At 38.9% G+C, this 72,089-nt stretch overlaps 2 protein-coding genes across 2 annotated transcripts; both read right to left on the reverse strand.

Annotated features, from left to right (window-relative positions):
• Window positions 1–2,660: 2,660 nt before the first annotated feature.
• On the reverse strand, window positions 2,661–4,435 carry LOC112589734 (uncharacterized). Its single transcript, XM_025304128.1, has 2 exons — window positions 4,203–4,435; window positions 2,661–2,834 (listed from the first exon to the last, which is right to left on the reverse strand). Exons 1-2 carry the CDS (start codon window positions 4,401–4,403, stop codon window positions 2,661–2,663), a joined length of 375 nt encoding a protein of 124 aa, XP_025159913.1. The 5' UTR covers window positions 4,404–4,435.
• A 24,648-nt stretch (window positions 4,436–29,083) lies between these two features.
• LOC105182782 (odorant receptor 13a-like) lies at window positions 29,084–37,560 on the reverse strand. Its single transcript, XM_011140470.3, has 7 exons — window positions 37,450–37,560; window positions 37,064–37,325; window positions 36,636–36,758; window positions 29,966–30,056; window positions 29,662–29,798; window positions 29,304–29,436; window positions 29,084–29,219 (listed from the first exon to the last, which is right to left on the reverse strand). The coding sequence occupies exons 2-7, from the start codon at window positions 37,318–37,320 to the stop codon at window positions 29,169–29,171; spliced, it is 792 nt and encodes a 263-aa protein (XP_011138772.1). The 5' UTR covers window positions 37,321–37,325; window positions 37,450–37,560; the 3' UTR covers window positions 29,084–29,168.
• Between the last annotated feature and the right edge of the window lie 34,529 nt (window positions 37,561–72,089).

Consider the following 72,089-nt stretch of genomic DNA (forward strand, 5'->3'; position numbering starts at 1 on the left):
AAATGCTCTGGTTGTAATGTTGATAGGATGTGCGATTGTACAAAATTTTCACTACATCTCTCTCAAGGTATCGAATCAATTCCTTGGGCGGTCAAAGATTACCAAAACTGTCAAAATATACTGCACGATTTCCTCTTTTCGCATACGCCACCCAGTGAGTACCTCTGTGTTGTCTAAATTTACAATACCGCTCTCGTTTTGACTCCATCTATTGGTAAGGCGTCACGCATGAAAACACCTCGAAAGCAAAATATACGCATACGCCTCGCTAGTCTTTCTAACTGTACATTAGTCATTGCACCCGTGGGTAATTTTAGCGTTTCTTTGACGTTTTTTTTTTTCTGCAGCGCCTTTCCCGCGCTTGTACGGAGCAAGATAGATTCCGCGACCTTTCGTAGCGCGACCTTCCATTGCGCGATGATGACGTTTTAATTCTTCCAGCTGGCGTTGCGCGGCTTTGCCATCATTCACCGCTTTTGCGACACCCGCCGCTCCACCGACTAGTGAACCGAGAACTCCCAGTAATGGTAGAACTGGTAAAATACCACCCCGTTTTACTACTGCAAGTGCTCGTTTTCGGATTTCTTTCTTGGACGACTTCTTTTTCTTCGTGCCCATGACCATGCCGATTTTCGTTTTGGCTTTCATAGCAGCCCAAACGATTGCAGCAGCAGCTTTCTCGCCTAGAGCTGATTCTTTCGAAGTTATGCGTTTCCGCGCTTTCACAGCGAGAATCTCATCCACCGCGTGCCGATCGGTGAGATTGTTGCTACGCGAATAGGCTATATCGTGCTCACAACACGCCGCATCCAATGAATTAATGCCTTGGTCACCTCTAGCCAATCGTTTTACCAAGCGAGTTCCAGGACCACAAAATTGATTTCCGGGAATGTGTAGTTCGATAGGAAGAGCATTTATCGCGCGATTCAATAGACCACTGCCGACTTTGACTTTTGTCGACGACATTCACTACAGTTCCTGATCAGCGGTGCTGGACCGTCGATATGTGTTTGCTGTCACGGACGATTGTAATGTTCCAAACACCAACGATACTGCTGAACCTCTGAATCGACTCTTAAATGTTCCGGGAGTCTATCCTGCAAATCGTCAATATACCTTGCAAATTCGCGTAACAGAACAATCTTCGGTATATATTTCAGTTGTTCGGAGGTTAGCTCTCGAATATCATGGGTATCTGTCAACAGGAGGAACATTTTCTAAATTGAGTGTTTCCAAGATTGACGCGCTTATATATATATAGTTAAATCAGCGTCATATTTAAATTATTTTGCGACTCACGGGGAAAATATGCGGTTCGTGAAGCAACCAACGTCGATATGCGTGACAAATTTCGACAATAGAACGGAATCAATGCTTGAGCAAGAGGAGCGCAGGCATGGAAACATGCTTCCGAACACCATATGTGGCATCATATGCGGTCCCTCGAATTGCGGCAAGACAAACATTCTCATCAGCTTGTTGGAAAGTCCGCACGGTCTACGTTTCGAAAACTTGTACGTGTACTCGAAATCGTTGCAACAACCTAAATATCGCTACTTGGAAAATATGCTGAAATCGATAGATGAAATTGGATACTTTACATTCTTCAATAACAGCGATGTGATTCCGACCGAAGCGCCCAAAAATTCCATTTTTATCTTTGATGACGTTGCATGTGACAAACAAGATACGATAAGAGAATACTTTGCAATGGGTCGTCATTCGAGCGTTGACTGTTTCGATCTCTGTCAGACGTACGCAAAAATACCCAAGCATCTTATATGGGATAATGCAAATCTTCTGATTCTCTTTAAATAGGATGGTACCAACTTGAAACATGTGTACAACGATCATGTGAACACTGACATGTCATATGAGGATTTCAGTACATTGTGTTGCAAATGTTGGCAGGATAAATATAGTTTCACAGTGATTGATAAGGACAGCTCAATGACCGACGGACGATACAGAAAGGGATTTAACGACGACTTGCTGTGCTGTGAGATGCACAATCGTCATTTTAACCTCAACGTGGTAACATCTTCAACATTCACAAGACAAACATATCAATGATGAATAGTAGCCTGAAGATCATGGATCGTGAAAAGGTAGCGGAAGAGATTGCGAAAACGAGCGAATCGATCCGCAAGAAGTATCGCGCTTTGAAAACCGGTAGAATGGTGGAAAATGCTGCATTGGAGAGACACTTTAAACCTATTATTGAACCTCTCAAGCAAATAGCGGGAAGCGCTAATGTGGAAAGTAACGTTGATGTTAAAACTGAGCCACTATCAATGAGTACAACATACTGAGCATAAATAGCATTCATGAGAACACAGAACGAATTTTAGACTGGACAGATTCAGAGATAAAGAAATCGTCGAAAATATAAAAGTAGAATATTGCAGTTGAATCGACATATAGTATCGACATAAGCAAGAGACGGATCATCACGAGCAATGGTGAATGCAATGGTGAAGCAATCGTCAAAATTTAACAAAAAGAAGAAAAGTTCAGAGAAGCAACTCATCGGTACTTTTTCAGCTGTTTCTGCCGGTGTAAAGCGACAAAGCTTCACGCATGATGGGAAAACGACTCGGCGAGTAACGGGGAAAAATAATGAGAAGAAACATTCCGAAAAAGAACAACTAGTGAAAGAATTACACGCTCCAGCGAGACGAAATTTTCCTCGCAGACGCATCATAGTGCATGGATACGATGATCTTTGGCAGGCTAATGTAGTGGAAATGCGTCCTTACTCGCGATTCAATGGAGGCTACCACTACATACTCACCATTATCGATGTACTGAGCAAGCACGCATGGGCCGTGCCGTTAAAGAGCAAAAGCGGAAAGGAGATAGCTGAGGCATTCGCAAAGATAATTCGAACGGGTGGAAGTTGTCCGAAGAACTTGCAAACTGATCAGGGAAAGGAGTTTTACAATACAGAGTTGCAGAGACTTGTGAAGAAACACGGTGTCAATCATTATTCGACTTATTCAGTAATGAAGGCATCTGTTGTGGAGCGATTCAATCGCACGTTAAAGAACAACATGTGGAAAATGTTTACATTCAACGGAACTTACAAATGGATCGACTCGTTACCGCGCCTCGTCGCTGAATACAACACGCGAAAACATCGAACTATCGGCATGCGTCCTATCGATGTAACTCCTACGATTGCTAATAAGCTCTTAAACACAGTCTATAGTAACATAAAGATTGCAGCGCCTGCGAAATTCAAAGTGGGTGATCTGGTACGCGTCAGCAAATTCAAAACTATCTTTGAAAAAGGCTATACACCGAATTGGACAACCCAAGTGTTTAAAATCGTCAAAGTGCAGACAACTAATCCTGCAACTTACCTACTCGCAGACTCGCGCGGGAAACCTATCGCCGGGGGTTTCTACGAATACGAACTACATAGTATCACCAATCCAGATGTATACTTAGTAGAAAAGGTGTTGCGCAGGCAAGGTGACAAAGTATATGTAAAATGGTTGGGATTCGACAATTCGCATAATTTATGGATACAAAAGGATAATGTATTGTAAAAAATGAATATAATTTTGTTAGAACATTTGATGACATATTTGATTGTAAAATAGCTAATAAAACAAATAAACGTTATAATAGTATACTATAATGTCCCCATGGTAATGTATTTATCGAATCAGGCATAATAAATCGCTTATCATCGTATGGACTGAGAGTAGTTTTCGTTTCGAATACCGTGTATACCTCATGCAACTTGGATCTTATGTACGATTGACGCCGACTCGTTTCAATTTCCTCTCTCAAACAATGCGTGTAATCGTTAAAATTGATCGTTCGTGCTATAATATTCTTCTTAACACCCTTCGCCCTTTTGGTATCCTTTTTACCTTCTACTTTCAGCGCATACATTTTTGCTCTGAGCCCGACGAATTCTGTCATTATAGTTCCGTTATTTTCGTCTTTCATAAGCCCTAGAACTTTTTTGTTCTTAAGCGGTATACCGTATATGTTATTTTGTGGATAATCGCTCGTATCAAACCTAGCAATGTAACGTTTCATTAGCTCATACACATCGTCGGACATATGGTAAATTAAACTATCTATGTCCGTATACAGTACTTTACATTTCTCGCGATATAGAAGTGACATGTACTCATGGTGAAATTCATACAGGTCTTAGATATGTCGAGAATACACATACCTACATAAATCGGCTTGTTGAACTTCACTTCGAGTTTTCGTAATTCAACTGCAACCAAATTTTCTGAAAAGATGCTCCTGCTATGAAAATTGGGCATTGCAACCATTGCCTCTGCATCGTATCGTCCATCCCATTTTGTCAAAAGTTTTACATCGACATAATTGCGAACATTTTCCATTGTTTCGCCGAATACCGCGTTGTTCATCAATTTGTATAAATTGTTCTCAAAATCGTTTGTTGCATCCGTTCGAAACTACGTATTTAATTCTATGTAGTTGCGTAGCCATGAAGTTTGTGCGGATTGGAGTATGCGATGAATCTTTTCGATACGAAGACCATGGCGTATGCACTGCTGCAGATTACGATAATGAATAATATAACACTGCTTATTATATAAAGTCGCAAGGAGTTTTTCTTGCCGTTTGTTTGGGGGCTTCGTTCGCATCGGACAGAACGGTAGATCTGCGTGTGCATCATGCAAGTGTTGGGGATACTCCAAATCAACCTCGAGAATATAACCTGTGAGCGAATCTAACGGGATTGATGATACATCAAAATTCGACATATCATCAACCCACTTAAATTCAGCGTATGGTAACGGTTGACACATTGCCCAGCCATACAAATTATTTATATCAAAGTACATGAGGTATGAGGATGGCTTCGATGGATCGTAAGATTGCATGTATTGATTATTGGCTTTTGCGTATCTACCGGAACACTGACTCAGACCGCCACGTATACCGCGTTCGATAAACATTACCATATCAATATCTGTGAGTAATTCAAAATTAATGTTTGTATGTTTTAACATCGCGTCCCACGTGAAACCTGGCAATGTGTAATAATGCGCGGGATTTAGACCGTAACTTTTGATACAACTATCGCGGAAATTTTCGAAAATATCAGCCAATAACAAAACATCAGTCTTCAGGTATAAATCGTTATATTCGCCTAAGGTTTGTATAGAAAACCGTTCCCATATGTTTACGGCGTGCGTGTAATCGCTCTCAGATACTGTATCACCTGTCAGCGAACTGTAGAATGACTCGCGCGGTGGTAAACATTGATCCTGCAGCTTGTCATTGCAATCCACATATTCGTACGGAAAGACACCTTTTCGCGTTAATAAATCAAAATCTTTGTCGGATAAGTTTTTAAATTCGGATTGAAGAATTTTTAATTTGTCTCCAGTGAGAAACGATGCTAATTTATCGAGACTGGTACTGAGAAATTTGTACGAATCGATGAACCGCAATTTAATATGATTTCGCCAGTCTGATGTTTTACTTGTATCTTCAATATGTTTGGTAAATGAAATATATTTTTCTTTCGCTATTGGTAGTACATCGACGTGACCTTCGAACGCGGTGGCTACTTCTTTGATAATAAAATGAGCGTCATAACCTGATAGGTTATGAAAAACTATCGGAATATAATAGGAATCTGTATAATTTAAATTACAATTGGAATGTGCCAGACCCCTGTATTGTCCGGTTAAATGACAATGATCGCGTACGCGTATATCCCCCACTGCGAATAATTTTTCGCATATATGACAACGCGTTGCACTATAAAATGCTGCGCACTGTTCTTGTGATAAAATTTCCATAGGGACATTATTACGCAGAATAATTTTTATACGATGCGCCAATTGTTTAAGTTCCTCGACGAACCACGAAATGCAATTCGGATCGCGACGACACTGATATGCGGATAATGATTCATCGTAGGAACATCGTACATAATAAGCTATACTATGTACTTTATGATGCTGATACACATACGATTTTTTTTCTTCGTTTAGCATTTTCTCTAGAATGCATTCCAGGTCAGCGTACACCACGAATGGAATCCGTTCCCTTCTGCTGTAATTAGTAAAACTGAGCCACTTGTTGGCCTCTGTTGGCAGGATGACTGCACAGTCATTCAACTTGTTGCAATCTATGATATGATTCTCCAGTTTTTCGTTGGAATAAAAATAATGCAAGCAACTGAAAAGAAATGGATATTACGAGTTATTCTTTTATTTCATATTTGTTATATTGTATTTATGGTGAATATCTCCTTACCGATCGCATATATACTTCTTGCATTTTTTCTTACTTAGTTGCATGTCCACAAGATGTGACAAATCCTTGATCCACACGAAATGTCCCATGTTGCGCTCTTGTGGATCTTGCACATATAACAAATTTACATGCATTTCCTTCTTACTGGCGAGACGTATCGGAACGATCTTACACGTTTCTTCTTGCTTCTTTTTATCTTGAATGGTGTATACGTTGATGGATATGTTGTTTAGCTGTTCAAACTTGGTAATTTGTTTAATCGTCATTGGAAATTCAATATCCTGAAGATTAAATATTTTGGTGTAATGTGGGTACGAAGATTCCCGGTCTCCATTTCTTTCAGCTGGATATAATGCCGCGACCACGGACCATGCAAAACATGCGTTGTCTTTAGTTCGTACATTTATCACGGCTTTCTTTAATGTTATTTCGCGAGGCAGCTCAATGTTGCACCCTGCATGCAGTGGATTGTATTTGTTCACATTGACTGTGAGATCAAGTATGCGCAGCAGTGCCCGCCCACTATCACGTTCTTGAAATTCTTCCAAAGATGCCAAGGTAGGCTCGATGACGCGTTGTTCGTACCATTTATCCAAATCTAAAGCAGAAAAGAGTTCACTGTTTCTCGTGTTAATGCTTTTGAATGCATGATTGTCGCCTGAGATAAACTCGCCATTGAACACCGTGTTCACCTTAAGATTGCCGTGCTTTTCCATAGTACTTCGCACGTGCTCGAGCACTGTACTCTTCGCATCTTGGAGAAATCAAAGAGGTTCGATATGGTTCACGTTAATAACTGCGCCGGTTGAAATGCGGCTTTCGAACGCTGTATCAATTTCTCTCCATACCAATTCTGCATCTCTTGATGCGTGTCCAGCACCCAAGTGTATGAAGCGTTCTTGCACAGAAATTTTCAGTCCCTCGAGTTGTGCAATACGAGCCACCACTGATTGCGCGGCGCCAATCGACAATCGCGGTCGTTTTGCTCGACTTTGTTCTTCCAAACATCTGATACACTTGTCAAACTTTTGCACCCACGCGTCGTAAGCCTCTCGCGAATTCAGACGAGTGGATTGCTCCAACAGTTCTCGTTCGGTTTGAGTGAAGTCTTCCATTTCTTTATTAACTACAGAGCATACTCGGCTCTTTGGAATCCTTTACTTTATGTTCTCTCCGTTAGAAAACACGTTCGGATATGCGCGAGTCAAATGATGACCGTGAAAAAAGGAGGGCGTACTAGGTGATGGGACCTGCTTCTTATTTCATTCCGAAGAGAGAAAAAATATCGCGTAAGTGCGGTAGTCGGCAGACCGGGAATTGAACTCGGGTCTCTTGCTTGCAGGGGGACTGCACTAAACCCACTGAACTACCTGACGCTCCATGGTCAAGACACTCTCCTCTCCCCTGATATCGTTAAAAGATGTCGTTCGGAAGCGACATCTCTAATGCCATCCCGAGTCTAAACCAAAGATATCCACATCTCATTTACTTTCCTGTTTTGAGGAATATATCTGCGCATGCGCTACAACTCTGAAGAGTAAGAGGAGGGGATGCCCTATAGTAGCTTTAATATTAGGCTTCGGAAAAAAACCTCAGTCGCTCTGTGAACACGAGATTCACCGGTTGTGTGTCTACATAATAAAAATGTATGCTGCCGGTGCTGAAGTGAACGCTAAACACGCAAATTATAACATGCCTGCTCAACATAAGGACGAGATTCCACCGAGCAAGAAAATGTGCGAAAGGTGAGTGTTATAATGCTATTTCTTTTAGTTTATCCGTAATAATTTTTCCAAGATTCAGACATGTAAATTTTCTATGTCTTTTCAGCGTTCCACGACCTCCTGCTATGCATATCTTAGGACGCCGATACGTTTTGACTGCAACTGCTTATAAATATTTGAATATCGGAATCAGCGTAGGAGCTGAACCCGTCATAGACATAGTCATTGATGATAATCGTGGCAAACAACTGCTATTGCCAATCAAAACTTGGAATGCGCTAATGGGGCAACGTGCTGACATCCAAAGATTTCTGCAGGCCAATTTTTATAAGTCATCGTCTCCCCGGATGCGTATAGAAGAATTAACAATAACGTCATGTAAGATGTACAACTCACAAATTGTGCAACTCACAATTTTTAATAATTGCTTATATGTAACACCAGATACGTTAAATGTATTATTTACATTTGAAAATTGCATCAATCACATGTATGGATGGTTAACAGAAAAATCTGTATAGTTAGTGTAAAATTCAAAACTTTTGTAAATATTCTTCGTGAAAAGAAGAATTATATTACTTATATACGTACTGCAACAAAAACAATACAAGAAAGCAGCGACTTTGACCGCGAGTCGCTCATTGATTGTGAATTGTTAGCATGCGCTGTAAAAAATATAATGTATGAAGCCGTGAACAAATAAATGATATTCTAAAACATAAAATTATGTATAAATTAATTCTATATGTCTCCCATTTTACTTCCCTTCCTCCTCCTCAGAACGATGAGGATAGTGCCCGGCGCAAGTCGGTATGGTAAAATATTCTTTCGACGAACGTTTCGTATTCCCTTCCAACCTACCCTATGATGGTCTAAGTGGTAGGACCATCGCACAGTAAACGAAGGGTCCGGGGTCCGAGTCTGGCCTAGTTTCAACTTTGTTTTCCTTTTGACGCATGCGTGACGCCATCATACACACTGTAAGAACCTTCACTATGCGCCTACTAGCAATAGGTAACAATGGTCTAGGAGGTTCGAGAGACATCCGATAGACGTTCGAGAGAGACGTCCGAGAGACGTCCGAGAGACGTCTGAGAGACGTCCGAGAGACGTCTGAGAGACGTCCGATAGACGTTCGGGAGACGTCCGATAGACGTTCGAGAGACGTCCGATAGACGTTCGAGAGACGTCCGATAGACGTTCGAGAGACGTCCGATAGACGTTCGATAATAATCGCGGGGCCCAAAAGGTTCGACCCTACCTACACCGCCGCCATGTTTGTTCTCTTGACGTATGCGTGACGTCACGATCGCCATCTTACCCGTAACGTGACGTCTACTAGCAATAGACGACGGTGGTCTAGAAGGTTCGAGCGCTCGATAGCAACCGCGGGACCCAGGTTCGAGTCTGGCCTACACCGCCGCCATGTTTTTTCTTTTGACGTATGCGTGACGTCATCACACATATACTATAAGAACCTTCACTAGACGTCTACTAGCAACAGGCAGCAATGGTCTAGGAGGTTCGAGCGTCCGATAGCAACCCGCGGGGCCCAGGTTCGAGTCTACCTACAGCCCGACGCGTTTTTCTCTCGTGACGTCACGGCCGCCATCTTGCTCATAGAATCAAAGATTCTCTGAGGTGGAGCAGGAGGGTCTGAATAAATAGGGGGTATCAATTAAGAGGGGGAATCAATAAACAGGAGGGATCAATAAACAGGGGGGATCAATTAAGAGGGGGGAGTCAATAAACAGGGGGATCAATTAAGAGGGGGAATAAATTAAGAGGGGGTGTCAATTAGGGGGGGAGGGGTATTAATTAAAAAATATTAATTATTAAATAATTGCTTTTGCATAATTAATTAGCAATTTGAGTTAGAATCCCCCTTGCTTTACTACTTGTGTGTGCGCGTACAATCCTGGCTATTTTCCAAAATTTTTGCCAGTTATAACAATCACCTAACGTCACAGAAAATACAGATTTTTATGCTGGCAATAAATATTGGAACTTAGCTAGTGTATAACATATTGTTACGTCCTCGGGCAGCTTTTGCGAGATCTCATTATCACTCACTCACTTACTCACACCCGAAATGAATCAGTCGACTTAGAAAGTAAAGGAAATTTATTAATACAATGAAACAAGGCGGTCAAACAAAATAGAATTGCCCGAGAAACATTCATTTAAGAACAGTCTCGAATGCATTCGCTCGTTGCGGAAGCCAGACCAAATCTGACATGGTGTCAGGAAAATAACAGAAATACAGGTTGTTTATAAACAACCCTCCTAGCGATGATATTCAGGGGTTGAGAATCCAGGGACGTGACAATATGTAGTGTGATCAGCTGATTGCTGCGGGTACTTCGCGTTAGCGCCCACGTCTGACGATGAGTTGCGCCGCACCTGTCTACCTCCCGTACCCGACCGGCAATAGGTCTACTACTTTTTTTAATAATTTAAAATCTAAGCTTTTGCCAAAATTTTGCAAGAGGAAAAGTTGTTTTAGAATTTTATCAGGATTTTATACTTTTAATAATGGCAGGTTGTTTTGAATCACTCTGTATATTAACTCTTTTTACTCCGATGTTTTCCCTGAGGGGATATTGAAAGTCTAGCAAACCACTCGGATGTCTCTTTTCAGGGGACATAAAGACTTTATTAGTAATTATACATGATAAACATAAGCAAATGCAAATTTTTCAAAAATGTATGTTTTCTTAAAGTTTTCATTCAAATGTCACGAAAAATCAAATCAAAATATAATATATACCATGGTATACTGAGACATATGTATATACTGAGACAAATATCAGCCGGTGTTATGTAGAAAAAGAACGTGTGAAGTGCATTCACAATCTCTAATATCAACACGTAAAGAAATCGAGCATTTGTATAAGAAAGATAATTATTATCTTTCGCTCGATAGTGTTCCTCTCCAATAAATGGATTGCAGTTCATACTTATTTGCTTGATAACTCTTTATTTGTGTAATATAAACGACAATGTTCCTTGTTGCAACAGCGTTAAACTGGTTGACCGCCTGGCTCTTTTTCCTCCCAAAAACCGGGAGAAAGTAGAAAAAAGAGAATAGAAAAAACAAGAAGAAGAGCGCGCAGCTCATACAAGTTACACCACCGTGGCGCTAGTAGGCAATCGCGCGGGACTTATAATAAGCATTTTGAGAGTTTAAACTAAAAATATGTGTCGAAAGCGAAATTAATAAGAAAAGACTTAACAATACTGCCGGCCTTGAAAGCTCTAACTTTCAAAATAATTTAAATTTCGATGGGTAAAACACAAATCTTACAAGGGGACCTTCAGACCTGTTGATAAAGGATTTTGATGGCTCTCGAATATATTGTAGAGTGACCTCCCCTGTGCATGAGGGTCAAAGGGTTTTCCGCTATGGATCTTAGTTTCGGAGAAAAAAATTTTGAAGTTCCACGCGCCATAGAATACTCCGTACGTAGCAGCAACTTTCGAGTCAGCGGACGTGGCGCAGCGACTGCGGTTGCGACTAGTACGCTGTAGGATCCAAGTTCGGTTCTGACCATTCTTTTTTTTTATCAATTAGCAAGAAATGTTCACAGCATATATCGTGATTTTCGTAATAAGTAAGAACTATGTTATGATTATGTAGTATTTAATATGTAGGTCAATTCTAGGATAGAAAACTGAAATGGGAAGAATTGGTAGAGACAAATGGTATTTTATTATTGTGTGCAAATATAGTTATAGTAATATTAAATAATTCTTACATCACAGATTCCTCTGTATGAAATGAACAATTTTCAGGGTGATACTTATCATAGAAACAGGAAAAATATAAATTCACAGAGCACCATGCACATCGTATAAAAGCATTTTCCTTACAGGCACATGGTTGTTTTAAAAGCAAGATGGAAGAAGAAGAAATTTCGTCTGGAGGTGTATCCGTTAATAAATTGTTATTTTGCATCAAGGTCTTACAATATTTAAACGCGTTTGTCACTTTTCCCTTGAATTTGTCGTCTAATTCCATTTTATCAAAATTATCCAGTACACAATACCGCTTCGATCGTTCTCTCTCGGGAGCCCTGAACGAATGAAAGTGAACGAGGCTGCTACTTCTTACTAACGGAGGAGCCGACATCCCCAGTCTTTCTAAATCAGGTACCACGGTCTTTTGACAAAGTATTTTTTGTTAGGCTTCAGGTCGAATGCGAACGAGAAACCAACGACCAAATTCAAACACGTTGAATCCTCTGTTATACTGTCTCCATCAAAATATTGGAATGTAGAGCAAAGCAATGCTTAACACATTGGATACAAAACAAATAATATTTAAAATCGACTGCGATACTATAAAACGGGATTTATGAATGAAGTATGAATAATATTACTGTTCTTATTTATTACGAATATGTTCTTATTTATCACAATGTATGCAGAGAGAAACATATTTTCGAATGTTAATGATTTATGTTTTCCGGTCTTGCTTTTAAAACAACCATGTGCCTATAAGGAAAATGCTTTTATACGATGTGCATGGTGTTCTGTGAATTTATATTTTTCCTGTTTCTATGATAAGTATCACTCTGAAAATTGTTCATTTCATACAGAGGAATCTGTGATGTAAGAATTATTTGATATTACTATAACTATATTTACATACAATAATAAAATACGATTTGTCTCCACCAATTCTTCCCATTTCAGTTTTTTATCCTAGAATTGACCTATATATTAAATACTACATAATCATAACACAGTTCTTACTTATTACGAATATCACGATATATGCTGTGAACATTTCTTGCTAATTGATAAAAAAAAAGAATGGTCAGAACCGAACTTGGATCCTACAGCGTACTAGTCGCAACCGCAGTCGCTGCGCCACGTCCGCTGACTCGAAAGTTGCTGCTACGTACCGAGTATTTTAGGATGCGTGGAACTTCAAAATTTTTTCTCCGAAACTAAGACCCATTGAGGAAAACCCTTTGACCCTCATGCACAGGGGAGGTCTCTCTATAATATATTCGAGAGCTATTCGAGAGCTATAAAATCCTTTATTAACAGGTCGGAGGGTCCCCTTGTTAGATAAAGGACGCTGATATACAGGGTGTCCCATTTAACCTGACAAATCGTAATATCTGGAAAACTACATGTCGGATAAAAAAAGTGGGTAATGAAATTTGTTCGTCTCGAAGGGGGACATCCAATGATATCAAACTCGACCTCCAACCCCACTCCCGGGGGGTGGGGGTGGGGGGAAACTTTGAAATCTTAAATAGGAACCCCCATTTTTTATTACAGATTCGGATTCTACGCCACAAAATACGTAAGTTTCGTTCGAAACTTTTTTTTCGATTCGTGATAGATGGCGCTGTAATCGCAAAAAATTAGATTTTCCGCAATTCTCCAGAAATAATCATTGGATTGAAAAATAAAAAAATACCTGTTCAATATTTTTAAAAATATTTTTAAAAAACATGATAACAGTTATTCCCCCCCCCATAATTAATTTGTTAGTGGCATCTCTCCATCGTCCGCGCCCATAGAACTTAAAAGACGATCATTACTAGACACTTACCTTTCTAATCAGGAGAGGTGCTTAATCAATTTTTGCAGCTACTACGTCCTCGCCGTTATTCCTAGATAACGCTAAAAGTAGTTTCTCGGAAAAATTCAACGCTATCTATCACGAATGAAAAAAATTATTTCCATAAAAACTTCACGTAAAATCTAATTCTGCAATGAAAAATGTAGATTCTCATTTGAGATTTGAACGTTACCACCCAGCCTACCGCGAGGGGATGGGGCACAATAACTGTTATGTTTTTTAAAAATATTTTTAAAAATATTGAACAGGTATTTTTTTATTTTTCAATCCAATGATCATTTCTGGAGAATTGCGGAAAATCTAATTTTTAGCGATTACAGTGCCATCTATCACGAATCGAAAAAAAAGTTCCGAACGAAACATACGTATTTTGTGGCGTAGAATCCGAATCTGTAATAAAAAGTGGGGATTCCTATTTAAGATTTCAAAGTTGCCCCCCACTCCCACCCCCCACGAGTGGGGTGGGAGGTCGAGTTTGATATTATTGGATGTCCCCCTTCGAGGCGAACAAATTTCATTACCCACTTCTTTTTATCCGACATGTAGTTTTCCAGATATTACGATTTGTCAGGTTAAATGGGAAACCCTGTATACCTGAGCTGGTCTTCACGTCTACCACTAACTACGTCTACAACTAAACCATCTTTGCTAGGATGTACCTCGATAATTTGGCCAAGACGCTAGTTCATTGGAGGAACATTTGGCTCACGCATAACATAACATAATTCTTTACTTTATTACGTTTCGAAGCTCTTTTAACTTAACTCGCTGCTGCAATTGACTCATTTCGCCATTACTTCCAAACGATATGTCGCATTTGTTTCAGAACTTGATAATTATTAAGGCGATTCACAAATATTTGTCAGATCAGATTCTATGATAGAAACAAGTGAGCGACTAATTAAAAAATGACCAGGAGTCCAAGCATTGAGATCGGTGGGATCTGAAGATGCAGGAGTTAAAGGTCTGGAATTTAATATGGCTTCTACCTGTGCTGCAATAGTAATAAGCTCTTCAAAACTAAATGAAGTTGCACCAATTATTTTTGTTAGATGATTTTTATAAGATTTTACCGCAGCTTCCTACAGATTCTCCCGATGCAACGACTACGGGGGAATAAAGGTTCAATTAATTGATTGCTTTGCTAAATAATCATCAATCTTGATATCGCTTGTCTTAATTGATACATTTCTTTTAATGAGTTGTTAGCGCCAATGAAATTTGTTTCATTGTCGGAGAAAATTTTTATACATTTACCACGCCTCGCTATGAATATTCTTAGAACATTTAAAAATCCGTGTGTATTTAAGTCTGAAACAATCTCTAAGTGTACAGCCTTAGTTACAAAACAAACACAGGTACGCTTTGCCTGTCTTGTTTCAACTTATTTTAATGGTAGGGTCCAATGTAATCGACACCATTTTTAGCGAATGGAGGTGCAAATGTTATATGTGATGCTGGCAAATTTCCCATTAACTGTTCGACAGGGGTTGCTCGTGTTCGCCAATATGCAATGCATTTATGCCAAATTTCCCTTATAGTGCTTCTGCCTGATATAAGCCAGTAACGAGTACAAAGTATTTGTTACGTCCTGCGGACTTCAGGCAATTAAAAAATATTTTTTTCTCTGGAACCTTTATTCTCTTAATATAACAATGGACATAAGAAACAGACACATCTGGCAAACAGCCGCCCGCGTCAAATCAAAAGCAATCCGGAAAAATTTAATAACAGGAAACAGAGCCCTGTTGTAAAAATCTAGTTTACACGTCTCTGTTCAGAGTTATATCTGAGAACGTTCCCTAAATGTGTCCGACGCTCCAGTTATAAAATTTGAAACTCTGCACTAATAAATCTCCGGTAAAACAAAGCAACTCGAAGCATTTCTGCTTTAAAACCTTGAAACCTGCATCCTTCTAGTTCGATTCCATATGTACCCTACCAGTCAAACAATCAAAGTATGAAACTCAAGAGAGTTTCGAGTTGGTTATCAAATAATCCGTCACCATCTCTTCACCGGTCGTCATAAAACTTTATTTCAACTTAAGCTTTATGACATTCTGACCTTTCTGGTTGACCGAAACATATGTTTTCCACTCGTACGTATGTCCCTACCCCGTAAAATCTTGCGTTCCCACAAGAATCTACCACCATTGTACTTCTTATGCTTAACTTACCGGCCAATCACAACATCCGCCCAAAACTGAGACACACCACTCTCCACCTCTTATTCCATCTATATCTAAAGATCCATGTCTTTAAAACTTAACCGTCCTCTCCCATCAGATCTTCTTAACTTCATCCTCAATTTCTAATAGCTAAGATTTTTTCCCACTAAAGTTGATCAAGGCTAATAATTAAAAATACTAATCAGATCTTCAACACCATTAGACTTTCCTCAAGGTTCCACCCTGTCTCCAAGGCCCATCTCCTTCTTTGATAGGTCCATTTTGGTGCCTCCTGCCTCCGATCATCTGTATAAAAATCGCGACAATTCGCCTCCAGACACACATCTTTTGCAGTTTCTTCTCAGCTGTTTTTTCGCATATCTTCCGCAGTTTTTTAGCAGTTAGTTTTTCTGTACATCTTCCGCAGTTATTCAGCAATTATCTTTTGTTTCTATTGCATTGTTGAGCGACTGTTCTGTGTAACGTAACTTGTGCAAAATTGGGCAACCGTGAGCGACTCAGAAAAATCCAACCCACTTCTTGGCACAGAGCAAGAGTTGTCCACCCACGCAGACCAGCAGCACCTTTTTCTTTGTATCGGACACCTTAGAACCAGCAGTAAGTTTTATTTTTTATTCTCTTACTTAGATTCCCATTTCATTGATTGAACCCGTTTATTGAAATCCGGTTTCAGTGGGCTACTATTATCATTCTATGATCACTATTTACCGAGTTCTTCACTCAGTCGAGTCAATGTTCGAAACGAGAGACCCCGACAATTTACAATCTTCTGTTCAGTATCTCCGAACAATAATTAATATTGCATCAGGAATTAACTATCACCCAAATCCGTCACTCCCATTTATACCTCCCTACATCCTCTCGCAACTTTTGATTCTTCTCCCTGGTACCCCTTCACCCTCTCCTACACGTTCGTCCACTCCTTCGTTATCATATTCTCCTGTCTCTCTCTCTCTTAACTGTCCACTCCCTTTAATTTACCCGACCGCTTTCGTTCCCTCTCATCCGACTAGTTTTCTCTATATTCGTTTTTCTTTCCCTTTCTTTCCTCCACACACAAGGAGTATTTCCTTTACACACACATACACACACCTATAATACGCACATACAAATATCATTATTCGGTGTAAGGTTAAATAGCGTATTTATAAATCGTGTCCTTATAAATCGCGCCGTTGTAAATCTCTGTACTCTTATTTTCGTTCTGTTTGTTATCCTAATTTTAATAAACTTTGTTAATAATTCATTTTCCATAACTGATTTCAAAATCACCCCTCTAGCCCACTTTCCAATAATCAGCTCATGGTCCTATCCCCGGTATCCCCGGTAAATACACAGCAAAACCTTCGCAGCGTGAGTATTCGGCCGAGCCGACGACGTAGAAGCATGACCGGGCAGTCCCCATGATTTTGTTCTCTTTGGGTTGCTGTAATGAATCCATTTTTCATCACCCGTAACGATGCGATGAAGAAAACCCTTCCTTTTTTGCTGGAGCAGTTGTTCACAGGCGAAAAAACGACGCTCAACGTCTCTTGGCTTCAAATCATAAGGAACCCAAGTTCCTTGTTTTTGAATCATTCCCAACGCATGAAATCGCTTGGCGGGTAACATCTAATGCTGAAGCAAGCTCTTTTTGCGTTTGGCACGGATCCTCATCGAGCAATGCCTCCAATTCAGCGTCTTCGAAGGTTTTTGGTCTTCCTTCACGCGAACGGTCGTCAACATCGAAATCGCCGTCTTTGAAGCGACGGAACCAATCACGGCACGTTGTTTCACTTAGAGCAGCATCTCTAAACTTTTTGGAGTTCTCGATGCGCTTCAGCCGCTGTTTTCTTCGAATGAAAGAAGAAAAGCAACACTTCCCGCAAATGACGATTATTTGGCACAAAATCAGACATTTTCACACAACCAAAAGTATATGACGCAAAAACAAAATCACTAATGTGTCAAAGCGGTTTGTTTACCATATGTCTAAGCTTGGTTCATGACGTTTTGGTTATGTCACAATCGACCAGCACTTACTACTGGAGCCATCTCTTGAAAAACAGCGGGAACTTAGTTGCGCACCTAATAGATTTTTAAATAAAGATTAAAAATTGTCGAAAATCGGAAAGAATTAATTACTAGACTTAATAGATGCGACAAGTAAGGTGACTCAAAATACGAAAAGACTTTCTGACCAACTTGATAATTTTTGAGTCTTTTTGAAAAAGGCGAAATATAAAATGAAATAATAAAAATTGATTTTTAATTTTCTCCACATTTCTATTATAGCGAATTACTTTCTTTACGTACTTTTGTAAAATGTCGTGACACGTAACAAGTACCGAGCTCGTTGATGTAAAATAGTTTTTTCTATATCCGATTCCAGTGACCACCAGTCATTCTCAATCGTCTTTATGCAAGCCATTACCTATGAAAATACGTTTGTATGATTTCTTACCCCTCACATATATAGGGTGTACACGAATTCATGTTGCAACTTTTTACCATACGATTTAGCATTACAGCATTATAATTAATTGATTCGCATATAGATATTGCCCGCATTACATCATTATAGGCAAGTTCAGGTGGTTGACTTCTCGGCTGCTTGAGCTAAGATCCCTATGAAAAGCTGTAGATATTTAATGTGGAAATTCATTATAAAAATATGAAAATAAAAACATAAAAATTACGCCAGTAACGGGAAAGATTTTAAGACTTATATAACGTTATTTTTTACTATATTTTTATAATTGGCTATTTGAGTTAAGATCCTAATGCAAAAAGGATTGTATTAAGATCTTAACTCAAGCAGTTGTATGTTTTCATTTTCATATTTTTATAATTTCCACGTTATGTATGTACACCTTTTCACAGGGATTTTAGCTCAAGCAGCCGAGAAGTCAACCACTTGAACTTCCTTATAAATGATATGATGTGTGCAATATCTATATGCGACTCAATTAACTACAATACTGTCGATAATGCTAAATCGTGTAAAAAGTAAAAAGTAACACAAATTCGTGTATACCTTGTATAATAACATACTAATAATATGAATGATGCCATACAGTGTGACTATATACTGCTCAAAAGAATTATGGCATAGATAATATATTGCCCAAAATTGGCCAACTTTGATTAGCGATTACTTCACGAAAAATTATTGTAGACTGATGATTTTTTTTTCAAAATGAAGCTTGAAGTCTCTACTTTAAGAATGTATCTCCATTTTTTGCATGCGATGCACCCCTGCCCATGTAATCCCTGTCATATGAAGGCATGTTTGGTATACTGAAAATTTGACAGTTTGACGGAATGCACGGACAATTTTTTTCGGGGACACCGTTTGCATCATCATAAAGTTCAAAGCTTCCTCTTCAATTAAAAAAAAAAAGGAAGTCGCTACAATTTCTTTTCGCAAAGTTAGAGCCCTTCAGAAATCATACGGAGTCGTGGAGAATACGGAGAGGGTTTGCTTGCCGATGCTAGGAATGTTGACCATAGTCAAAACACGAGCCAGGAGCTGAAAGACATGCGCGCGTGCTTGCGTGCGTATGTCAATAAACACTTTTGCCGTTACTTCATTATGATCTCCATCATTTAATTCGTCGGCCGGTACTTGGCCCGAAGGTAAAAAGCAACGATATTTTTGAAGGGCTGTAACTTTGCGAAAAAAATTGTAGCGACTCCATTTTTTTCAAATTGAAGGGGAAGATTTGAACTTTATAACAAACGGCGTCCCCGAAAAAAAATTGTCCACTTCCGTGCATTCCGTCAAACTTTGCAATTTTCAGTATACCAAACATGCCCTCAGATGTCAGAGGTTACAGGGGTAGGGGTGCATCACAGTCGGAAAGAGAATATCGACGCAGTTCCCCCGACTCTCCTCACTCCGACCTACCTGGCAGACATCCCGGTGGGGTTTTAGCCGATAAGAGTCCAGCATAACTCCCACCCCTTCCCCCTCCCAAGGGACAGAGGTATCCATGAGGATTTCCCCACCGTGATAGAAGAAATGGGGTGCATCGCATGCAAAAAATGGAGATACATTTTTAAAGTAGAGACTTTAAACTTCATTTTGAAAAAAAAAATCATTAGTCTAACAATCATTTTTCGCGAAATAATCGCCAGTCAAATTTGGCCAATTTTCGGCAATAAATTATCTATGGCATAATTCTTTTGAGCAGTGTATATACTGAATTTTTTGGTAGGATAAATTCGGAACAGACGATCAAAACTTTTTAAAATGCAAAGAACGTATTTTTATTTTTGTTATGTTTTAGTAATATGTTTAGCATATTACTTTACTGAAGCGCAAAGTACATAATATTATCAAAGTTAAAGAGAAAATATTTAATAGAAATTTTGTATTATCCAAGGATTAAAGCATAAGCATTAGGTATTTTACTTGACTTTTGAAGAAAAGATAACCATAGTATTATAAGACAGTTGATCATAGATATTTTACGTTAAAGATGTACCTAATATTTTGTAAAATATTAAAAAAAGATCTATGTTTTGCCGAACGGTACTATTAGATGTACAACTTAATTATCGGCCTTTTTTGCTCAACTTCAATGCTTAGTTTTAAAAAAAAGAATATTTACCTAATCCCGAAAGTAATCTTTCTCACTTTGTAACGAAGCGCAAATGCACCTCGTTACTACCGGCCCGACCGACCATCTGTCAGGCCGAAGAACGGCGCTTTGCGCCACCCCGAACGATCGAAAATATCGCGCGCCACCGCTATCGCGCGCCGCGGCGATCACGCACCGTCACCGTGCCTCGCGCTGATTGGCGCGCCGCTCGATCGCTGTCGTATCAATCGTAGAGAATACAACTATAAAACGGCGGCGATCGAGCTTCTCGAGACCAGACCGATCCGTACTGCCGTTCTAGCTAGACGCTCTATGCCGATAGCTAGAAGATCCGTACCGTTTCGCTCTGCTTTCCGTTTTCCGACTACCCGACCAGCGACTAAGCAAACGGGATTGTGCGTCCACAGTCTCGATCGAGCATGCTCGATACTTGACCGTCTCCCGTCTTCCTGGGCTCGTGCGTGCGCGTGCTCAGTCGAGCGTACTCGGCAGTCTCTTACCCGCCGCCCTGAGTCAGGGGTTCGTCCGTCGGCGAACTCCGCTGAGCGTACTCAGCCTCTAGGCGATCCGTCTAGCGACCAAGGACCCGGGACGGTGCGTCCGCCGTCTCCGCTGAGTGTCTGCAGCACTTGGTCGCTTTTCTCCGCGAACGTAGGGAAACGAGAAGGTGCGTACGCCTTCTCTGTCGAAAATCCTCGGCCCCGACGGACGAAATCATTGAGCATATTCCGCGACTCGCGTGCATGCGTTCGACCGAAAGTCGAAATCTCCGGTCCGGCGACCATCTTTACGCGAGCGATTGCAAGCCGAGTATTGGGCGATAATTATCCGAGACGCCCAGCGTCGCGAGGCGAGACCGATCACCGCGCCGTTACCATCGTTATCGTCTATACGCGTCGCGCAATAGGCCCTGCCTCCCGCGCGGCCTATCCGTCTGTACACTCGCGTGTACCGCACATCGCATCACACCGTACCGTACCGACGCGCCTAACAAATGCAACCCGTGACAATGCCTTCGGGGCCGAGCTCTTGTACATAAGTCAGCATAGAATAAATCTAAGTTCTTTACATTTCTATTCTCAAGTGTCTCGTTGCTTTCCTCCTCACCGAACCCGGACTCCGATGAGCCTTATCCGCGCAATACGCGTAGCGACGACCGAATTGTGGAGTTCGACCGTTACAACTTTCTACACATTTCTGCAATCTTTCAGGCAACTTTCGAATTCCGCTTCAGAAAAACGATGGTGATTTGGATTCAATAAAGTTATCGATGCCTTTTCTGACTTCTTCAGAAGTTCAGAAGTGCGAATCAGCTAGGTGATGCTGTAGCAATCGGAACAGATTATAATCTGATGGGGTGAGGTCTGGAGAATACTCGTACGTCGCGTAAGGAAGAATTTCCCAGCCTAAGTTGGAGATGATTTCCAGGGTCGCTTTTGCCGTGTGTGGTCGTACGTTATCATGCAGCAGTAGTACCTGCCTCGTTCCACTACCAGTAAATAGTCTTTCTTGCCCGAATGCGTCATTCACTTTGATTAGTTATTGCTTGTAGCATTCAGCATTGACCGTTTGACCGGGTTCAAGCAATTCGTAGTACATAACACCCTTTCAGTCCCACCAACTGCGCAATAATATCTTTTCCGTCTTCAAAATCAAAATTTCCTTTTCGAAACCACTTCTTGCAAGTGCTGTAGGAAACAGCATTTTCGCCCAAAGCCGAACAAACCATTTCCTGTGCTTCAGCTGTATTTTTTTTAAGTTGGAAAGTGAAAAGGAGGCAGTGCCTCAAATGCTGCTTTTCGAACGACATTGCATACACTACTGTTTTTTGAGGTTATATCAGCAAGGCTATCATCTGTTATACTGCATTCTAAAGCTGAAGCTTAGTACTTTCAGACCATAGGGCGGGAATAAATTTCAATTTGAATAGAAGTTGTCATTCATTGAATTTTGAAACTGAGAATTAAGTTGTACACCTAATATATAGGCGGTAAACTATCAATGGCTCAAACGATAATTATCGGTAGTTATCTATAAAAAAATTATCGGTAATTATCGATTGTGTGAAATATCGATAGTTTTCTACCTGCAATACTAATGCTAATATATGTCGATTGCATTGGCCAACTTATTTTAAAAAAGTAGGCCATCTTGATCAAACTGTGAAGGAAGATGACTATAATATTTACAAAAGATAGTGAAAACAGAAAGAAAATTATATGTCACATAATAATTTACTTACTTTCGTTATATGCTTAACATTGATTACGTCAGCTTAATCGTAATTTATTCAACGTTGTAGCATCTTTTAATAAACATAAAATACTTTGTACGCAGTCGGAAGTAAAAACTGATATAATATTATAATATTCACGATATTGTTATTTCGAATAGTATATACATACTAGGTGCGCAACTAAGTTTCCGGGTTTCACACATGGATGGCACTAACGACACATGTAGTCGACATACATGTCTGAAGTTGTTTTTTTTATAGTTTGGACATCTGTTAACAATAACCAGTCGTAATACCAACACATATCGCAACGCAAAAATATTTTTTCTAACAACGAAGATGTCGAGTTTTGTGCCAAATAAACAGCATTTGCGGGAAGCTTTGCTTTTCTGCTTTAACTTGAAAAAAAGTGCAGCTGAAGCACGTCGTTTGCTTGAGGAGGCCTACGGCGAACATGCACCGTCGAAAACCAGCTGTGAAGATTGGTTTAAACGCTTCAGAAGTGGCGATTTCGACACTGAAGACAAGGAGCGCTCCGGAAGACCAAAAACAATTGAGGACGCTAATCTGCAAACGTTATTGGATGAAGATGATACGCAAACACAAGATCAACTTGCGGAGGCATTAAATATGACTCGCCAAGGTATTTCCAAACGTTTACATGCCATGGGAAAAATTCAAAAGGAAGGAAAGTGGGTGCCTCATGAGTTGACTGAGAGACAGATGGAAAATCGAAGAGCCACTTCCGAAATTTTACTTTTGCGGCATGAAGAAAAGAGTTTCCTGCATCGAATTGTTACTGGCGATGAGAAGTGGATATATCTCGAGAATCCCAAATGCAAAAAATCGTGGCTTTCACCTGGCGAAGCATCAACATCGACGGCACGGCCAGATCGCTTCGGAAAGAAGACAATGCTCTGCGTTTGGTGGGAGCAGAAAGGAATCCTGTACTATGAGCTGCTGAAACCGGGGGAAACTGTCAATGGGCATCGCTACCGACAACAACTGATCAATTTGAACCATGAATTGTTCGAAAAACGGCCAGAATGGGACACGAGACACGAACGAGTGATATTGCAGCACGACAACGCTCCATGCCATTGCACTTCCATAGTCCAGGACATCATCGAGACGCTGAAATGGGATCTGCTACCACACCCGCCGTATTCCCCGCCAGACCTGGCCCTTTCCGATTGTCACTTGTTCCAGTCGATGGCGCATGGCTTGGCTGAGCAAAACTTGGCCAATTTCGAATAAGTGCAAAACTGGTTGGATGAATGGTTTCGGTCCAAAGACGCATCGTTTTATCGTCGCGGTATTCAGGTATTTCCAGAGAGATGGCAAAAATGTATAGCTAGCGATGGACGATACTTTGAATAAACCATTTTTTGCATTTTTCTTGAAATTTTCCATTTTTCATTGATCAAAAGAACCCAGAAACTTAGTTGCGCACCTAGCATAAACTATTAAATATCACTTCATTTAAGAGTGACTATAAAAACGCACCATTTAGCAATTATTAGAAGAATTACAGTTTATGGCTATCTTCTTCGTATGACTATCATATCCGAGTTTACAGTACTCAGTAGTAAAACAAGGCGGGTTCTAACCCACTTTTTAAAATGAATTTTGAAAAGCCGGACCTTTTTTAGCGAAGTATTTTTGAACCTAACCTTTTTAATGAAATCTTTTTGAACCTGACCTTTTTAATGACATCTTTTTGAACCTGACCTTCTTAATGAAATCTTTTCGAACCTGACTTTTTTAATGAAATATTATAATTAATCCCCCCTATTTACTTATACCCCCTATTGATACCCCCTATTTATTGATACCCTCCCTCCTCCTCAGAATTGTTTGATTCTATGGGCAAGATAGCGAGTGGCCGTGACGTCACGCACATGTCCGGAGAAAAACGTGCAGGGATGTAGATAGACTCGAACTTGGGCCCCGAGATTGCTATCCGAAAGCTCGAACCTTCCAGACGACCGACGCCTATTGCTAGTAGACGTCACGTTTACGGGTAAGATGGCGGCCGTGACGTCACGCACATGTCCTGAGAAAAACGGGCTGGTTGTTGCTAGACTCGAAGAACCTGGGTCCTGCGGCTACTATCGAACGCTCCACCTACTAGACCACCGTCGCCTATTGCTAGTAGAGGTCACGTTTACGGGTGAGATGATGACCGTGACGTTACGCACATATCCAGAGAGAGAAACGTGCCGGGATGTAGGTAGGGTCGAATCTGGGCCCCGTGATTACTATCGAACCTGGACCCGATTACTATCGAATGTCTATCGGACGTCTCTCAAACGTCTATCGGACGTCTCTCGAACGTCTCTCGAACGTCTATCGGACGTCTAATAATCATCATACCGCAAATGAAGAACTGTATTTTTATCAAACACAATTATCATATAAAATCCTAAGAGGTGAAAGGGGATAAGCGTGTTGGAAGAAACATCTGTACATTTGAAATAATGTTTTTATTAAACGTCGTACAATTTTTGGTACGTCCGGGAGAGAAATGCCGTTTATAGCATTTTGTTTCGTGTATTATTCTTTTCTCGTACATACTTTCTGATGTTAGTTGAGTTTGCGCACTATATCGGTTAGCGGAGTATATTCAACTACACGATCATGCAGAATGAGACAATATGCGGTAGTATTCGCCGGTATATTCTCCTTACACTCAAATTCTATCCGCACATCTACTGTGGTTCTCTTGACGGACTCATATTGACGCGAACAATCGATAACCACGAAAGGACCTAGCCGCAGAAAGTCGGTAGTTGTTAACCATACCTCAGCACTGTTGCATCCATAATACGATTTACGGAAACGTCTATACATATCGTAAAGTATTGCGTATTTATTTTTTGCAAAGTCCAAATTCATGTCATCGTACGGATAACACTCTAAATTCAGATAGAGCTTCGCGTTGATCAATTTGCAGTCATCGAAATGAGTTATATTCTCTGACATAACAATCTTCCGGCCAGTCTGCAACACAAAGATAACGTATCGAGGTTTTTCTAAATTAGTAGCAGTTTTGACGGTCCATTGGTGTTTGGTCGTGCTTTGCAATAGAGGAAATTCATACAGATCACACGAGCGGAAACTCATACTCAAATATCGTCCATTCTTCAAAGTTTTCAGCATGGAAAGTTTATTGATATCGTTCAAGATTACGTGAGGCATTCGCCATTGTATCTTGAATAGCTCAATCTTAGGGTCCAGCGTTGAAGATCCTAATAGACTGTTGTTGTCGCTGCGCGATCGTAATAGAATCAATTCGTGACGCGCATTAATCACTATACGCTTGTAGTCTTCACAGAATCCTAGCAATACGCTGAGTGGTACGCAAAACCTGTCCGGCGAAATAGTGTCAGTCGTATCCCACGCGGCATTTTTCATGACAGCATTTTCGTCTGAAGATATCGATACATAGTTTTTGAGCGTTGAAGTTATTCCCACGTTTCTGTTACGATCAATCTCCACACCATCCAGTTCCGACGGATCTCATCAAACATGAATGCAACGCAATTATATCCCAACGTTACAGTCGCACCATCGACTGCAACTTGTTTCGTCACCTTTCCTTCGACATAGAGATAACTCTCGCATGGCATATGTATAAATCCTGTTGCTGTATGGGTATTCGTATCTCGTCGCTATATCCAAACGTTGTGTTAGCGTATGGATTCGTATGTGTCTCAATCTTGATGATGCAATCGTCAAAGACCGGTTCACTTCCAATGTTCAAAATGTTAATCATCTTTCTCAATCGTTTTGTACGATGAATCCCAGAGATTTCAAAAATTCAACGTTCAACGCGCTGAGATTCTTTCGAACGAGGGATTTTGTACTGTTAATCGCGTGTCTCGTAAAAGATATATTTCCAGCTTGTTTCTCCTGTTCGACTTGATTCACCACAAACATTTCATAGATTATGTTTATTATCGTTGCCGTCGTACGTGCAATCTAATGGTAATCTCTTCTCCTCAAAAATCGTGCGATTGTCCTTCTTGATCAACGACACGCATCGTTAAATCATCGACAGACATTCGATAGACGTTCAATAGACGTTCGATAGACGTTCGAGAGACGTTCGAGAGACGTTCGAGAAACGTTCGATAGACATCCGATAGACGTTCGAGAGACGTCCGATAAACGTTTGATAGACGTTCGATAGTAATCGCGGGATCCAGGTTCGATAGTAATCGCGGGGCCCAGGTTCGACCCTACCTACATCCCGGCACGTTTCTCTCTCTGGACATGTGCGGGACGTCACGGTCGCCATCTTACCCGTAAACGTGACATCAACTAACAATAGGTGACGGTGGTCTAGGAGGTTGGAGCGTTCGATAGTAGCCGCAGGACCCAGGTTCGAGTCTAGCAACAACTGGCCCGTTTTTCTCAGGACATGTGTGTGATGTCACGGCCGCCATCTTATCCGTAAACGTGACGTCTACTTAGCAATAGGCGACGGTGGTCTAGAATGTTCGAGCGTTCAGATAGCAACCGCGCGGGGCCTAGGTTCGAGCCTACCTACATCCCGGCACGTTTTCCTCCGGCCATGTGCGTGACGTCACGGCCGCCCGCCATCTCGCCCATAGAATCCAACAATTCTTGGGAGGACGGAGGGTATCAATAAAGAGGGAGTATCAATAGGGGAGTATCAATAAATAGGAGGGAGGGGTTAATTATAATATTTCATTAAAAAGGTCAGGTTCGAAAAGATTTGATTAAAAAGATCAGGTTCAAAAAGATTTTATTAAAAAGGTCAGGTTCAAAAAGATTTCATTAAAAAGGTCAGGTTCACAAAGATTTCATTAAAAAAAGGTGCGGTTTTTTTAAATTCATTTTAAAAGTGGATTAGAACCTGCTTTGTTTTACTACTGTAGTCTAACTATTTGTCTCAGTTGATTGCATTACATTAACTGCTATGTGAAGTATGATCATTACTCACCTTTTTGTTGTTCAGCATTAAGCGAAATATTTTATAACTGGAAACTGTAGTGATAAATATCGGTGGCACGCATTCGAAAATAGTATCAATGTCGATTGAGCCAACTAGGATGTATGATATCTTAAAATTAATAATACGAGCTGCGTTGAAGTGTCTGAATTTTGAATATTATAAAATAATAAGAATATATTATTATCGTAAGAATTAATTATTGCGCGATTATTATGCCAAGTTTACTACTCACGCCGCGAGTACTTTCTTGAAAAATGCGATAGTCTCAAAATACGATATATGATATACCTGGGGCACAATAACACTGAAGGACATCGTAAATGAGAGAAAGAAACGTAGATATCTTTTACGCATGTCGTCGTACGGCCATATTCCTACTAACGACATGTACTTTTTATGGATTGCGTAATATTCATTTTGCCAAAAGTCGCTTTCCTCGCCCATTATTACAAATATTAAGATTACTAGCTATTGAGCATTTTACGTAAACATTCGATGCACGGAATATACTCTCAGGGGAACATTACCATCAGTTCTCAATTCCATACCAGATATGACTGCTATTATGTCATCATGCGCATTATTAGTAATTCTCTTTCTCTAGCCTAATTGATACTGCCGCACTCTTCTCATATCGCATGTGATGTGGTTATACATCGTATTCCAAAGGGATACTATGGGTAACCACATCACATGCTGTCGATTAAGTATATCTGAAAGTTTAGTATGGTTACATAGTACATGCTATGTCGTGCGGTTTTCTTCTCACGTTGATACCGCTTCTTCTCATCATCGCAAATGAAAGCTGTAGCTTATCATACGGTTTCCTTCTCGCGAGGATATCATAATAGCATATTATATAATAATATTCGCTTCATTGTTATCGAGTTGAACACGAGAACTTTACATGCTTCGGAAATAATCGTAAACAATAAACTATGAAAACAAGATAGTTGACGAGATTTCGCGATGATTTCTTCTCACTAGATGATTAACCAATTATCACGGAGAGAAGATCGTAAGCAGAGGTTTTTTTCGATATAATTACTGCATATCGTTGCCTTTGCATACTAGTTTAAAACATATAAAGTTTGTTATTCCAAAATTATTCTTCATACATTTTTAATAACTTTGATGATGCAAGTAATTCAGATGAAACAGTCGTTAATTATAATTTCTCTATTTCGATACACAGCTAGAATCGAAGGTACGCTTAATCAATCAATACAAACATCCTACAATCATATTGGATTAACATGATATCCAAACAGTTATCGTTACAACAACAAAAATAACGCTGCTACCATATTGTTATTAAAAAGCATAACTTGTAATATTAATGCGTTACTTACAACACGTTATTTCCCAACCTTGCTATTGCACGTTATGGTTTTCGCATTTTAAAAATATACAATTCATTGTCGCAAAGTTGTTTCATATATTTTTAAAAACTCTGTTAAAAAATATAATTTAGATAGACGATCCGCAAAAGTTATTATGATAGGTCATGTGTTAATAAGTATTTTTACATTTTACATCAAGCTCAACCGAGCGTGTGCACAGGCATGCCGAAACCGTCAGTGGAAAGAACGCAGCATCGTGAAATAAGACAATGATGTTTTTAAAACCTTGTGGGCGTAAAATGGTCATTATTGAATTTTCATTTAGACAGGTGGTACATGGAGAACCTGAGACATAATAGTTTTACTTACCACACCGAAACTTTCGATAGATAACGACATAATTTTACCAGCGGTTATCTTACACGGTGAAACAGTCCTATTCATTATTAAGAGCAAAAGCTTTCTACATCTTCTCGATGTGTAATACCAACTGCCTCTACAACTACTTGAATTGTGAGATATTAATTGAATATTAACTCATAAGTAATTATAGAAGGAAAAGATCTATTTGACTTTGTAGTCGTTATATCTTTATTTATTTAATCGATTTATTAAAGAGTGAAAATGTGGGAGGGAGGGAGAGAGAGAGAGAGAGAGAATGAGTTAGGGAGCGAGAGGTGGGGGTAATAGATAGAATATTTCGAATTATTCCAGAAAAACTTCTTACATCGACTCGTATGGAATGGCGCTGTAATCCAACAGATATTGCGCTTGCCAGAACTGTAGGAACATATGGATGAGTTGAGCTATGTATATAGCAAGTGGTGCTACTATATCCTTTGCGTCGTTCAAATTTATCAGTACCTAAAGTATACATTGATCTTTCTCTTTTTGTATATGATTAATTATTGGGTTATAAAAAATTTTCGAAGCACATAACGAACATTTATTTTTCTTTGGATATTCATGGAAATAATCACTTTATCTATCAGTTGAAAATATAAGTCGTTCATGATAAAATTGAGAGCTACCTGTATGCCGCATATACTGCCGCCAATCATATTTAAACTTATACTGATTAGAAAGATATTTGTAAACGTTGATTCAATCAGTTCGGCGAATCTGTGAATTTACGAAATTGAACACGGTTACGAATAATATTCAGAGATATACTGATATCTATAAGTATATATTTCTTCAAATATAATATGTATGGAACGTTCCGCGTCAACCGTATCACCGGCGTCCTCAAAAATTGACGCATCGGATCGGGATGAGTAAAGGTTCGAATTGTTCGTCTACTCGAATGCTTCCAGAAGCAACATGGCCTTTATAGAAATTCAAAATAGTGACTTCCAGGTGGCACTAAATATATCGAAAGATGCACGAGAATCATAATGTATTTTCGATGAAATAATGAGAAACTCCGAATTTTCAACGTAAAGTATGATAGTTCATATATTTTGATCCGCTAAATCCGAATCTAAGATTAAAATTATTCTTAAACGTCGTAGTTCTTCCCTAATCCTAAAAACAGCTCAAAAACACCCAAAACCGATCAAAAGAGGATATCCGATACTGTGTTGGATATAAAGCCATTAAAAATAAGTTCTAATACTATTTAGTTCATCGAATTTAAATTATATACTATTATCATCCTGGGACGTCACAGTTGTTTCCAAACCGTAAAAAATACCTAAAAAATCTTTAAAAATGATCTGAAAATAAGACTGTGATGCTGTCCAGCCGGTTAAAACAAGGCCAAACGTTGTCCGGCCAGTTAAGGCAAAATCAAGCGTTGTCCGGCCAATCAAGGCAAGATAAAACATCGCTCAGCTAATTATGGTTAATTTCATGCACTTTTATATTTTTCTGCTTCTCAAGCGTTGTTCCGCTTTCGGTGATTGAGATATTTCTCCGATCTCATATGCCACTGTAGCCATAGGTTTTGGAACACCCGAATATAGCTTCCAACGTATCATCAGACTGAGATATTAATGCATAAGCTATTTGAGCCGTTTATTTTGAAAGTGGCCTAAGTCCATTTATACTTAAATTGAGATATTTAAGGGTTTGTGTTTCAATGCAATTAAAAATATACGTACAGGATACTAATGAGTCATACTGCTTAAGTGTATCTAAAGGTATTAAATTTATAATCCCTATTAAAATAATGACAATTATTAAGTGAATAATATGCGTTTTCTTACCAAGAATGGAGTGAGGCCACTTTCAAAATTAACAACCAGATTTGTTATAAAATTTGAAGGAGCCCAAGTCCATTCAACATAATAATAAGATGCTTCAAATTGAAAAAAACAATATTCATTTTATTTTACATATCTTTACAACACTTCAAAAACATAATTTATGCAATTCAAAACATTTTTTAACTACATAACGTACAAAATTACAAACATAAATTACAACGTACAAATATAAATTACAAAACAATTTACTACTCATCTACATTTTGTGTGTGTGAAAGGGATTTGAAGAAATCATGATGTGTATATATCGTAATAGGTCAATTATGTCCTTGAATTTTGCTGTTGTAATTTGTCTGATTTTTATATAGTGGTGTCAATACAATATTTTCGAACTTTCTTGGTCTACCCCGATGTGGTAATAAATTCAGGACTTTAAAATTTTCGTTCTCATTCATTGATGTCTTATAGAAAATTTTATACGGTTCATTTCTGACAAAACGCATCCAACATATTTTTAACCAGTTTATTGATTCTCCGTTAGAATTCTTTACCCTTTTAAAAATTGCGTCTTCTAATAATTTTGTTGATACAAAATTTTCTTGTCTCATTTCATGTACAATAAAGTTATTACCTTTCCGACACTTTTTGATAATATTGTAATAATCTCGGGAGACAAACAGTAAATTATTTTTTTTAATGCCATTTCTACCACGCCAAAATCTCTATCATTTGGTAAAAACAAATGTCCTGATATTAAAAATTTGTGATCTATGATTTCCACATTATTTTCAACAGTTTGGACAATTTTTAACCACATTAAAGCTACTTTAATGTTTCTATTTTGCCCTGCACACATGTCACTGTAAGCTATAATGTGTCTTTCACTTCTTATAAATTTTGAACATGTTTTAGGATGCATGAAGCTATTTCTTGAGCACCTCTTGATGCAATAGTTTCATCCCAAACGTACATGTGAACATTATCGTTATGAAAATTGTGAATACCCAAATTTAGAACGTACATATTGCGTTTATAATATGCTACTGAAGTAGTCAATTTTGGATAAGGTAATGCAAGTCGAACGAAAAAGCGAAATAATAATCTGAATTGCGTGATACTTGTTCCTGATCTTGTTTTAGTGACTTCCTAGCTGATTCTGCTAGTCTTAAATGGACATCATGTTCTTCTGTAAGTTTATTCTTTTCTTCATCATCATTCGATGCTTTAATTTTGATGTTTAATAAGTCGCATTTTTGACATATATCTTTGCTCGGTTGGTGGAAATGTAAATCAAAATCTTTTTTAAATATTTTTCTGTAAGTCCACTCATTAACGGCTTTTATTTTATTTTCCTTGCAATGAAGCTCGTATAAATTAAACATTTTCCTAAGAGTTAGATCAGGATGTAGATATCTTCTATTAGGATTATGAGATCTGGTATAATGGTAAGTTCAAATTTAGGAAAACTTTTAATATGGTTTTGAACGTGCTTTTTCTCTTCCTCAGAAATTTTTCTTGATGATCCAACCATACGCCTACGTAAATCATTTCCTACATTTGCAGAGTTTAATACACGTTTTAAGCGTCCTTCACTTACTTTAAAGGTATCCAAAAAGAATTTTTTACAGACGGGAACTTTTTCGTTTTTAGAATTTAACAAATACCTAAAACTCCAATTTCTTGGCGAACCTTTTCCGTTTTTTTGACGTCTTCGTTTCACAGTTTTGCGCTCGATAGCTTCGTAAAGCAATATATTTTGTTTATTAAAATCTCCCAAATACCAAAGCTTCTCAAAAATATTTTTTCTTTCTTCTTCGTAATTTTTTATGCAAGCTTTTTGACAACGGCAATTTTTGTTTGGAAAACTTTTGAAGGTACAATATTTCCGGTTTGAGTACAATATCTTTTTCCTGAATTCCGTTTAATCTTTCGCACTTTTTGGATGTATGTTTCATCAATCTTTTCTCCATTGTTATCTGTATCTTCATCCTCTGAAGACGAATATTGTTCTATAATTTTCTTTCTTTTTCGATTTTCTTTGAAATCATTAGTTACTAATTCTTCTTCACTATCTGAACTAAATGGTCTTGTCGTTTTGTTCTTCCCCATGGGAGAAATAATTTCTAAAATTTAATATTAAATTTTAAGTTTTATATTTAATTGTAAGTACATAATATGTATATTGTATATGTATATTGCATAAATTTTGTTTAACTGCATTAATTAAACGTACTGATTATTCAACTAATGCAATTGTCCAAAAACTGAGGTTAACTTGTTAAATACTAATTAATTAAAATTACCTTCATCATTGCCTTCGGACATTATCAATAATAAATATCTTAATTTAAGTATAAATGGACTTAGGCCACTTTCAAAATAAACGGCTCAATTATTGAACTAACTCTGAAAACGTATGTATCCAGAATTGTCGTATTTATTCGGAATATAAGTAACCTTAAATGCTTTATTGATAGATAACTTGAAGTTGTACATGTAACCACGAGCAACCGGAAATAATTGACAAATGGACTTAGGCCACTTTCAAAATAAACGGCTCAAGTAACCTTAAATGCTTTATTGATAGATAACTTGAAGTTGTACATGTAACCACGGGCAACTGGAAATAATTGACAAATGGACTTAGGCCACTTTCAAAATAAACGGCTCATTTATATTCTCGTAACAGGTGGAGCATTGCAAAATCTCTTACCAAGGAATTGACGTGTGTCCTCATGATCTTCTTTACTATAAAAGAAAAATTCATGCCGAAAGAACTTTTCTTAGTCCATGAAAAGAGAGCTTTCGCATTGGTTTTGCCTTAACTGGTCGGACAACGTTTGGTCTTGCCTTAACCGGCTGGACAGCATCACAGTCTTACTTTTAGATCATTTTTAGGGATTTTTGAGATATTTTTTGTGGTTTAGGAACAACTCGTCCCAGGACGATTGTAGTATTTATAATTTAGACTTGATGAACTAACTACTAGTATTAGAATCTATTTTGAATGACTCTATATCCAACACAGTATCCGGATACAGGCTTTTGATCCTTTTTGAGCTCTTTTTGGGATTAGGAAAGAACTGCGATGTTTAAGGGCACTTCTGATCTTAGATTCGGATTTAGCGGATCAAAATATATGAGCTACCGTATTTTACGTTGAAAATTCGGGATTTCTCATAATTTCATTGAAAATACATTATGGTTCTCGTGCATCTTTCGATATATTTAGTGCCACCTGGAAGTCACTGCTTTGAATTTCCAGAAAGGCCATGTTGCTTCTGGAAGTATTCGAGTAGACGAACAATTTGAGCTCTTACTCGTCCCAATCCGATGCGTCAATTTTTGAGAACGCCGGTGATCCGATTGACACGGTACGTCTCATATACAGGGTGTCCCATTTTAATTTCCCACTCATAATAACTCTTCAGTATTGAAGTTTCAAAGATAATGATCTGAATGAAAGTTGTAGAGATTTAAGTGAGCTATCTTATGATGACCTTGACTTTGACCTTGACCTCTATTTTGAAGGTCAATTTGCGTTTTTCAAATGGGAACCATTATTTTTTATTACACTACTTTTTCCTACTAGTTAATTTGAACAACTTTTGTCTAAAACATTTTTCTATTTCTCTAATATTTTTTTAGATAATTGAAGAGATATTTGAGGAAAACTTGATAACTTTTTCAATATTTAACTTATAATATGTCACTAATAATTTGTCGGACGAAAAAGTGGTACTAGACTTTCTTGCTTTATTTAGTCTCAAGAATATATTGTTACAATAGTGCCTTGACTTTTGTTAACTTATTGATTTTTGGAAATTTCAAAATCATCAAATTAACAAAAGTCAAGGCGCTATTATAACAATATATTCTTGAGACTAAATAAAGCAAGGAAGTCTAGTACCACTTTTTCTTCCGACAAATAGTTAGCATGATATCATTAGTTAAATATTGAAAAAGTTATCAAGTTTTCCTCAAATATCTCAAAAAATATTAGATAAATAAGAAAATGTTTTAGACAAAAGTTGTTCAAATTAACTAGTAGAAAAAAAACAGTATAATAAAAAATAAGGATTCCCGTTTAAAAAACGAAAGTTGACCTTCAAATGACTTTGAAAATAGAGGTCAAGATCAAAGTCAAGGTCATCATGAGACAACTCACTTAAATCCCTACAACTTTTATTGAAATCATTTTCCTTGAAACTTCAATACTGAAGAGTTATTTAAGGTGGGGCATTAAAATGGGACACCCTGTATAGGATGTCCAATTTTAAAGTTTACAGTGCTATATTTCGCAAACCGATGACATTATTGAAAAATGTTTCAAATAAAAGTTGTAGGGTTTAGAGGGGGACATCTGAGAGTGACATTGACTTGACCTTGGATTTTTGTTTGAAGGTAACGTAAAAGTCAACTTTAAAACCCTAAAGGGAACCTTCCATTTTTTACTACATATTCTTGTAGTACTTGAGACGTTTTCAAAACACTATCCACTTTTGTCTTTTGCGTAAGCTATTCCTAAGATATGAAGCTTCAAAGTTGACATACCGCCGGGATTCGCATTACCCGATGTACACCGCGGGGAGGTTGCTCGGTCGGATTTGCACATCATAGCGGTCCTAAAAAGGGCCGATTTTATGTGTGCGTATGCGTGTGTGCGTATGTGTGTGTGTGTGTACGTGTGCGTATGTGTGTGTGTGTGTGTGTGTGTGTGTGTGTGTGTGTGCGCGCGTGTGTGTGTGTGTGCGTGTGCGTGTGTGTGTGGGGGGGGGGGAGGCCTCATTCATCATAGATGTTCGAAAACGCCGCCATCGATAGCTCGGCATACTTGAACTCGCTTTTTGAAACTTTTGACGAATTTTAGAAAAATGTTTGCTGGAATCGCTCGGCACGCATTTTTTATGCGGTGCATCATATCATGCCGCATCGTTGGCAATTGATGGAACACTGCGTTTTTCAAAAATGCAGATAAAAATCCGTTTAAGTAAGGTGATCTTGGTGGCCACCAAACTGGACCATCCCGACCTATCCATCGATGAGGAAAAATAGCACCGAGGTGATACTCAAAGAAAAGTAAACTATATCGTACAAATCCGACCGGGCAGCCTCTCCGAGGTATACATCGGGTAATGCGAATGTCGGCGGTATGTCAACTTTGAAGCTTCATATCTTGGGAATGGGTTACGAAAAAGACAAAAATAGGTAGTGTTTTGAAAACATCTCGACAAGAGTTATAAGAATATGCAATAAAAAATGGAAAGTTCCATTTAGGATTTAGGATTTTAAAGTTGACATTTAGGATTTTAAAGTTGACCTTTACCTTCAAACGACAATCCAAGGTCAAACCAAGGTCGCTGTCAGGTGTCCCCCTCTGAATCCTACAACTTTTGTATGAAACATTTTTCAATAAAATCATCGGTTTGTGAAATATAGCACTGTAAACTTCAAAATTGGACACCCTATATATTAACAGACACATACGCACTCTATTACATGGAGATGCCTACGCAAGCAGTCCAAAGCTTTTTTGTAATTGTCATCTTCCGTTTTCTCGGGCTTTAGATTAAAATTGCTGTCACTATCTTTGCCGATGTGCTCCAGCGAATGTCTGGAAACTGCTAAAATGATAACGTTCGCCAATTATTTCAACAAGCTGATCGCAAAATTCGTGTCAATTCTGTCTCCCTCTCTTTCTCTCTCTCCTCTCTCTCTCTCTCTCTCTCTCTCTCTCTCTCTCTCTCTCTCTCTCTCTCTCTTTCTCTCTCTCTTTCTTCCTTTCTACGTAAAAAATAATAAAATATCTTCCTATGAAAATTTCCAGGTTCCTTGACAGTACACTTCTCAATGATTACACGAATTTTCCGGACAACTTGATAATTTCCAATATATCATTTTTAATTGTCACATTCTCACCCGACAACTGAAAACATCCCACAGGCGTGCTGGATTAAAGCAAAGTACAAAGTATCCGTCGCAACTGTGGCTGTCACGTGAGAAAATATCGTTAAATAACTATGGAGCAGTATTGGATAGAAATGTTGGTCTATCTTATGGCCGTATTCCACGCGAAAAGGTAGTTTCGATACAGCCAATTTGGTGGAGTTCGAGGATTCTTCTATTAGTATCAATACGATTGACTTGAGCATATAGAGGAAACCCGTCAATTGCATGAAGACTGAAAAATCATATGAATTTTATATCTAAATTTTATAAAGGACATTATATCATAAAACTCGCTTGAATTCTAACAAAATTTCTTTCCTAATTTTTTTTTATTTCCGAATTTTTTCATGACATACCCGCATAGAATATCGTCAGATATTGTCCATATACAGTTTGTCGTTGTAGAATAGTTTTCTCGCTGTCTGTATTCAGCGACAACCAATCATTTTCGATTGTTTTAAAACAGGTCTTTATCTGCAAATATATGCTATGTTTTATGAAATTACTTATACATACTTATATACAAGATTCGAAATTTTCTGGAAAAATAGTTTTTGGAAAAATTTCCGTGAAGTTTTTCATATTTTTCCGAAAAAATTGAAAAAATATTTTTTTGTTATTTTACTTTTATTGGAATTTTTTAAAGTTATGGGGAGATTTTTCACTTTTTTACAGCAAGTAAAGTTCTAGAGTAGAATAACTGTATTAATATCAAATATCATTAACATCAAATTTGTTAGCGTGTATAAGTGCATTTCACTTAATTCTCGTAACGTTCATGCTTACAATGTCGTGATTTCACTACCATGAGTGTGTCAAGTTAGTGGAACGATTTACGAACATTGTGGGCTAATAATTGCAAATGTTGTGTCGTCTTGCATACACAAAGTGTCCTAGAACAATTTTTACAGAGGTCGTGGAGACATAGATCGGACACCCTATATAAGGAGGCAGAATTTGATAAACTTTATCATATCTACTCTAAAATTGAAATTTTTTAAAATTAGTCATACTTTGTAAAGAGCAAAGGAATTTAAAAAAGTTGCAGATGTGAAATGTATATTTTTTTACCAGTTAACATGCGTGTAGCATGGTCTTTGCTGAATGAAAAATATTTTCACATTGGTTTCCGCGCACATTCATTAAATTTGCTTATGAATAACATAGTAAAACAATCAGGCATTCAACCTATAAGAAAAAACTAAAAACAGATAATCAAAGAAACAAAAAATTATCATATTATTAATACTGGTTTTAAATCAGTGCATAAAGAAAAAATATGGTTCTAAAGCTATTTTTTCAAGTTATTACCAAAAACCAAATAGGTCTACTTATGTTAATAATTATATTTTATACTTAATTGAATTCAACAAAGCAGTAAGGCAGGTTACAGTAATGAAAAAAATTTTGATATTAGAAAAGAGATACAAGATTTGGTTTTGGACATGGTTTTTAGGAGCTTATAAATAAGTTATACAAAATGTTGAATCAAATTGCTAAAGCAATATCTAACATAGAACATAATAAAATTGTGCTTTCTAATATACCGAACTGCAAACTGTAAAATGTCTTACTAATATTTTTTCTCTTGTAGTTGATACTTCAATTGATTTTCAATGCTCACAGATGAAGAAAAAGTAAGAATGAATAAAGCTATCGTTAAAAAACTATTGTAATCCAGAAATACATTTTGCAATCAGTTTACTAGATCCAAATAAATTGGGAAAAACTTATAAGTAATATCATATTATATAGGGTTATAAAAGTCCCGGAAGAGCAGAATAATTCGAAAAATATGAGTCCTAGAAAAAATGCGAAGTGCTGGGTTTTATGATTTTTTCCTGGCTATCTGAGGGTGACTTTGGATTTGACCTCGACAATAACCTTGAAGATCATTTCAAGGTTAGGTCAATTTTTTTAAATGGGACCCCATACTTTTGACCCCAGAAATGAAAAGATCGGATAATTTTACGTTCGGATATGACTTTGAACACTGCCAAATTTGACCTCTGAAGGTCACATAAAAGTCTAAGCTCGTTTTAGGCTGAAAACGCGAATATCTTCGAAAATGCACCTGCTAGGAAGCAATGTTACGCATAAAAATAAGAATGTAGAGGTCAACGAGGGACATTCAGCCGTGAACTTGCCCTTATTCTCAAGGTCATGAGTTAAGATTATTATTAAGGTCAAACCGGACTTTTTTAGGACTGAAAATCCATACTTTTGACCTAAAAGTGTCAAGATTGAAAAATTTTACGTTCGGATATGATTTCAACCTTGACCTTGTTCTCAAAATTATGCGTTTTACGTTACTTCACTGATCGTGAAGTCTAATAAAAGTAAAGTGTCTCGGAACCCGACCACTGAAGGCAAGGTGTCTCAAACCCGACCACTGAAGGCAAGGTGTCTCAAACCCGGTCACTTAAGGCAAGGTATCTTAAACCCGACCACTGAAGGCAAGGTGTCTCAAACCCGATCACTGAAGGCAAGGTGTCTCAAACCCGACCACTGAAGGCAAGGTGTCTCAAACCCGACCACTGAAGGCAAGGTGTCTCAAACCCGACCACTGAAGGCAAGGTGTCTCAAACCCGACCACTGAAGGCAAGGTATTTCAAACCCGACCACTAAAAGCAAGGTTCAGTTAGTCCCGGCCACCGAAGGCAAAGCACCTTGTAACTCGGCCTGAGATTACAAAAGATGTTCAAAATGTTCCCCCTTGACCGTTTGGCAGTGTGCTAAACGGACGTACAAATTGTCAGTCGCACTCTTTGTCATTTCTGGAGATATTGCAGCACATTCGTTTATGATCCGTTGTTGAAGCTCATCCAGGTTACGAGGTTTAGTGAAATAAACTTTATTTTTTATGTAGCCCCAAAGAAAGAAATCAAGTGGTGCAATGTCGGGCGATCTCGGTGGCTATTCGATTGTTCCTCTTCTACCTATCCATCGATTAGGGAAAGTATCGTTTAAATAGTTCCGAACAATGCGTCCATAATGTGGCGGTGCCCCATCTTGCTGGAACCAAACATCATCAAAATTATCACCAACAGTCTCCTGTATTGATGGAACAATTTGGTCTGTTAAAAGCTGCAGATAGGTTTCTGAGTTCAAATTCCCATTTATAAAAAAAGGCTTAACCACTTGATTATCATAAAGACCTGCCCAAACATTCAATTTTTGAGGTTGCTGCGTATGTGCTTCAAGCATCCAATGAGGATTTTCGTTGTCCCAATATCTAAAATTATGACTGTTTACCTTACCAGTAATTTCAAAAGACGTGTTACGTCCTGCAGATTTAATTAGTAAAAGTTCTTTCCTCTCGCGGATTTATATTCTCCTAATATAACTATAATAAGAATATATACATATATAAATATAAATTAGGAAACAGACCCATCTGGCGAACAGCCGTCGCGCCAAATGAAAGGCGATTCGGGAAAATTCCATAACAGGAAACAGTGCCCTGTTGTAAAAATCTACGTTTAAAGTTTATATCTGGGTAGTGTTCGCCAAGTGTGTCCGTCGTCCTAGCTATAAAAATTTGAAACTCCGCGCTAACAAACCTTCAGTAAAACAAAGCAACACAGAGCATTCCTGCTCTAAAACTTGAAACTTACATCTTCCCAATCCAAAACCATATGTGCCCTATCAATCAACCAACAAAGCTTACTTCACTGATAGTCGTAAAATCTGATCTCAGCCTTTGATTTACGGCATTTTGATTTTTCCAGCCGGCCACTTGTATACATTTCTCTATCTCAAGAATCCACCACCTCCACGCTTGTCGCGCCTAATTCATTCAGCCAATCATATCATATCCACCTAAAACTATGAGACACCCACGCTCCACCCTTTAGCCCTTCCATATTCATATCTCCAAAAACTAACTATCTCCTCCCACGATGTCTTTTAACTTCGCTAATGGCTGAGACTTTTTCCCATTAAGACCAATTCACCCCTTCCTCAAAGGCCATCTCTCTACCCACCCTGATAGCTTCTACCTCCGATTATCACTATAAAAACCGCGGTAATCCGCCTCCGCGACACTTCTACTTCAACTTCTACCGTTACTTCTATTCTGAGAGACAGAAAGAACAGATTCACATAGATTCTAGTTTCAAAAATCAGACTTGTAAAAACACGTCCTTAGACTCAAATTCGTCTTCGGTTTTGTTTCGGTACTACATATTCTTTTACGTCCTCCGTTTTAGTGGGTCATTATAACAACATAGGGATAACCCTCCACCACGTTTTCCGAACGTTCGAGGAAGCTTTTGATATTAGCGATCCAGATGAACTTACGTCCCAGATCCACTACCTCTGAGCCATAGTTAATATAGCGTTAGGAATTGATTATCACCCGGATCCTACACTCCTATCCCCTTACCTCCTTCCTCGTTTTTCCCCTGATACTCCGCCTTCTTCTCCTACACACGCGTCCCCGCCTTCAACCCCTTCGATATCTTATTCACCAGTTTCCTTCTCCGAACTATCCACTCCCTTAAATTCACCCGACCACTCACGCTCCCCCTCACCCGACTAATTCTTTACTCATATTCCTACCTTTTTTTTATTATTTCCTCCTTCTTTCACTTCTCATACATAGACACATACACATACACAGTCATTCCTCAACTGTATTAAACCGCGCCGTAATTCATTTTGTTATTTTAATAAATCTGTTTATATTTCATTCTTTTACGTCCTCTGTCTTATTTTTTTATTTTTGGGACCAAAAAAAAATAAAAAGTTTGAATCACTGCTATTGTGCCATAATTGGACAATTGGAAGGGAGTGGACGAGCACAACGTGACCTATCGAGCAGGAGCTACCAAACATCAATTTTATTTTTGCTCACCTTCAGGATAACAGGAGTCAGCAGTAAGTTCTGTTTTTTTTTAGCTTCTACCTTTTCTACCACCATCTTATTAATTCCCCATATTATTGAAATCCGTTTTAGTGGGTCATTATAACAACATAGGGATAACCCTCCACCACGTTTTCCGAACGTTCGAGGAAGCTTTTGATATTAGCGATCCAGATGAACTTACGTCCCAGATCCACTACCTCTGAGCCATAGTTAATATAGCGTTAGGAATTGATTATCACCCGGATCCTACACTCCTATCCCCTTACCTCCTTCCTCGTTTTTCCCCTGATACTCCGCCTTCTTCTCCTACACACGCGTCCCCGCCTTCAACCCCTTCGATATCTTATTCACCAGTTTCCTTCTCCGAACTATCCACTCCCTTAAATTCACCCGACCACTCACGCTCCCCCTCACCCGACTAATTCTTTACTCATATTCCTACCTTTTTTTTATTATTTCCTCCTTCTTTCACTTCTCATACATAGACACATACACATACACAGTCATTCCTCAACTGTATTAAACCGCGCCGTAATTCATTTTGTTATTTTAATAAATCTGTTTATATTTCATTCTTTTTCCAATTGATTTCAAAATCACATATACCTTTCCAACAGTCAACTCATGGTCCTATCCCCGGTAAAGGGATTCGCGTCCCTGACCGAAAAACGGACCACTCGTCGTACGTCGGTGCCCGAGTAAAGGGACCCGTCGGGTCCCTGACCCGTTCACTGACACGCGTGTACGAACGAGGTTCGCCTTACTCGCGAACGAAAGGGTTGCGTTCCTCCTCTAGGACGTAACACTCTAGCTGACATCTTACTACTTCTACTTCTACCACTACTTCTATTCTGAGAGACAGGAAAAAGAGCAGATTCACATTCACTTAGATTCTAGATTCAAAAGTCAGACCTGTAAAAACGCGTCCTTAGACTTAAATTCGTCTTCGGTTTTGTTTCGGCACTACACATACTCTTACGTCCTCTGTCTTATTTTTTTTGGGGGGACAAAAATAAAAATTTAGAATCAGTGCTATTGTGCCATAATTGGACAATTGGAAGGGAGTCGCACAACCCCTCCCAACCTACAGAGCAGAAGCCGCCTATCAACCGTTATAGCTTGTTCATTTCTCGCATCCCAGGAATCACCAGTAAGTTACATTTTCTTTGCTTACTAACTCTTTACTCATATTCCTTCCTTTTTTTTATTATTTCCTCCTTCTTTCACTTCTCATACACACATACACACAACATCATTCAAGTAAATTGTAATAAACCGCGCCGCATAACTTTCTGTTGTCACTCTTATTTTAATAAATTTGGTATTAATTTATTTCCATCAGTTAATTTCAAAATCACCCCACCCTTCCAACAGTCAACTCATGGTCCTATCCCCGGTAAAGGGATTCGCGTCCCTGACCGAAAAATGGACCGCTCGTCGTACGTCGGTGCCCGAGTAAAGGGACCCGTCGGGTCCCTGACCCGTCCACTGACACACGAACGAGGTTCGTCTTACTAGCGAACGAAAAGATTGCGTTCCTCCTCTAGGACGTAACAGACGCTTCGTCTGAAAAAACGATATTATGCAAAAAGTTCGGTTGCAGATCAATTCATTGCATCATAACTTCTGAAAATTGCACCCTGCGGTCAAAATCATCCTCATTCAACTCATGGTGGAGATGAATTTTGTAGAGGTGGAACTTAATGGTCTTTAGATTTTTGGAAATTGACAATACACTCATTTGAAGCTGTTGAGATGCTTTCTTAATTGACAATCTGGGATTTTCAACAAATGATTGGGCTACTTCAAATTGTCGCTCTTCGGTCGTTTGGGACCTTGGCCTCCCAGATTTTTGGCGGTTTTTTTACTTCCAGTTTCTACAAATCGTCTGATGGTGCGAGATACAGTCGATATTGAAATACCTTCGCCTTCATTACGAAAGTTTTCATTGAACAGCAATCTCACTTCACTGTATGACTTTTGTCTATCCCCCCATCCTCTCATCGTCAATAGTGAAACTCTTTCATGCTCTGTAAGAGAAGCCATTTGGAATTGAAAACAAAAAATTTGCAAAAATTTGATATAAAAAATTCGGTTTCTTTACCTTTAAATAAAAATAATAAGTAATGTACCATTGATCGTTAATAATAATATGATAATAATTCAAAACGGTCTAGAATGACATCAAAACTTGTTAAATCGATGAAAACTCAAAAACAATCTATTATCTGTTTGACACTGATAAAATCGAGACAAATAAAAATCTTGAAGCATACACTTTATCGATAGCGAATAAATTTTTCGAATACCGATCCTAGGATTTTTGAGCCCGCTAAAACCGAATCCGACGTTGGATTTTGCAAATTCAAGATGGCCGATTCAAGACAGCGGCCGATATTTAAGAATAACAAAAATTGGATCTCGTTTAAGGAGTTTCTGAAGTCGTTTCTGAAATCGAATCCGACGTTGGATTTTACAAATTCAAGATGACCGATACAAAATGGCGCCCGATATTGAGGAATTATCAACAATCGGAGTATGACCTCGTACGTAACGTAAAATCTCACTCTTCACATTATTGGGGGGGGAGGGGGTAAAAGTATGTGTTTCCAGCCTAAAAAAATTAATTGACCTTGATATAACTGACACATAAACTTAAGAACAAGGTCAAGGTTGAAAACGTCATATCCGAACGTAAAATTTTTCAATCTTGACACTTTTAGGTCAAAAGTATGGATTTTCAGTCCTAAAAAAAGTCCGGTTTGACCTTAATAATAATCTTAACTCATGACCTTGAGAATAAGGGCAAGTTCACGGCTGAATGTCCCTCGTTGACCTCTACATTCTTATTCTTATGCGTAACATTGCTCCCTAGCAGGTGCATTTTCGAAGATATTCGTGTTTTCAGCCTAAAACGAGCTTAGACCTTTATGTGATCTTGAGAGGTAAAATTTGGCAGTGTTCAAGGTCATATCCGAACATAAAATTTTCCGCTCTTTTCATTTCTGGGGTCAAAAGTATGGAGTCTCATTTTAAAAAATTGACCTGACCTTGAAATGACCTTCAAGGTCATTATCAAGGTCAAATGCAAAGTCACCGTCAGATAGCCAGGAAAAAATCATAAAACCCAGCACTTCGCATTTTTTCTAGGACTTATATTTTTCGAGTTATTCTGCTCTTCCGGGACTTCTATAACACCCTGTATATACCCAAGTGCCATTCACTGATTCGAATGAAACTTGGCACACTTGTTAAACATCTTTTTGGGTCAATTGGATAAAAAGATATTGAACACGAGTTTTTTGTTTCTGCTATAATCGTATTTTAGGAGTAGAAACCCCTGAGGGTAGAAACAGCAAAAGTGAATTATTTCCGAAACTGTATATTTTTCAGAAAAAGTGCCCAGGACAAAAGTTGTAAGGTTCAATGTGATACACTTTATGGTAACTTTGAAGTTGACCTTGAGATCAATTTTCAAGATCATTTGAAATTCAACTTATGTTTCTCAAATGAAATAGCCTATTTTTGACGTCGAGAATCGAAAGAACTTGAAATTTTACGTTCAGAACATGTGGTGGCTTGGGGGATCCAATTGACCCAAAAAGGTAATTTAACACATTCGCGACAATCAATAAATCCATTGGTTCACTCTAAAGGACGCACAATTTATTTTTTAATATATTGCTTTTTTGTCTATTGTCTGTTATATTGCTATAATTGTCTGATCGACAAACCATGTTGCTAGTATATAGATACATTTCTCATGTAGCCGTAGTTATGATATATAGAGCCCCCGATACACAAAGAGACTTTCAGAAGCAGTGCAAAGCTTCATAGTGTGTGACCTACTGGTGGACACGTTTGTCTATTAATATAAACCAGTGTGACCCACCAGTAGGTCACGATGTCGCGAAAGTGTTAATGGTCAGTTTGTTTGTTTTCTTGTTCGGGCATATCTTAAGCCATCATTTTCACGGCAATATTTGAGCAAGTGCTCAATGTTTTAATTTTTCGTCAGTTGTTTCCACAACTGCTTTTTCTCGTGAATTTTGTTTGGGTATACCTTGAGCAGTCATTTTCACAGCAGTACTCGAGCGAGTCGTTGATTGTTGTTTTTTATCATTTGTTCTTACAACTGCCGTTTTCTTTTCTGAGATATTTTAAGGAAAACTCAGTAACATTTTTGTTACATCCTGGAGGAGGAACGTAACTAGATGCTTGCTTTCGCAAGCTCCGATGTACTCGGAAGTCTGCGGTGCAAATCAAGGATCGAAATGACCTCTTCATCTGACGCGGACATATGTCAGTGATCCTTTATTTAGGTCAAGGAACTGAATCCCTTTATCTGAGATAGGACTGTGAGCGACAGTTGAGGGAAGGGAGAGTTTTTGAGAATAATTAGTAGGAAAACGTGATTACGTTTAAATTACAAATTGCCAATTTTATTAGTAGCTAAGCAGAAATGAAATAAGGTTCGTTGAAATTTACAAAGATTTATAATATGTACATATACAGGATGACCCACGTAAAATGTTATAAGTTCATAACTTTAAAAATATTTATTAAATCAAAATATGGTTCATAAGGAAGTTTCATGTATTCGAGAGGCCTCTCTAACTACATAAATGTAAAATCGCCCCCATTCCCCCTTTAAGGGGGGATGGGGGTAAATTTATAATTTTAAATGGAACCCTCTATAAGCTGTTGCATATTTGGATTCTACGGGAACAAACGTAAATACAGATCTGATTTACGTTTCCTGTTAAATGTGTTTATTTAGGTTTCTTTTGGTTAACATCAAGCATGTACTCTAAGGACTTTTTTATTTTTGTTGTATCGTGAACGCAACTTTATGTCAATGGAGTTCAATCATGAATGAAATCGCTAAAGGTTTAAATGCTTATAACTTTTGATAGAAGCATTTTCCAAACAAATGTTTCAGATAAAATTTACTTGTTTTTCCCGTAGAATCCAAATATGCAACAGTTTATAAGGAGTTCCATTTAAAATTGTGAAGTTACCCCCAGGGGAAGTGAGGACGATTTTATGTTTATATATTAGGTATGTGAATTAATTCGGTCCGTTATTTTCCTCTAAAAAAAGACTTTAGTATGAAGAAACATGAGAAAGTACATTAATCAAAGTATTTGCCATCGCTTGCTTTTATTTTTTCCCATCTGTCTGGCAGCTGTTGCATTCCGTGACGGAAAAACGACTCGTCCTTCGAAGCGATCCATTCATTGAGCCATTTCTTCCTAATTGTTGAAGTGCTGGTCCGAAAGGCCGTGTGCCATCGATCTAATGGAGCAATGTTTGGTGATTATAACGGGTGAGGTAAAACGTCCCAGCCAAGTGCTTTCAAGGTGGCCTTCATAATCTTTCCAACATGTGACTGAGCGTTATCGTGCTGGAAGATCACTTTGTTGTGTCGCTTTGCATATTCCGGCCGCTTATTCTTCAATGCGTTGTTTAAACGGATCAATTGTTGTTGGTAAAGTTCGGCAGTGACGGTTTGGCTCTGTTTTAATAGTTCATGATACACTACACCCTTCTGGTCCCACTATATACAGAGCATTACTTTCTTGCCGTGAATATTTCCGCTTTGGTATCGATGCGGATGATTTTCCTGGATCGCTAATGGATTTCCTTCGTTTGGGATTATCGAAATAAATCCACTTTTCGTCTCCAGTCACAATACGATGCAAAAACCCTTTTCCTTTTTGCCTGGCAAGCAAGATTTCAGACATGCCTTTTCGCCTCTCGATGCCTCTTTCTTTCAGTTCGTATGGCACCCATCTTCCTTCTTTGTAAATCTTTCCCATGGCTGCCAAATGCACAAAAATTTTTGATCTATCAACATTCAACAATTGCGCGAGCTCATGTTGCAATTGACACGGATCTTCATCGATTAGAGCCTGCAATTCCTCGTCCTCGAACTTTTTCGACTGACCTGGATGAGGTTTGTCATTGACACTAAAATCATCACTTTTGAAACGTCGAAACCATACTCTGCATGATTTATCGGTGGGAGTACTTTCACCATAAGCTTCTACGAGCATTCGATGAGCTTCAGCGGCTGTTTTCTTTAAATGAAAATAGAAAATAAGAACTTCCCGGAAATGATGTTCTTTTGGCTCGAATTTCGACATTTTCGAATCAGATAAACACGATGTTATTGTTACAAACCCAAACGTTTATTAACTGAATATTATTGCCAGATATTAAAACTAAAAAATAAAGCCTTTTGCAGACATTAGAGGTTAGAAAATTACATAGTACAGCAATTGACCGCCAGACCGAATTAATTTACACACCTAATAGTTAGAGAGGCTTCTCGAATACATGAAACTTTTTTATGAACAATTTTTTTGATTTGATAAATATTTTTAAAGTTATGGACTTGTAACACTTTACGTGGGCCACCCTGTATATACAGGGTGCTAAATTTCAAACGTAACAGGTAAAAAATTTCGAAAACTACATAATATTGAGGTCCGCCTTTTTTTTTATATTGTATTGTTTCGAAGGGGACACATTTTAATTAAAACAGAATTTAGTTTTGGGTGGAGGCACCAAGGTAAAAAGAAGGTCAAACTTTTTTTTTAAATGGAACTCTAATTTTTTTAATACCTACGTTTGTAGCCTTTGTCATAACGAATTCAACAACCACATACTCAAGGTAATTAAAAGTCAAATAATGGAAAAGAAAGACTCATTAACTTTATTAACATAAAAGTCAAAGTTTATCTTGTTTATATTGGCAAAATTCTATCATGATCTCCCTGCGTTAAAGCTTAGTAGAGGTGGATATGGAATGGATGTTGGCGTTGACGATGCAAAAACTGTGAACATTCTTCAGAAAATAAACACATAACAGATAGACTAGGCATACGTACGTGTGGGGATGGGTACTATTTCAATCAAGTCAGTTATTGATATTGAACACGAGTGAGACTAGTGTAATTATTAGAATAAGTTGTGTTTTCATTTTCTTTTCTTTCGTCATTTATAGTGCGTTATACTAATGAGGAATATCGTGGCATGGTCTTAATTTATGGTGAATGTCAACAAAATGCTAGAGAAGCTGCTAGAATTTATCGTCAAAGATATCCTAATAGATTCCATTATCCATCTATTATGGTCTTCATTCGTTTATATCATCGTTTGGAAGAACATGAAACTTTACAATTCATCGCAATATGAATCGGTCTCGTCCAGTTTGTAATCAGGACACAACAATAAATGTTTTAGCAGCAATTATTGTAAATCCTCATTATAGTACACGACAATCGCCACGGGAACTTGGAATATTCCACGTAGATATTTGGAATATCTTGCATCGTGAGCGCCAACATCCGTTTCATATTAACTTACACCAAGCCTTAACGCAGGAGGATCATGGTAGGAGAATGAAATTTTGTCGACGGGCTTCACAACGCTATGAAGAAAATGGAACATTCTTTTCTACAGTATTATGAAGCGATAAAGCTACGTTTCGTAGCAATGAACATGTAAATCGTCATAATTTTCATTATTGGAACGACCAAAATCCTAGATGGTTAAGACAAATTGATAATCAACATGTATGATTGAATGTGTGGTGTGCCATTATTGGTGTCACAATTATCGGTTAATTTTTCTTCGATGGTATCATAAGTGGACGAGTTTCTTTGAATTTCTTAGTTGAGAAATTACCTATTCTTCTGGAAGATTTGCCTCTAAACCTTTGGCAAAACATGTGGATGCAACTTGATGGAGCATCTCCTCAGTCTGGCTGTCAGACAACATATGAATGTTATTTTTCCTAATTGATAGATAGGTCGAGGAGATCCAGTGTCTTGGTCACACAGATCACCTGATTTGACGTACCTAGATTATTATTTTTGGGGTAGAATCCAGGAAATTGTTTATTTTAATCCTCCAACTACAAGAGAAAATATGATGCAACAAATATGCGAAGCGTCAAATAATTTCGACGAGCGAATTACAAAGAGTGCTTAATGATTTTCAACGAAGATTGTAGGCTTGCATAAATGCGAGGAGACAACATTTCGAACACTTAAATTAATGAAATTCTCTATTTCGAAGAAAAAATGCTTCTTTTTTCTAAGATATTTTGTTCTTAATGAAAATGTATTGAAAGTTTATTTGCTTCATTTAAGGATTTTTCTTTTCCTGAGTCTTTTTTTTCCATTATTTGACCTCTAATCACCTTGAGTATGTGGTTGAATTCGTCATGATAAAAGCTACGAATGTAGATGTTAAAAAAAATATAGTTCCATTTACCAGGTGTGGCGGTTAATAATTCTTAATTTTTTTAAGAGATGGTGCTGGAAACAAGGATTCACAGTCTAACCTCTTATATCATTTTGTTGCTATGACAGTACCTTTCAAAACGCCATTGGCTGCGTTCAGTAGAACAAACTGATCAGTGAGCGTTTAGTGATTATTGTCTGTGATTGGAGCATTCTTTTAGATTCTTCATAGACCCAGAAGTATTTACTAATCAGCAGCGAGAATCACTAAGCGCTCACTGATCACTTTGTTCTGCTGAACAGAGCCATTGATATTTAAACGATTTCGGGTTAGCGTCAAATTTTTTTCGCGTGGTAAACATGTCGAGTTTTAAACCAGATAAAGAGCATTTGCGGCACGTACTACTTTTTTTGTTTAATCAAAAGAAAAACGCGAGTGAAAGCCGTCATATATCAGGTGTAGTGAAAAGAAATCCATTATTCTTGCATGAAATTGAAGGCTTTAATTACCATAGTTAGAATGATCCGATTTAGGTCAAATATGCGCCGTTTTGTTCGATAACTTGTTGCCATTTTGAAGGTAATTTCATTTTGTCTCTCTTATAGAAGCCCTCGTCCCTATTGGCAAAAAATTGAGACAGTCCATTTTCACAAGCCTCTCTTGGAGCGAATTTTTCACCAGCAAAATTGTTCGCCATGGACAGGAACAGATGGTAATCACTTGGTGTCAGGTCCGGACTATAAGGTGAATGCATAAGAACCTCCCAACCAAGCTCCCGGAGCTTCTGGCGAGTCACTATCGATGTGTGTGGCCTGGCGTTGTCCTGATGGAACACAATTCCTCTCCTATTGGCCAAAGCTGGCCGCTTTCTTCAGACGGTCCAATTGTCGTCAGTACAGTTCCGAGTTAAGAGTTTTGCCGTAGGGGAGCAGCTCATAGTAGATAATTCCCTGCCAATCCTACCAAACACACAGCAAAACCTTCCTGGCCGTCAATCCTGGCTTGGCCACCGTTTCCGCCGGCTCACCGCGATTCGACCACGACCGTTTTCGCTTGACGTTGTCGTAAGTGATCCACTTTTCATCACCAGTGACCAACCGCTTCAGAAATGGGTCGATTTTGTTGCGATTCAGCAGCGATTCGCAGATGGAAATTCGGTCCATGAGGTTTTTTTCGTTCACTCGTGTGACACCCATACATCGAGCTTCTTTTTGTATCCAACCTTATTCAAATGGTTCCAAACGGTTTTTTGTGTAATCTTTAGCTCTTGAGCAATCGAAACAGTGCTTACATGACGGTCGGACTCGACAATGTCCATGATTTTATCGATATTTTCGACAATTGGCCTTCCAGTGCGTGGTGCATCTTTGACATCGAAATTACCGGAACGGAATCGACGAAACCAAAATTGCGCGTGATTGGCTGTTACAGTATCAGGACCATAAACACTATTCACATTTTCAGCCGCTTGGCTTGCGTTTTCGCCTTTATCGAAGAAAAACTGTAAAATATAGCGTATTTTCTCTTTACTAGTGTCCATCTTTGACACGCGCTCAAACAAAACTGAGTCAACTAATCACAAAACTGTCAGAAAAGTTTTTTTGTACGAAATCTCATCTTTCTAACGCCATCTAGTGGAACCCAATCGAACTTATACAACGCGAGATACAGATAACTAAAGCCATCTATTGGAAAAATAATGAATTTCTTTTTACTACACCTGATACTTGTGGAAACTTACGGTGACAATGTCCTAACGCAAGATGCTTGTGTGCGTTGGTTTAGACGGTTAAAAAGTGGTGATTTTGACTTGAAAGACAAAGAACGCTCAGCTCAACCGAAAAAATTTCAAGATGCCGAATTGCAAGCATTGTTGGACGAAGACGATACGCAAACTCAACAACAAATGGCAGAGAGGTTAAATGTTGGTCGCCGAACCATTTGTGATTGTCTGCATGCCATGGAAAAGATCCAGAAAGCAGGAAAATGAGTACTACATCAGTTGAACGACAGATAGATGGAAAAGCGAAAAACGGTGTGCGAAGTTTTGCTTTCTCGGCATAAAAAAAAGACTTTTTTGCATCGTGACGTTGGATCGTGACTGGAGACGAAAAATGAATATATTTCGAGAACCCAAAACTCAGAAAATCATGGGTTGACCCAGGACAATTATTAACATCGACCGCAAGACTGAATCGGTTTGGAAAGAAGACAATGCTGTGCATTTGGTGGTATCAGAAGGGTGTCGTGTACTATTAGCTTCTGAAACTAGGTGAAACAGTTGATATCGTTCGCTACCATCAACAAATGATCAATTTGAACCATGCATTGATCGAAAAGCGACCAGAATGTGCTGCAAAACACGGAAAAGTAATTTTGCAGCACGACAACGCCCCATCACATACAGCGAAAGCGGTCAAAGACATTTCTACACTTGGCTGGGAATTCTTGCCCCACCCGCCGTATTCACCAGACTTGGCCCCTTCCGACTACCACTGGTTTCATCGATGTCTCACGCACTCTCCATGAAACATTTCAACAATTACGGAGATGTCGAAAAATGGCTTGATGATTGGACCACCTCAAAAGATGTACGGTTTTCCTGGGAGGGCATCCACAAATTGCCAGAGAGATGGGAAAAATGTGTAACTAGCGATGTGTAGGTGCAAACTTTGAATAAACCATGTTTTACCTTTCTCCCAATTTAAACGTGTTTATTTAAGAAAAATTTAAGAATTATTAACCGTCACACCTGGTAAAAAAAAGTTTGACCTTCTTTTTATCTTGGCGCCTCCACCCAAAATTAAATTTTGTTTTAATCAAAATGTGTCCCCTTCGAAACAATATAATATAAAAGAAGGCGGACCTCAATATCATTTAGTTTTCGAGATTTTTTACCTGTTACATTTGAAATTTAGCACCCTGTATATGCAGGGTGTTCTAAAAAGACATGTCAAAAATTTAAGGAAATTTTCCTCACACCTGATGAATGAAAAAATGTTATATGGACTGTGACGTGGCGATTTTGGAGGTCGCTCGTCACAAGAGGCGGAGGGCCTCCGAGAGGGTCTCGGGGCTGTCGCGCTCGGCCGCAATCGCGAAGCGAGCTACGTAATTTTGAGGAAAACATCACGGATATATTTTGTGTTGGCGAGCGATCTCGTACCGATGAGTGCGAGACTGCTGTTCTTTTTCTTTTTGGTGATACGCCCGCGTCCCTATAACGTGTGTGCCCCTCCGCTGCGGGTAGCCTCCGACCAGCAGGAGCAGCGGACGAGAGAAATGAGACCGAGGAAGAAGGAGGGAGGTATCGAGGAGCCGCCGCGAGCACTAAGGGATCTCTCAGGTGATGTCATTGGCCCGCTTCTAATTTTGTTTTCGAACAATGTGCCGTTAATATCGCACCGCTGTCGATGTATTTTTGTATATTATCGTAGCCAAGAAAACAAACCGGGGCACGACATCTGACAACGAGGAACTTGGATCACGCGGAAGATGCTCGTCGACAGAGGGGAAAATAAAGAGCAGCATCTCGTTGTCGCGTGATCCCGGAAGGAAAACAATTGGAGCAACGGGAGCAACGTCTCTCGAGATCGGAGGAGAAGGACTCACTTCTGGCGAAGACGCGAACAGAGAGCGAACGCAAGGTTTGTTATCGAGAAAGATCTCGCGACCTTAGTGGAGCTTTCGCATCTTTGGGTGTCGTGGGTGCACATGAGTGCAGTGTATCGTACACGTGCGGATTCAGAGAAAGAGAGAGAGAGAGAGAGAGAGAGAGAGATCGAGCGAGCGCAGGCGGCGAGGAGGAGAGCGAGCAGATCGGACCAGTGGAGGAGCGCGACGTAACCGAAGGAGGCTGCCGCAGGCGAGCGAAAGTGTAAGGGTATCGGTCTATAGTAGCCTTTGTCTGCGTGAACCGCTTGCGCGGCGGGACCGATCGGCTGTCGGACTTTGGCGAAAATTTGTATTGCGGGTTGGTGTCCGAAGCCGTTTGGTGGCCCTCCCACGGAACGCGGGGAGCAGGGCGTCTCTTTCTCTCGTGCGCGAGTTTCAGCAGCTATCGAAAGCACGAGTCGTGCGCTGCGAGGACATACCGAGGTCGTTATCGCCTCTCCGTCAGGAGTCAATCGGGAAATTTTTGTCCGTGGCCCGCGAGTCGCCACTCATACCGAAAAGTTATCGCTAAGTCACGATTCCGGCGGGATTCCGTTGTCGCCCGGAATAGAATATCGAACTATAATTCCGTTGTTGCGCGGCAGGAAATATACGTTGTTCTGTGTTCGACAGCGTGCGTCCTATTTATTTCCCCAAACAATATCATCCGGTTCCCGAGGATCCTGAGAGAAAGAACTCACTCCCGACTCCGATAATCGCAGGAGCTACCGATCTCGTAGGCGATCGAGTCGTCTCGCCGCCGCTACCGCTATCGTTCGCGTTGGTGGGCACGCTAGTCGTGCCTGGCGCCCAACAACTTTGGTTGAGGAAAATTTGGCGAAGAGGCGGAGGGCGACTGACAGGTCGTCGCGAATTTTTGCCCACTTTCTAAGCGCTAGGAGCAGTCGCAGGACGTAGGGGCGGAAATGCTTATTTCAGGAATTATGTTGAAAATACTGTTAGCTATATTACTTACACAACGAAAAATTTAGGATTAATTATTATAAACGACAATCATTTAATTAGGCTTATTTACGTTTGGTTTTAATGTGACCTTGAGTTAGTCACAATAAATGTTGAAAATGTTCGCCATTCGCCTGAATACAAGCAGTGACACGTCGACGCATTGATTCACAGACACGTTCAAAAATACTTAGTGTATAGCAGTCTCGTAACCTGCAATGATACTCAAGCTCGCATTAAAACCAAATATAAATAAGCCTAAATAAACGATTGTCGTCCACAATAATTAATCCTAAATTTTTCCTTGTGTAAGTAATACAGCTAACAGTATTTTGAACATAATTCCTGAAATAAGCATTTCCGCACCTATATAACATTTCTCCATATAACATTTTTCCATCCTTCAGGTGTAAGAAATATCTCCTTAAATTTTTGACACATCTTTTTAGAGCACCCTGTATACAGGGTGTCTCATTTTTATGTTTCACCCCAAATAACTCTTCAGTATTGAAGTTTCAAGGAAAATGATCTCAATAAAAGTTGTAGAGATTTAAGTGAGCTACCTCATGATGACCTTGACCTCTATTTTCAAGGTCATTTGAAGGTCAACTTGCGTTTTTTAATGGGAATCCTTATTTTTTATTACACTGTTTTTTACTAGCTAATTTGAACAACTTTTGTTTAAAACATTTTTTATGTATCTAATATCTTTTGAGATATTTCAGGAAAACTTGATAACTTTTTCAATATTTAACTTACAATATGTCACTAATAATTTGTCGGAAAAAAAGTGGTACTAGACTTTCTTGCTTTATTTAGGCTCAAGAATATATTGTGACAATAGCGTCTAGACTATTGTTAACTTATTAGTTTTTGGAAATTTCAAAATCATCAAATTAACAAAAATCAAGGCGCTATTGTAATAGTATATTCTTGAGGCTAAATAAAGCAAGAAAATCTAGTACCACTTTTTCTTCCGACAATAATTAGTGAGATATCGTAAGTTAAACATTGAAAAAGTTATCAAGTTTTCCTCAAATATCTCAAAAAATATTAGACAAATAAAAAAATGTTTAGACAAAAGTTTTTCAAACTAGTAGAAAAAAATAATGTAATAAAAAATAAGGGTTCCCATTTGCAAAACGCAAGTTGACCGTCAAATGACCTTGAAAATAGAGGTCAAGGTCAAAGTCAAGGTCATCATAAGGTAGCTCACTTAAATCCTTACAACTTCCATCCAGATCATTTTCCTTGAAACTTCAATACTGAAGAGTTATTGGAATGGGACATTAAAATGGGACACCCTGTATACAGAGTGCGGCGCCAAAATCCGGACAAATCAAACATTTTTTTAAACATAATTTTTATTGCAAAAATGGAGAAGTTCATAATTATTTTTTTTACTAAATTGTTTGTTAGGTCATAAAAAACACATTTATTCAATATAACCCTCTTCTGCTTGAATGACCGCCTCCATTCTCGGTCAAGCGTTTGCCGGCCCGTTTTAATGAGTTACGGTCCATATCGGCGAATGCCGCTTCAATAGCGACTCTCAATGATGCGACGTTTGGATGTCTGGACTTGTTAGTGACCCTTTCAACCACATTCCATACATAGAAGTCCAAAGGATTTAAATCTGGGCTGTTGGGAGGCCAAAATTCTTTGGACCAAAACATGTCGACGTTGTCCGACAACCAATTTTGCACCAAATGACTTCTGTGCGCGGGCGCACCGTCCTGCTGGAAAACATACGGATTTCCAGACGATACAGTTTCCATCCACGGCTTCACTACATTTATCAGAACATGTAAATAAACTTCTTTTGTGACATTTTCCCCTTTGTTAAAGAAATGCGGTGGCACGACTGATCGCCCTCACTGGACATAACACTTAGCACGTGAACCTTCGCCGGAAATTTCGTTCTACAAACAATGAGGACATCTTCAGGATCATGAGCGAGCCAGCGATCATTCCTTCAATTGATTTTCGCATCGACAGTAAACATTTTTTTGTCAGAAAAAAAACTGAGGCGTCCGGCAGCATTGTTTCGTAAAGAACACAAAAGCAGGTTACAGCGCTCAACTCGCTTTGTCCTGGCAGCTTCGGAAAGCATCTGATTCAATTTAATTGTATAAGACTTGTAGCGGAGGTCTTCCTCGATGATTCGACGCATAGTTTTTTCACTCACACCGACAACCGACGACAATTATCGAATCGACTGCCCTGGATCCTGGAAAAATCAGCTCCTCAGCCCGTTGAATGATATCGGGCATCTTGACAACATGCTCCTTCGAGTGAGTTTTCCTTGCCGGTGTTGCAAAACCTTCGTTGGACTTCTCCGACTCGTTATACTTTGCGACGACATCATACAAAGCCGATCTTGGGTACCAGAAAAAACGAATGATTTCTGTTGCTGAGCGCCCAGCGCGAACACTTTCGATAATCGCGGCTCTTCGATTATACTCCGCACTTGGTTTCAACATTACGACTGTTTCGAGGTTATGAAGGTTTAATACATGCGTCAAGTTATTTGAACGTCAATCGCAACCTCTCGAAGTGGTATAGAACGGTGGGAAATTCAAATTGAATTTCGTTCGGATTTTGGCGCCGCACCCTACATACAAGGTCATCGAAAAGTACCGGACCGCCTAATATCTTCAGATAGAATGCATTCTGGAGAAAATGTCCAATAGCAGAGTTGTATGGTTTCAAGCGGGGAGTAAGATAATGACTTTGACTTTGACCTTGACCATGTCCCCCAAGGTCGTTTCAAGCTCAACCTTATTTTTTTAAATAGGACTCCCAACATTTTATTGCATATTCTTATAGCTTATCTCGAGAGCTTTCCAAAACACTATAATAAAACATTTTTTCATTAAATACTTTTTGAGTTATAAAGGTTTGAAATTAACAATTTGTTAAGTAGTGTGTGATTCCGGCCAGTTAAGGCAAGAGTGGTGTGTGATTGCGACCAGTTAAGGCAAGAGCGGTGTGTGATTCCGACCAGTTAAGGCAAGAGTGGTGTGTGATTCCGACCAGTTAAGGCAAGAGTGGTGTGTGATTCCGACCAGTTAAGGTAAGAGTGGTGTGTGATTTCGGCCAGTTAAGGCAAGAATGGTGTGTGATTCCGACCAGTTAAGGCGAATTTCATCCCAATTGGTCAGCTTGGGCAAAATATTCAATTGTACCAAACAATTCATAACAAATGTTCAAATTGTTGCCCTTCAACAGCCTGGCAATGTGCCAATCTGTTATAAACAGCTGAAACCGCATTCCGGAACGATTCGGGCGGTATTAGTTCTATATCTCGAGTTATTCTCCCTCTTAAATCATCTAAATCTTGAGGCTTGGTGGCATAAACTTTACTTTTCAAGTAACCCCACAAAAAAGGTCAAATAGGGTCATGTCCGGAGAACGAGGTGGCCACTCAATATGACCCCTTCGCCCTATCCACCTGTCCTAAAAGACCTCATTCAAATATTGACGGACAATGACACCATAATGAGGTGGAGCTCCATCCTGTTGGAAATAAATTTCATCCATATTTCCACCAGCTATATCTCGAATAGCTGGAACAATTTGTTCGCGAAGCATGACTGTGTGTACTTGTGCTGTCAAATTGCCTTCAATGAAGAAAGGCCAACTGGTCTACCATTAAGAATACCAGCTCATACGTTAACTTTTTGTGGATATTGGGTATGATTGTCTCTTTTCCAGTGAGGATTAGCGTCACTCCAGTATCTACAATTGTGTATATTTACATTTCCAGTCAGTTCAAATGTTGCCTCATCAGAGAAAACAATATTATTAAGTAATAGAGGATCGTCGACAATCATCTCCATCATAAGATCACAAAATTCGATGCGTCTATCAAAATCGTCTTCGGACAACTCTTGGACCAAATGGAGTTTGTATGGATGCCATTTATTCAATTTCAGAATTTTACTAAAAGATGCATGACCGATTTCGTGTTCTTGTGCAACGCGATTGATGGAAATGTGGGGACTTTCAACGAAAGACTGTAAAACATCTAATGCCTTATCATTATTTGTTGCTGTTTTACGTCTACCAGATCTTGGGCGGCTTTTAACGCTACCAATGTCGAAACGTTGAATAGTATGGATTACAGTATTTTTAGAGATCCTATTATTTTCATTCCGAAAATTTTCATTAAACAATCGCGTTACTGTTTTATACCTTCTTTGTTGATCTCCCCATCATTGCATCGTTAACAGTGTTATTCGATCTCTTTCAGAAAGCTCCGCCATTCTTAATTAGAGCAAAGAAGAATTAATCAGGTAAGTGATAGGAAATTGATCTAAATAATTAAGTAGAGAAAAATACTAATTATTAAGTGTTGGTCCAATAATCGATTTGTTTATTTCAACCAGCACTAGCAAGAAGCTCGTTGAGCAACTGAAAATCGAATAGATCAATTAATAATATTTACAGAAAAATCCTGGGTTATTGGAAACAAAATGAAGATGTTGGGACAATCAATTGAAGCGCAATATCTTCTTTTGTTACAGAAACCATTTTTGGGGCTGTTCGTTTTCGTCCACGGGGTGACTGCTGCTCGCTAAGAAGAAGACAGCACTACATCAAAGATTCAAATCAGTGATCCGCATTGTTTGCTCAAGAGCTTGTATTACTATTAGTGCCTGCAAGAGTGAGACAATAAAGATCGGCCCCGCCAACGCTTTCGGGCAGTTTTCCGCCATAGCCTACTAGCATAGCCGCTTGAAGTCGTACAACTTTGCTATTGGACATTTCTCCAAAATGCATTCTTACTGAAAATATTAGGGGGAGCCGATACTTTTCGATTAATGTATTTTCTTTAAACCAATTAATTGGTCTCATTATTTCGCGCACAAAAGTATTAAGGTTACGATTACTGAAAACTAAATAATATTTTAGAAGATATTTTATATTTTGTGTCAAAAAAGTGTTAACTTCAAACCTTTATAACTCAAAAAGTACTTAATGAAAAAATATTTTATTATAGTGTTTTGGAAAGCCCTTGAGATAAGCTATAAGAATATGCAATAAAATGTTGGGGGTTCTATTTAAAAAAATAAGATTAACCTTGAAATGACCTTGAAGCACATGGTCAAGGTCAAAGTCAAGGTCACCATCTTACTCCCCGCTTGAAACCATACAACTTTGCTATTGGACATTTTCTCCAAAATGCATTCTAACTGAAGATATTAGGGAGGTCCGATACTTTTCGATGACCTTGTATACATATACTAGGTGCGCAACTAAGTTTCCGGGTCTCACACATGAATGGCGCTAACGACACATGTAGTCGACATACATGTCTGCAGTTGTGTCTTTTTTATAGCTTGGACATCGGTTAACAATAACCAGTCGTAATACGAACACATATCGCAATGCAAAAACATTTTTTTCTAACAAGGAAGATGTCGAGTTTTGTACCAAGTAAACAGCATTTGCGGGAAGTTTTGGTTTTCTGCTTTAACTTGAAAAAAAGTGCTGCTGAAGCACGTTGTTTGCTTGAAGAGGCTTACGGCGAACATGCACCATCGAAAACTACCTATGAAAATTGGTTCAAACACTTCAGAAGTGGCAATTTCAACACTGAGGACAAGCAGTTCTTCGGAAGACCAAAAACAATTGAAGACGCCGATCTGTAAGCGTTATTGGATGAAGATGATACGCAAACACAAGATCAACTTGCGGAGGCATTAAACATGACTCGCCAAGGTGTTTCCAAACGTTTACATGCCAAGGTATTTCCAAACGTTTACATGCCATAGGGAAAATTCAAAGGGAAGGAAAATGGGTGCCGCATGAGTTGATTGAGAGGCAGATGGAAAATCGAAGAGCCACTTCCGAAATTTTGCTTTTGCGGCATGAAAGTAAGAGTTTCCTGCATCGAATTGTTACTGGCGATGAGAAGTGGATATATTTCGAGAATCCCAAACGCAAAAAACTGTGGCTTTCACCTGGCGAAGCATCAACATCGACGACACGGCCAAATCACTTCGGAAAGAAGACAATGTTCTGCATGGGACCAGAAAGGAATCGTGTGCTATGAGCTGCTGAAAAGAAGCCGGGCGAAACTGTCAAAGGGCCATCGATACCGACAACAATTGATCAATTTGAACGATGCGTTGCTCGAAAAGCGGCCAGAATGGGACACGAGACACGAACGAGTGATATTGCAGCACGACAACGCTCCATGCCATTGCACTTCCATAGTCCAGGACATCATCGAGACGCTGAAATGGGATCTGCTACCACACCCGCCGTATTCCCCGCCAGACCTGGCCCTTTCCGATTGTCACTTGTTCCAGTCGATGGCGCATGGCTTGGCTGAGCAAAACTTGGCCAATTTCGAATAAGTGCAAAACTGGTTGGATGAATGGTTTCGGTCCAAAGACGCGTCGTTTTATCGTCGCGGTATTCATGTACATGGTATTGCCAGAGATATGGCAAAAATGTGTAGCTAGCGAGGGACGATACTTTGAATAAACTATTTTTTGTATTTCTCTTGAAATTTTCCATTTTTCATTGATCAAAAAAATCCGGAAACATAGTTGCGCACCTAGTACAGGGTCCGCAAAAAGTCCGGGAACGTTAAAATATTTCGAAAACTATGAAAGATATGAAAAAATGTTCGATAAAAAAGTTATAGGGCTTAAAAAGATCTATTTAGTAGACATCAGTTTGACCATAGGTGGCGTTGCTAAGGTCATACAAGGGTCAACTTTGTTGTTTTAAACGGAACCCCAATTTTATTGGGAATTCTTGTAGCTTATCTCAAAAGCTTTCAAAAACATTATAATAATGTTATTTTTTATTAAGTTCTTTCCGAGTTATGACTCTTGAAAGTTACAGTACCGCCGGCATTAGTATTACCCAAAGTGTATCGTGCGGAGGTTGAACGGTCGGATTTACACCACGTGTGTGTGTGTGTGTGCGTGTGTGTATGCATGCGTGCGTACGCGCGCGCGTGTGAGTGTGTGCGTGTGGGCGTGTGTGCGTGCGCGTGTGTGTGCGTGTGTGCGCGCGCGCGTGTGTTGTGTGTGTGTGTGTGTATGTGTGTGTGTGTGTGTGTGTGTGTGTGTGTGTGTGTGTGTGCGTGCGTGTGTGTGTGTGTGTGTGTGTGTGCGTGCGTGTGTGTGTGTGTGTGTGTGTGTGTGTGCGCGTGCGTGTGTGTGTGTGTGTGTGTAGATAACGTTTTTCAAACTATTATCTTTTACTTTTTCAATTAATCAAATGTTCAAAATGTCTTCCTTCTACTGATTGGCAATGAACTAAACGTTTATAGAAACTATTGATCACATCGCTTATTTGTTCTAAAGTGATCAGAGGTGTTTCCTGCATTATTCGATTTTTCAGGTCTTCCAAATTACATGGTTTCGTCGCATAAACCTTATTTTTTGTGTCCCAAAAAAAAAAAGTCAAGAGGAGATAGATCAAGTGATCTAGCAGGCCACTCAATGGCACCTCTCCTACCTATCTATCGATTAGAAAAAGAACGGCTTAAAAATTCTCGAACTCGTACCGCAAAATTAGGTCCTGCTCCATTTTGTTGGAACCAAACATTTTGCATGTTTGCGTCAAATAAATTGTCAATTGCAGGAATGATATTATCTCGCAATAAATTTTCATATTTTTCAGCATTTAAATCACTTTCTATGAAAAATGGGCCTATAATACTGCGACAACAGATCCCTGTCCAAACATTTAATTTTTATGGATATTGTGTGCGAAGATCACTCATCCAATGTGAATTTTCATCACTCCAATATCTACAATTGTGGCGATTAACAGCACCATTCGAAATGTGGCTTCATCAGAAAAAATAACAAAATTCAAAAAGTTAGCATTATCATCTCACCGATCTCAGCATCAGTTCATCACAAAACTGAATTCTTCTATCAAAATCATCTTCCATTAGTTCTTGAGCGATAACAATTTTATACGGATAATATATATGTTTTTTTTAAATGCTAGAAACACTGCCTTCAATGGTATCATGGGATTGTGTTGTTTTTTATACGGACATATAAGGATTTTCCTGAAATGATTGGAGAACATTCAAAGTCTTATCATCATTAGTTGCGGATTTTTGCCTTCTGCTGCGAGATCAGTCCTTAACTGTTCCCGTTTCAAAGAAACGCATCATTGTTCTGCAAACGGTGGATTAGAAATAGGATCAAGATCAGGATGTGTAACATTGAATAGATCAGCTACTTTTTGATATGATCTAATACGGTCATCAAATTCTCGATAAATAAGTAGCAATATTCTTTCTTTTTCGGTCAACATTTTTCAGAGAAAAATGTGATATTATAATCGGAAAAAGGAACAAAAGAGACAAAGAGCGAGCTACGAGCGAGCGCAACTCGTTTTAGAATATGTGGCATCTCTGATCGCACCTCTGCGTGGTACACTTTGGGTAATGCTAATGCCAGCGGTACTGTAACTTTCAAGCGTCATAACTCGGAAAGAACTTAATAAAAAATGACTTCATTACAGTATTTTGGAAAGCTATCGAGATAAGCTACAAGAATTTCCAATAAAAAATAGGGGGCTCCATTTGAAAAACAAAGTCGATATTCTTATGATCTTAACCGTTTGAGTCCCAGGGGGTATTGAAAAACACTGTCGAAGAATCCCAAACAGCGCAACCGCGTTTTCTATAAATGAGTATGAAAAGACCCAAGCAGCGCGATAGCGCTTGTTTTATTTTAGGTCGAGAAATACCAAGCAGCGCGATAGCACTTTGTTTATTTTACATCGATGAATCTCAATCGGACCAATACCGCTTCTTGTATTTGTTAGGTAACGCGATTCTCGTCTTTTTCTCATCGCTCTGTCACATTTATTGTAGTTTGCAAAGCGATCGGACGTATTCTTGCGTAAGTGTTTCTCATTGTTAATAATTGTGTGTTTCAAAATGATTAGACGAAGCAACGGAGCAACGAAGCAAAAGGAATCCATCCAACATGTTTTGATAAACACCGATGTTACAAATTATAATTGTTACTCTCCATTTAAATTATTTGTTCATAACACAAAAATATTGTTAATTTGTAATTCGTTATTTTATAAAATACATCTGTATTATTACATATGCGTACTGTAAATTTATAAATATTTCAAGTTTTGTTCGATAAAAATTATTGAGAAGATAACAATGAAATAAAAATTTTTATTTTGTAATGTGTTATTGCATTATTATAGTATTATTCTACCTATTATAAAATGTACTATTTACATTAAAAGGATCGGTGTGATATACTTGCTTCAGTAAATCTGAGCGCGCGACTTCGACAATCGGTAACGCACCGTCAGTTGTCCACAATGATCGAAATGTACTGGGTTTTCTCGACATAAAATCTGAACAGCGCGATCGCGCTGCTTGGGACTCAAACGGTTAAGAAGGCCACCTGGTCAAACTGACATAACTACTTAATACATCTTTTTAAGCCCTACAACTTTTGTATCAACTTTTTCGTATTTTTAATATTTTTCGAAATATTTTAACGTTTCCAGACTTTTTGAGAACCCTTTATATAAAGGGTGTCCCAAAAGTAACGAACCACCCTAACACTTTTCAGTATTGAAGTTTCAAGGAAAATGATCTAAATAAAAGTTGTAGGGATTTAAGTGAGCTATCTTATGATGACTTTGACTTTGACCTCCATTTTCAAGGTAATTTGAAGGTCAACTTATATTTTTCAAATAGAAACCCCTTTTTTTGACCTCGGATCCTAAAAGAGTGCAAAATTTTACGTCCAGATATGTATCTTTATGGGAGGTCGAAGTGAACTGTAGAGGTCATTTGATGGTCAAATATATCATTGGTACGAAATAGCTGGTAGATCATGGTATTTATGAAATATGATCCGAATAAAAATTGTTGGGAGAGGGTCATAAGCTGGTAACCTTGACTTTGACCTTGACCTCTATTTTTAAGGTCATTTAAAGGTCAACCAGTGTTTTTTAAATAGGAACCTCTATTTTTAAACCCGGATTCTGAAGACCGCATTCAGGTTGTTGAGCATTCAGGTAGTTGTAGGAGTCAAGGCAAACGTTGAGAGTCATTCAAAGGACAAATAATGATTTAACTTTGAGAGCACCATGCAGTAACGGAATACATTGCCAATGTTCACTTGATTGAATAAAATATTAGGTAACCATTGCCTGCGTAACAGGCTGGATTTTCAGGCCCCATGTGATTCAGCCACTGAAGGCAAGATCGTAATGATTCCGCCACTGAAGGCAAGATCTAAATCATTCAGTCAATGGATGCAAGATGGAGGTCGCTTCTGAGATTGGATCCTCACTTATGTGTGAATAGAAAACTAATGGATTAAATGTTCAAACTGAAAGCCTCCAACCTCTTGACAATATGCCATGTGTTGATAAAAATCTGAGGCAGATTTTCTTATCGTATATTGATCCATCAAGGTTCCATCAACACTTTCGGATAATACGATTTCGAAGTTCATATAAATTATTTGGCTATGTTTCATAAATTCTACTCTTCAGATAACCCCACAGGAAATAGTCAAGAGGTGATAGGTCTGGGGTCGAGGAGGCCATTCGATTTTACCTTTTCTTCCAATCCATCGACGATAAAACTGATTATTAAGAAAGTCACGAACGAATTATGGCATAATGAAGTCCTGCTTCATCTTGTTGGAACCAAGTATATTCAAATTATCACCTGCAATCTCTCTTATCCTTGGTATTATTTGATTCCTTAACATATCCAGATATTTTGCAGCGTTCAAATCACCATCAATGAAAAAAGGACTCACTATTGAGTTATTCAAAATACCTGCTCAGACATTCACTTTCTGTGGACATTGAGAATGAGATTCTTGCATTCAGCGTGAATTAGTGTTACTCCAATATCTGTAGTTGTGTCTATTCACTTCGTCCTTTAATGTAAAAGTACATTCATCAGAAAATACTATATTATAAGAAAAATCCTGGTCCCTATCGTTCAAATCCATTAATGCACCAAATTCTATTCGACAATCGAGATCGTCTTCATTGAGTTCCTGAACAAAATGAACTTTATACGGATGAAATTTGATTAACTTCAACATTTTATGAACGGACGCTCGAGTGTTTCCATGCTGTTCAGCTGCGTTGCGAATAGAAAAGTGAGGGTTTTCTACAAATGCTTGTGCAACCTCCATCTGACTTTCCTCATTTGTAGCTGATTTAGGCCGTCTAGATCTCTGACGATTTTTTACTCCACCAGCAGTTTCATATCGCTGAACAGTTCGAATGACTGTAGATCTGGAAGTTAACAGCTGACCATTATCTCGGAACGTTTGATTACATATTGTTCGAGTTTGCGAGTAAGAACGTTGAAGGTTACCCCAACCTCGCATCATTAATAGTAATAATTGTTCCTGCTCACTAAGTCGTACATACGCCATAGTTTAGAAGAAGAAATTGACTGAACACAAAACACTTGGAATATTTCCAAAAAAGACTGTTTAATTCGAGAGAAACTTTTTATAATGAAATGCTCTGTAAAGAAATACGTAATTGGATCAGAATAACGTCGGGTGAGTATAGTCAATTTCATTCATAATATTTTACTAATGACAACATGAATGAGCCTTTATTTTCCAACATTAATCCATACTACAATTTCGATTCTGACACGAAATTTATACTACTTTAGATTTATCCTAGTCACACTCAATGGAACAGCTAGAACTTCCCTTTTGATTTATTAAACTTGGACTAAGTAACACTAGCAGCAGAAGCCCATAGGAAAAGTGGTAGAATCGGCTGCTCAGTTGATCACACGATCCAAAAGCTTGAATATTTTTTGCGGAGCTCTCTGAACTGTACAGTCTATGAGACAAGTCCGAATAATTCTAATGAATTTAGAAGTAAATCGTTAAAAACGATTTTTTTCGACGATGTTCTAATTTCGGAAGCTACTTAGACCTTGGATCGTTACGATCTTGTCTTCAGTAACTGGATCACATGGGGTCTGAAAATCCAGCCTGTTACGCAGGCAATGGTTACCTAATATTTTATTCAATCAAGTGAACATTGGCAATGTATTCCGTTACTGCACGGTGCTCTCAAAGTTAAATCATTATTTGTCCTTTGAATGACTCTCAACGTTTGCCTTGACTCCTACAACTACCTGAATACTCAACAACCTGAATGCGGTCTTCAGAATCCGGGTTTAAAAATAGAGGTTCCTATTTAAAAAACACTGGTTGACCTTTAAATGACCTTAAAAATAGAGGTCAAGGTCAAAGTCAAGGTTACCAGCTTATGACTCTCTTTGATCCCAACAATTTTTATTCGGATCATATTTCATAAATACCATGATCTACCAGCTATTTCGTACCAATGATATATTTGACCATCAAATGACCTCTACAGTTCACTTCGACCTCCCATAAGGATACATATCTGAACGTAAAATTTTGCACTCTTTTAGGATCCGAGGTCAAAAATAGGGGTTTCTATTTGAAAAATACAAGTTGACTTTCAAATTACCTTGAAAATGGAGGTCAAAGTCAAAGTCATCATAAGGTAGCTCACTTAAATCCCTACAACTTTTATTTAGATCATTTTCCTAGAATTCAATACTGAAAAGTGTTAGGGTGGTCCGTTACTTTTGGGACTCCCCATATATATACAGTGGCGTACAAAACTTTTAAGCCACACAATTATTATTACATATTCATTTCATAATGAGCGCTGAAAATTTTACACATATATATAAACAAAATGTATTTATTTGCCCTACAATTATATAAACTTTACAAATCCTTAATAATTCTAAATATAGGGTTTTTCAATAAGGGCGGGTCGATGTTGCAATGGAATAAAACAAGCTGTGTGTGAGGTATTGACGAAATTCTTTTTTTTATTTGAAAGGCCCATGTATGCCATTATGTATGGAATATAACATCGTTCAAATGCCCGTCGCGGCTTCTCACGGTGGCGCGGATCCGAGTGATCCAATTTTCAATGATTCTGCCGCATAGATCCGGCTGAATTTGAGCGATATCCTGGGTTATGTTGACTTTAAGGGCACCGGTCGATTGAGGCTTATTGGCATAGACCTGCGACTTCAGAAAACCCCACAAGAAAAAGTCTAGCGGGGTCAAATCGCACGATCTTGGTGGCCAATTCACGTTACCTCTGCGAGACATAACCATTTAACCCTTTAATCGTTCATGCAGAATGTCCATCGTGGCGTCCGCTGTGTGGCACGTAGCGCCGTCCTGCTGGAACTACATGTCGTCCACGTCCATATCGTTCAATTTCGGCCAAAAGAAATTGGTTATCATCGTTCTGTAGCGCTCGCCATTGACGGTGATAGCCTCACCAACGCTTTCGAAAAAGTATGGACAAATGACGCCGCCGGCCCAAAATCCGCACCAAACAGTAACTTTTTGTGGATGCATTGCTACCTGTTGAATCTCGTGTGGGTTAGCGTCGTGATTCTGCCGCATAGATCCGGCTGAATTTGAGCGATATCCTGGGTTATGTTGACTTTAAGGGCACCGGTCGATTGAGGCTTATTGGCATAGACCTGCGACTTCAGAAAACCCCACAAGAAAAAGTCTAGCGGGGTCAAATCGCACGATCTTGGTGGCCAATTCACGTTACCTCTGCGAGACATAACCATTTAACCCTTTAATCGTTCATGCAGAATGTCCATCGTGGCGTCCGCTGTGTGGCACGTAGCGCCGTCCTGCTGGAACTACATGTCGTCCACGTCCATATCGTTCAATTTCGGCCAAAAGAAATTGGTTATCATCGTTCTGTAGCGCTCGCCATTGACGGTGATAGCCTCACCAACGCTTTCGAAAAAGTATGGACAAATGACGCCGCCGGCCCAAAATCCGCACCAAACAGTAACTTTTTGTGGATGCATTGCTACCTGTTGAATCTCGTGTGGGTTAGCGTCGTGCCATATACGGCAATTATGCTTGTTAACATAACCATTCATCCAAAAATGCGCCTCGTCGCTAAAGATGATTTTTCGGCCAAAATTGGGGTCCTCTTCCAAATGCTCCGAAGCCCAGTCAGCGAACAAACGACGTTGTCTATGGTCATTAACTTTCAGCTCCTGGGCCAGTTGGATCTTGTACGGGTGCAGGCCCAAGTCCCGACGCAAAATTCGCCAAGTCTGCGAAAGGCCGAGTTCTTGTGCACGGCGAGGAATTGATTGCCTCGGGTTCTCCTGCACATTTTCACTTACAGCGGCGACATTCTCGGCCGATGTGGCGTTCCTTTGACGTACGGGTGTTGACTGATCGTTTACCGAACCGGTCGTCTTGAATTTGGCCACCAAACGTTGGAGAGTCGACTTTGAAGGGCCACCGCGTCTGCCGTAAAATGGGCGCAACGCGCGCAACGTTTGCACTAACGAACACTCATTTTGATAATAAAGTTTTATCATTTGAACATGCTGCTCAATCGTGTAACTTGTCATGGTGATTTGGCATCAGTAACTGAATAATAAACAACAGGTTAGACAGACGCCGCCAAAACAATCTGGCCGCCACAGGCTGCCAACATCGACCCGCACCAATTGAAAAACCCCGTATTTTATTTTTATACAATATGTTATTACAAACAGTGCAAAAGTATTGCGCCCAAAAATTTTCTTATGCATAAGAAAAATATATTATTGAAAAATAATAACAGAAAATGTCAACGTTTTTTTAAACTTAATACTTTATTGCCATGCCTTTAGAAGCAATCACTGCAGCACAACGGCGAGACATTGATGCTATTATTAGGAGCGCAAAAAAGTTCTGAGCCTTTTTTTGCAAAATTCAAAATTTATTTAAAAACAAACAAAACTATATTAATCAACGAAATATTCCCCGTTTGCATCGATGACCTTTTGCCATCTTTCGGTCAGCTTGCGAATTCCCTGATGGTAGAAGCTCACCGGCTTCGAGGCGATAAAGTCATCAATGCATTTTCGTATCTCTTCAAGTGTCACAAAATGTGTATCAGCCAAGAAATGCTGCAGAGACCGGAATAGGTAGTAATCGGAAGGCGCCATGTCTGGGCTATACGCCGCGTGCGGGAGAAGTTCCCAGCCTAAGCAAAGATATGGTCCTGAGTCACTTTCGCAACATGTGGTCGGGCATTGTCATGAAGCAGTATCACTTTACGACGTCCTTTGCCAGTAAATGGCCTCTTTTCTTCAAACGCATCGCTCAAATTGCTCAATTGTTGCTGATAGCGATCTGCCGTTACTGTTTCACCCGGCTGTAACAACTCGTAATACAATACACCTTTCCAATCCCACCATATGCAAAGCAAAACCTTCTTGGCGTGGATATTGGTCTTTGGCGTCGATGTCGAAGGTTGACCAGGGTCAACCCATGATTTTTTACGCTTCGGATTATCATAAAGTATCCACTTTTCATCACCTGTAATGATTTGGTGCAGAAAATCCTTTTTCCGGAACCTTGAAAGCAAAGTGAGTGCCGTGTCACACCGTCGATTTTTGTTGTCTTCGGACAGTGCATGCGGAACCCATTTGCCTTCCTTTTGAACTTTTCCCATTGCATGTAAACGTATGGAAATGGCTTGTCGAGTAACGTCAAGTTGCTCTGCAAGCTCCTTTTCAGTTTGTGCAGAGTTTATATCCAACAATGCTTGCAGTTCGTCCGTTTCAATCTTTTGAGGGCGTCCAGCACGCGGTTCATCTTCAAGACTGAAATGTCCTTGGCGAAATTTTTGATACCATCTTTTACACGTAACATAACTTACAGCGTTCTCTCCATATGCAACACAGATCATTTCAGTGGCTTCAGCAGCATTTTTCTTCAGATGAAACGCGAAGTGGATGGAAAATCGAATATGCTCTTTTGTTATTGCCATCGTGAACACTGCTGATTTTAAGGTTATGTGCATCAAACGCTAAATCGCACGATGTTTCGAAAGACCAAATGTCACTGCTTTAAAACCGCAAGAGGGCAGGAAAATTAATGCAATTTAAATTGTGGTTTCAGTAGTATGAAATCTAGGGCTCAGAACTTTTTTGCGCTCCTAATAAATTAGAAATGCGATCTTGAGGTATATTTTGCCATTGAGTTTGCAAATCTTGCCACAATTCAGCTTTATTGAAGTGTTTCTTATTTCCTGTACGTAATTTGAATTCTTGCCACAAATGTTCAATAGAATTCAAGTCCGGCGATTGCGAGGGCCAGTCAAGCACTCGCATTTTTTTCACGATGAAAAATTCTTTTATTAGTTTTTATGAATATTTGGGGTCGTTATATTGTTGAAAAATCCAACCACGTGGCATGTTTCGAGTTGCATATGGCAGCATATGCTGTGTCAATGTATCTCGCCACATTATAACGTCCATAGTACCCGTGTTCTCAACCAACTCCAACAAATAGACCAACTCCATTATAAGAAAATGATCCCCAAACCATCACGTTACCTCCATCATGTTTTACAGTAGGAATTTGATATCTCGAGTTATATTTTGTGCCTATTGGACGTCGTATATACTTTCTACCGTTACTTCCGAATAACTGAAACTTTAACTCGTCAGAGAATAGTACTTTTCGCCAATCAACTTCAGTCCAATATTCAAATTTCCTGGCAAAATCTAATCGAGCTTTTTTATTTTTTGCACTAATTAATGGTTTCTTACCCCAGCACGTTCTAAAAGTCCTTCCTTTACGTCGAGGTATTGTACTTCGACTAACATCAGCAAGATTTTCTTCTCGTAATTTTCAAGAAACCATGGCAGTTTTTCTAATATCTGCTATTGACTTCCTTTTAATCATTTTATCGACTCGCTTTGTAGTTTTGCGAGGTCTACCGTTTCGTGGTTTACCAGCTAGAGAGTTCGTCAACTTATATTAAGCAATAATCCTATTTACAGTACTTTTAACAATTAATATGCAATTAGCAATTTCGCGAAAAACCTTTCTTTATTGAGAAAGATTAATCACGGCTTCGCGTAACTGAAGGCTTGTATGTTTCAGCATTGCGGTAGATAATAGACTGTACCTTAGTTAAAGCAAATATTTACGAAGGAGTTTTATAAGAAACGTAAACAAATCGGGCTCATAAAGTCACAACAAGAATACGGTTTAACATTTTTGAATACATGTAAATATTATATGACTAAATAAATAGAAACTATTGGGAACTTGAATAAGTTCTCGCTGTTTCCCGACAGATGGTATTATCTTACAAGGGGAGAACGCATCAACCGAGAAACGGTTTGGA

This window comes from Harpegnathos saltator, unplaced genomic scaffold, assembly GCF_003227715.2.
Source record: "Harpegnathos saltator strain DR-91 unplaced genomic scaffold, Hsal_v8.6 scaffold59, whole genome shotgun sequence".
In the NCBI taxonomy this organism is placed as follows: domain Eukaryota; kingdom Metazoa; phylum Arthropoda; class Insecta; order Hymenoptera; family Formicidae; genus Harpegnathos; species Harpegnathos saltator.

Bases quoted from the DNA above. Each gene is read 5' to 3' on its own strand.
- LOC105182782 (XM_011140470.3), bottom strand. From the start codon at position 37,320: ATGCAATTGACGGGTTTCCTCTATATGCTCAAGTCAATCGTATTGATA. The intron at 29,437-29,661 runs GTAAGAAGTTTT...CAATTCAAGTAG, and splicing joins GCCATTCCATACGAGTCGAT to TTGTAGAGGCAGTTGGTATT. The intron at 29,220-29,303 runs GTAAGTAAAACT...TACGCCCACAAG, and splicing joins CTATCGAAAGTTTCGGTGTG to GTTTTAAAAACATCATTGTC.
- LOC112589734 (XM_025304128.1), bottom strand. From the start codon at position 4,403: ATGAACAACGCGGTATTCGGCGAAACAATGGAAAATGTTCGCAATTAT. The intron at 2,835-4,202 runs GTAGGTATGTGT...TTTGCTCTTTAA, and splicing joins AGTTCAACAAGCCGATTTAT to CGGCACGGCCCATGCGTGCT.